Consider the following 72,089-nt stretch of genomic DNA (forward strand, 5'->3'; position numbering starts at 1 on the left):
TCATTTTACGTGTCATGGCCAATCACAGATTAGCATGAAAAAAAATGAAATACATTAAGTCCAATGTAACAGATCCCGCCCTGCGGAGGACAGCAGGCACCCATCCTCCTCTGTCCCCCACTCCACCTCCACCAATTGCCGCCCCCCCTCGCTCCACTTCACACACACTGCCCTTTCTCCTCCCGCCCTGCAGGTGTCGCTGTTGAAGCATTTTAAACAGAATCTCATTAATGGATTTTTTCCAAAGAACAGAGAAAAAATACTTTATAAATAATACTGAGATTTGTAATGGTTTATTTCAACCAAATAATCTTTTTTATATTTTGATCTCCCTTTTGCCTCTCAAAAAATAGAGGAGGATCAACCTCCTCTGCCTCTATGGACTGGCCTCCACTGATCTGTAGACATATTTGGGTTTCGGTTATTGCTATTTGTAGATGCAGTTGCCTTATGAAAGTTGTCAGCAGAGTGGTGTTGTGGAGAATCCTCAGATGGGCCAATAACTCTTCAGATTACTCACGACTCAACATAAAACTCAAAAATTCATAAGAAAGAGAGACTGAAAAATACACTGGAAGCGGGTAAAGTTCAATGTGAATAGGTTTACTGTGCATATAAAAAGATACAGAGCGAACCGAGGCCTTTTTGTCCCCGGACAAAAGAAAGCTTTGGTGATAATACAAGTGTGACTTATCTTAGAAACTACTGTCTCAGCATCTTCCACCTTTTCTCACACTAAAAATGGACCTGACAGCCCTTGATCATTTCACACAGAAAACCAAATTGCTATATCACATATTAGCCTTATGGCTAAGTCCCATGGGAACTGTCTCTTACTGACATAATGCTATCTTTGCACTCTCACTGGCATATTCGTCATGGGAAGGTAGTTTTCTACCACAGTGGGTATTGAGGTAATGAGAGGACACATAAGTAGAAACTGCAGGAGCAAGGGGTGGAAGCAGGGTTTTAAAATGAATAGCTTGTAGTCAGGAACACATAAACCAGCCTCACACAATCAACAGTAAAACCAGAGCAGAGAACAATGTCCAGGGTGTTCCCCTTTTAGTGACTGGGACCCTTAACTGACGGAGTAAGATTAAAAGATTTCACAATGTCTATAAAATCAGTAGTATACGAGAAACCAAAGGGACAGCAAACATGTATGTCAAAAACCCAGAATTTCATCCCTATTGCACAGACACACACACACACACACACACTAAGCACTAATGTTTAGCCTAATTAACCATAATTAGGTAGGGATAGGCACATGGTAGGATATAAACCTATTGCTACTTTTTCATATTTTTACTGTTCTCTGCCCACCTCTCCATTTTCTCACCTACTGCCAATCATAACAGGTATCACTGACTCCCCACTGATAGTGACCAATAAAAACCAAGAGCTGAAATTAAAGGTGCAATCCATGTTTCTTTTATTTTAATGCACCCTAAATAGTTGCCTTTGATATCATTTTGAGCTGAATTATTAACTATTTGAGTTTTTTTTAACCTAACTCACTTTATTTAAGGGGCGGCTGTGGCTCAGGAGGTAGCGCGGAAGATCGCCAGTTCAAGCTCCATCAGTCCACATGTTGAAGTGTCCTTTGGCAAGATACTGTACCCCAAATTGTGAATGTGTGTGTGAATTATTAGATCCTTCTGGTAAGCAGGTTGGCACCTTGCATGGCAGCCCCTGCCGTCAGTGTATGAATGTGTGTGTGAATGGGTGAATGTGGCTTGTAGTGCAAAAGTGGTTTGAGTGGTCAGAAGACTAGAAAGGTGCAATATAAGTGCAGTCCATTTACCATTAAAAACTTAATTACTTAAGTGCCTCTAAAACTATTTGTTATATAACTTTATATTGAACTAACTTATTTTAGTTTAATTCTGTATTTTTTCATCATGTTAAACAACTTGCATTACAACATGCATTTTTTTTCCACTTCATTTTCGCATTTCACAATCAAACGTCATATTTAGGACTGTTAGTCACACGTAGTCTGTCACGTTTCTATCTTAGATCTCAACGCTTCATTTCAGCAGCCTTTTTCAGGACCTGCTCAAGGATGTGTATTCCCTTTTCTGCCTTACAATTGGACTGAAGATACAGTGGACTAGATGTGTTGGAAGTAATAGTGTGTGGAGAATTCTTGCCACTCTTTACAGTTGAAACAGGAATTGTACAGCAGGAATTGCTGCTTAAACATGCACCAATTGTTAAAGTTTTTGAGTGAATTTTAAGCTTTCTGGTGGCTTCAAATGATCCATGTCACTTCTCACAACACATGATATATGACAGGTTTCACTCCTGGTACCATGTTTTATTCCTTATCTTATAATATGGAAAAGACACCATGTCATGTTGCTAGCTATTAAGTCCCAAAACTTTATTGACCTCTGTAACCAGACAATTAATAACTAGACCTGCAGTCTATTACTGCCACTTATTGGTCATTATGTGAGTAACTGACTACATATCATGACAGCATCTGGCTTTTCAGCTACTAGATGTTCAACTTTCTTCACCAGCAAGAAACAAGTACTATACAGTATCAGGGCCAGAAAACAATGAGCTGAAAGAGGCTAAAAAGCTTCATGGAGCTGAAGAGTTGGTGATCATTTTGGTTTGTCACAACTAGCAACAATGTATTATCCAAAATTCCCAATTTATATAATCTGTTTCATCAAATGAGTTATTGTAGCAGTAAGAAAGAAAATAAAATAAGGTTCTATGCATTCTCCTCTCTTTCTATTTCACTCTCCAGCAGTCAGTTATTCTAACCTGTTATTTAAGGCATGTCTGCATGTACAATCTTATTAAAAATACCTATAGAGCAAAGAGAAGACAGAGATCCTGCATTATAGCCGTAAAGAAGATCCGTCACTAAGGTGCCTTTGCTTGTTTACACTGAATCAAACAAAGCCGGCATAATGCCGCCCCCATGTGTGATTTTACAATGCATGCTGGTGTTACGGATTCAGAGGCGTGATGTGTAGCACGACAGCATCAGCTCCCTGTCAGCTCCCTGTCCCTCCGTGCTGGCTGTCCCTTTTACACAGACGTCGATCCGGCTCTGTGAGTACAGCTGTAGCCAGCTTATTGGCAGAGCAACTCTGCCCCCCCACTCTGTGTCCATACCTTTTATACAGAACAGTGAGGCAGACTAAAGGTGCAGCATTCCCGCCTTGAACAGACTGTGTAAAAGGGGCTAGTTCCTCACAGTGTCAGCAGCCCTTTTTGTTTCCTTCTAGTTTTAACATGTTTTGTCTACTTTCTTTTCCCTCTGTGCAGACAGGCCTGTGTTCAAGGATGTGCCTAATCAAATTGTATTTTCTTTTATTTGTTGGTAGAGGGTAGGTTTTGGTTTCTGATGATGATTATGGAATTAATAGTTTAGAAAAAAAAATTATTTGTTTGACAAAATATGTTACTAATGTAATTTTAAATGTATGCACTGGAAGAGGCAAAGCGAGGCAAGCTTACATGACAAGTAAAGGAGGAAAGAGAAGGGAAAAAGAAACATTTGTGACAAGCACAAAGGTAGAGCCATACATAAATTATTCAATAAAAAAGGATTTAATACCCATCATTGATAGGCAACAGAAAAAAAAGAAATGTTTTAAGGCTGCTTTGAAAAAAAATGGGATTCTGAGCACATCTGAGTGCAGTTTCAGATTTTGAACTGAGCCTCAGCACAGCATCAGTGCTGGATGACCTGAGAGGTCTGAGTAGTTCATAGTAGTAGTAGTTCAAGGATCAGGGCCATTCATGCACAAGCAGAAAACGTATCAGCAGAGAAAAGAAAGACTATTCGTGTGTAGAGGAAGCTTACGGTGTGACTGGTAGAATGTGCTCTCTTTTCTTTTCATTCCTCATTGCCTCACAGTCTTCTGGGGCAGACTAGTGAGAAAGCAATTGCAGTGGTCAATGTGACAGGTTACAAAAGCATGTGCGAGTCTCTCCAGGTCTGGTTTTGATAAGTAGCCTAGTTTTTTTCCAGAATTTTTTAAGTTATAAACCAATTGAATTTGAAACAATGTTGATGTGTTTGTGGAAACTGAGGTTCAGCATCAAGGACATCACGGTTGCAAGATGAGTCCTAATGTCTTGTCTCTTCACTTCACCTTCAACAGCCATTAATTGTATTGGGTCTTATTTCAAGAGTATAAAAAGACTCATTTGCTGGTATATGTATTAGATGTGTGCTCAAATACAAATACATTATTTGGCAAAGCACAAATAGTGTTGTTTTTTTTGTTTTTTTACGAATATTTGTTTCATGCAAATATTTTAAAAATTATTTGTTTTTGGGAAGAAAAAAAATTTTCAAATACTAGTACACAGGTCAGTTACATCACTATCTCAGTCTCTCTCCTCTGCTCTGCTGTTATGTCTATCAGCAGGTCTCAACGAAGGGAGACACATCCACCTTCTAGGTTGTTTATTCATGAACACTTATTGTACTCTTTAATTTCCTAAACTTAAAAGTGTATTAAAAACAAAAACTGGATTTTTAAGCTTCTTTCGACTTTTATTCAAATACAAATACAAATATTTTTTCTCCTTCAACAAATACAGAAACAAATACAAATACTGGGCTCTCTGCACATCCCTAATATGTACTGAGACTTTACTTCCAAGAAAAATGAAAGGATCAGTCATTTCAGCAAGTTCCTGAAAATGACAAGTGTCAGAAGCCCTCTACTGGCCATAGTAATTATGACGAGAGCAACAGAAAGAAATGAGGTGATGTTATTATAGAGCAACAAAGTCCACATTAGGAGGAGGTTGGGGTGGAGGGACGTCCATCAATGGAGACACCATTGTTTTTTAAAACCATGACCACAGTCGTCCCCTAACCTTAATAAAGTACTTATTTTAACCCAAACCATGATCATTTCCTAAACCTAACCAAGTGGTTATTATATTATTATAAAACATATTTATTTTTCAACAGGGTTTTGTAACAGTTTTAGAACGCACAAATGATGTAGTGCTGTTGATGACCCACAAGAGGTAGATGTAGCACTGCAACCCAAAACCATCTATTGAATGAGTTGCCTGTCAGTCCATATGACCTCTTATTTACAACTCTTAGTTAATTTGTAATAAGACAGTGTGAGCATGAACAGGACCAGGGCTAAAAGACATCAGTGGATGATTTTCTTTTCCTTGGTCTAATGAACTACAGCTTGCAACATTACTTTTCAAAACTATACCATACAAAAAATCAGTTATCTTGATTCACTGTAATTAATGCAGTACATTAGCTTAATGTTTATATAACACCAAAATTTGGGATTTATATTGCAACTATGTGTCCACTAAGCTACACAGGATTAGTGTTACCATTACCACTGAAATTTCATTCACAAAGTGATGTCTGTTCTCTGCTTGCATAATCTTAAAATCTTTTAGTCATGGTTCAGACTTGGACAGCTCAGCTTCTCTGGCAGCTGGTTGGATGGATGGACTTCCCATGCCTCTCTCCGCTGGTCTGTTATGAACCTTTTCCATCCATCTTCCCATATCATTGCTATGGGCCAGTGGTTATTGGCTCTCATCCTAAACCTTCCCTCATCCTACTGACTGCATGCCTTTGAAGGTTTTTTTTAAAATGTCAATTCACTGACGGCTAAAACAGCTTACAACAAAGAGGAGCTCCTCTGTTTATCCCCAGAACAGAATGAACTATCCCCTCTCTTCATTCATCACTATTCATGGGAAGTGTGTCACATGCTTCCACTTCACGCTGCAGCTTCCCAGATCAAAGGGCTGCTGTACATCTTAGAACTCTATTCACATGCTCTTGTTGGGCTATTCGAGGGATTACGCGGTATAAAGATGAAGTATGCAGGCTGTTTACATGTGGGGCATGGAGAGGGCCACTGGAATAATTATAGACTGTTCAAGTGGTCAGTTGTTAAATTAATTGATGCTGTAAAAAAAGGTATATAAGGTTAGATACTGTATGTCTTTTATAGCGAAAAGCAGCTGTGGTCAGTTTACATTTATGTGGTTACAATTGATCTCAGTAGTGATCAAGTAGTACTTTCTGCATGTGTATGCTAATCATGTTTTAAACAGGTATTTTTTTGCCAAAAATGGCTCAATACACTGCTTCCATGCCACCTTTCATTCTCCTGGAGACAGAGCAATGGCAGAAAAGGTCTAAGATTAACACTCTTGGCACCCCTTATCTGTTTCCCTTGTGAATAGAAAGATTGATTGTCTAGTGTAGTCAGTCCTCACTCCAAGTCTCCATGGTACAAGGTGACTTTGTGATAGCTCATAGCAGCTCATACCAAAGTCTTTTTATTTATAGAGCTACTTCATTCACTTCAACATTCTATTTGCAGCTCTTTTAACTTAATAAGCTCAAAGACATAACAACATATAATATATTTTGTCTATGTATTCTCTGTTACATGTGTCCATTTTTCTTTTTTTTTTTAGAAGCCTTTAGCTTGAACATCTAAGGAGAGAGGGTGTTCTATGCTGAGTCCTCTGGGACAAATGTGTTTTGGGCTATATAGATAAACCTGACAAGGTGTGATGCAACTATTCATGCTGTCAAACATATCTGAAATGTTTTACTATTTTTGTTTGTACTTGCTGTGGGCTTAGTGTGCATGTCTGCTTTATTATTTAGGAAAATATTAAATGTAAATTGTAACTAAAATGGTACAATGTGGAGTTTTTTGTAAACAAATAAAAGTTATGGTTACATTCAGTGTTTCACAGAAACACATTAGGTGTGTAATTGAGCTCTAATAAACATGTTGAATGGATTTCGTTCTTATAAAACATTTGCAACATTTGATTTATGGAATATTTTAAATTGTGCATTGTTTACATCCAAGTTGCTTTCTTGCGGTGTTCTTTTTCACTGCCTTTGTTGGCACCTTAACACCACCAGCTGTCAATCAGCGGAATAGTGTGAAGTAGATTGCAAGATGTTTCATGCTGCCCCCGTACTTGTGTGTGTGTATGTGCAACATAACAGGAACCCAAATATAAAAACACTGCTTCATAGCTTTTTGCTCCTGGTGGTCAAAAACACAATAGGGCACCTTAATTCCAGGCTGGAAATCAGTGTTTCACTGCCCTCTTCTAGTCGAATGTTTCAAGTATATTCTAACCTGCAATCACACCCTGCAGTGATGTCACGGTGTACTGACACACCTTGGAGTACACCTGTACATCACTGCAGCAATGTAAGAAGTTAAACCACTGGAGGTCAGCAAACACAAGGTTTTCATCTGCCATAATAAGTAAGCATAAAGTCTTCATTATTATCAAAGCACACGACAGCCTAGTTCTGAAGAATAAATATGAGGTGATCTTTAAAAAATCCAGATGGGAGTTTGACAAATAATTAAATTAATTATTGTGACAGGTGAGGAAACAGGGCAACAGTTCTAAATGTATTTAATTCGAAAATAATTGCAAATATCGTTCCAATTTTCGGGCCTAGAAATGTGAAGTGTGTTACAATTTTTCTCATGAGAAAGGAGAAAAGAATGTTTTTCATGAAGATAGCCATTTGTCTTTATTATTATTCTGTTTAATTTGATACAGACAGTATTATCACCACATTAATATTTTTCTTCCAAAATTATGCTAATAAATAAAACAACCTCACATAGAAATTAATTTGTCCGAGTGATTCCAACTGTGAAAATAGTGTACTATCTTTCAGGCATCTTTTTCTGATCTAGAGAGTCTTATTCTCTCTTAAGTCTTATTAACTGACATCAATTTCATGACTAGATGGGACTGTGGATTCTGGAAATGCCTTCGGAATCAGGGTAAGTGTGGTAAAAACCCTGGAATCTGGATTTTTGAAATGTTGCCTTGTGTACTTCAGAAAAGGCTATGTTTAGCTCTGTGACTCAAATGTAATGTAATACATGAGAGACACAAACTGGGGCTAACTCCAGCCTTCACATTTACATAAACAATTTTCAGTTTTCCGTTTCTGGAAGCTCTTAAAGATTACAGATTGTGCTTTAAAACTTTCCCATTGTGTAATTAATTTATTCATTTATCTCATCTTCTCCATTTGAGACAGACATTCATTTACAAAATAGTAAAATTTAGTTATCTGCATACTTTTGGTCTTTTGGCAATAAAATTAGACATGTTCATATCAGACATACATGATATCTCATTTCAGCATGGGAGGAAAAGGGGGGCAGTCCTGAATTTATTTAAACCCAGCATGGACTGACACTCAGCAGACCTAATTGGCTGAGATTAACATGAGGAGATATTACACAGATAAATGTTTCCATGGAAACTACACAGCACCTCATATCATGTCATTTGCTACATCTCCTTAAGGACTTGTTTGTGTGTATGAATTTGTGTGTGTATATGTGAATGTGTGTGTGTGTGTGTGTTTATGTGTGTCAACGAGGGTTCCTCATAAATTATAAACTTTAAAGAATATATACAGACATGGCTGAAATTATTGGTACCTTTTCATTTTATTAAAATAATGCACCAATTACCCCCTGAGCAGTGTTGAAATTAAAAGATATTTTATCATCAATGCATGTCCATGTTTGCTTTGCAGTGGAACAAAACACAAAAGTAGTGAAAATAACTGAATTCATGCTTATTCTACAGAGACATTGTAAAGTAGACTGGACAAAATTATTGTTACCCTTTAGAAGTTGTAAGAAATAATTGATTTGTAGTGATACTTTAAGCAGACTATTGTACTATTGTATTTTAATTAGTATCGCACATTTTTTAAAAATCTTATAATCACTCATGCAACCAGTTTAAAAGGAGAAAATGACTCACTCTGTTGTTTTGTGCCACTGTGTGCATCACAATTGTCAGAAAGCTGTGTCTTAGTCGCAGGTCATGGGTCTTCGAGCAGGAAAATGACCCAAAACACACATCAAAAAGCACCCGAGTGGATGAGAAGGAAACGTTGGACCGTTCTGAAGTGGCCTGCTATGAGTCCTGATCTGAATCCCATTGAACATCTGTGGAAAGAACTGAAACTTGCAGTTGGGAGATGGCAGCCATCAAACCTGAGAGAACTGGAGCAGTTTGCTCAAGAAGAGACCGAACTACCAGTGGAGAAGTGTAGAAACCTTATTCAGAGTTACAGAAAGTGCTTGACTGCAGTTATTACCTCCAAAGGCTGTGCTACAAAATATTAAGTTAAGGGTTTCAATATTTTTGGCCATGCCATTTTCATTTGTTTTATTGTATTAAATAATATGTTAAGTTGTAAATCAAAAGCAAAGTTTCAGTTATATTCACTGTGAAATAAAGAATGCTGGATACCATATACTTCTGTCAGTTTCAACTTAATACGTAGAAAATTTAGTTCTTTTTAAAAAAAAAAGGTGGAAGGGTACCAATATTTACAGCCACGTCTGTATGCAAAATATGGCATGTTCTTTGTTTAATACTACAAAAAAGGGTTTTTTAAAGTAAATAAACATTTTAAAATCTTTTCTTTTCTTGTTGTTTTAATTGGCTACAAGCTCGTCATCTGGCCCCGGCACCCTGGGTCCAGGCTGTAAACATGATGAATCATTGGTCATTGTAAAAACCTGAAGCGTCAGTGGAATCTGAGTCCTGTGGTGACCATATGGCTGAGTAGCCAATCACAGTAGGTCATCAGCCCGTCTGGACAGCTCCAGTCAGTGAGATGGATATAAGGAGGGTAGGCTGAAGGAAAAAGCCAAGGTTGGCTCCAAATCATCTTCTAACTGCAGCAGATCACACTGACAGGCTACACTTTCCTCTCACGTTACAGCACAGGAGAACAGTCTTTGGTGTTTCATCACCTCTGATGCTGTTAATTATGAGGCACACTGCACAACTTTACAGGTACCTGTCAAGATGTCAGCTGAGACTAAAATGTGTTAATTTGATTCCTCTGGTTGTATCCTCAAAAGTTTTATCTTGTGAAACTTAAGTCAAAATAACAAACATTTTGCATCTGTAATACATGGATATGCATTTACACTATTTAATTTGAACTCAAGAGGAAGTACACCTTCTATTTCTGCCATGCATGGTGTTATGTGCGGTGTAATGACTCAGGGGGTTTGGAGACATTGGATGACTGCAAACCACTCAGTGTTTACACTATGTGGGCACTTGTGTTGTTGTCTTTACTTCGAGGGAGGCTCTCCTGATGTGTGTGAGCACCAGTACATAGTCATACCCTGCTGTTCAGAGTAGTCAACTCAGCCCTAACGGTCAAGAGAAGCCCATGATATAACAACACAGGTACGTGTTTGTTTTTTACTCCCAGTAAAGAGAGATACACCTTTGTCCATATACAGTGGCATCTCTTCACTAGGCCTCTGTGGAGGTGTTTTACCAGCTATGAGCCTCAGGCCCATTTTTTCAAATTTGCAATATGCAAGCTGCAACTTGCAACATGAGATACTTTCAAAAATACATAAGCACGCTAGAGCTCTGTTGGATTCACTTGCTTTATCTGCAATATCCAATCATTGCAATTATTTGTGAAATGTGATGCTCAGGCAGTATTCATTGAATGCTGCCTGAGGATGAGCGCCAAGCTATCCAGAGTAGCTGCTGATCCAAGCCTTTTCTGTGTTCTTCATGCCATTCAGTGCCTGTATTCATGCACATATTGAGCATATTAATTTCTCTCAGTTTTTTACATCTGACAGCTCCCTTCCTTTTTTCCCCAAGTATTTTCACAAACCCATTATGTGCATGTGAGCAGCACCCACAGATTGCTTTTATGAAACTGGTCCCAGGCTGTTACCAGCTAACCAGAATAAATTAGTTTAAAAAGTAATTGGCAATGCCCTTCATCAGTCTGCTAAATACTAAGCATATCCCTGGACCCCCACAGTATATTTGACACACCCTGGAGCTGACTGGTGTAGTTTACAGTTCCATGCAATGTAACAATGCAGCTGTCTAATAATAACTCTGAACGAACTACAGTACTTTGCTACTGAACAATTTGGCAATCAGCTACAGTACAAAAATCAGTTCATATAATCGCAGTCTCACGGCCAACACAAACAAATGAGAGCTGTCACTAATTCAAGCTGTAAAAAAACAAACAAACAAAAAAAGACAACACAGGAATAAATAGAAACTTTGAGGACAGATGGTATCACCTGTACTTTAGTAGCACACATGGGAATTCAACATTTCCACAGCACTAATTCCAACAGAAAAACAACAGTCATAATCTCTCTTTTTAACACAAATGCATTTTTATTTATTAATTAATCTCAAATCGCGTCATCTGTTTTTACAATTGCTGCTAACTTACTGTCAATAAAGCTCAACGCTTCCTGCATAATTTTTAAATAAAAAGCCTACCAGAGAATGTAAGGGATTCATTACAACAGTTGTGTCAGCTAATAGTTTATTCAACTGAAAATGATATTAAGCCAAAGAAATTATTACATCGAATAAAATCAAAAACTCTAAGCTAGACGAGGACTTCATTTCACTACCTAAAGCACCAGTTATTAGATTGCTGGGACCTATGTATATCTTTTATAAATATAAATATGAAATAGAATACTAATGAATCATTTAATTTTTATAAACCAACAGTCTTAAAGCTTTTATTTGTTGTTTTTTGAATTTCGCTTAATGAATGAAATAGTTCATGTATTAATCCTGTTTCATTCAAGCAGTAAATTCTCTTCACCTAAGAGGAGATAACGCACTCTAATTTTGATCTATATCTAATTCAATTTTAATAGAGTGCAGTAAAGACGGGCTGCAGAGTCTATCTGCTGCTCACAGTTCAATAACACAAGCTGCTGCCAGCACAGATATTGGAGCTGTGTTTTGTTGTGGCCAAGTAACTGAACTGAAGACGCCTGTCCCATTGACAACTGATAATGGCCATTTAATGGGCAGCCTGGTCGCCAGAATAAAACACCGGCAGTTTATGTTTCTGCAAACCACAGAAACATTGAATATCTATGTTTCAACACGTGTAATACATAGCATATTAACATTTCAACAAAACGTATCATATCAACATTTCTATAAGACATATCATCTCAGCATTTCTACAAGACGTATCATATAAAAATGTCAACAAAACGTATCATTATATCAATATTTCCAAAATACGTATCATCTCAACATTTCTGAAGTGACGTAGTTCACATATGATCTATATGAGTTGATCTTTCCTATTAGGAAGAGGAGGGGCAGGTGGATGGTTGGTAAGTTTCATGGCAGCAAGTTGGAAATCAGCAGAGAGTACGGTTCGAGACCACCTCGAAACCAATGCCCGATTCCCTTTCAACCGACAAAAGCGAGTGTTTTTAGTGAGACGTCAGGACATTTGCAGCCATTTTTCTGGCGAGAAAACCTGGTGTTTTTAGTGATACATCGGTCGGTTTTATTTAATTTTTAATTTTTATTTTAACCCAAACCATGATCTTTGCCTAACCCTAACCAAGTGGTCTTTGGGCTTACACCTAACCAGACCTTAACCACAGCGTTGTCACACCATAAAACATTGTTCTTCAATGGCTTGAAATGCTAATATGCTACCTTTGTAACTGCAAACGTTTTATTCTGGCGACCAGGCTGTGCTTTGTCTAAGTCAAACCATAGACTTCATTATAAGGTAAGATTTCCATAGCTCAAATTATTTAATTAATTTCTATATGTTTAAACTTTTCACCATGCATGATCTTGTGAAGACCACACAAACAAATGTAATATTGTGTAACTACATTTAAATAGAGTCACAGTTCACTTTTCACTTCAGAAAGAGATTAATGATCATCTGACAAACTGAAGAGGCTAATTCACTGCATGTCATGTAACTAAAGTTATATTCTATTTCATGATTTATAAAGGTATCTTCATCATACATCTAGTTCAGCTGCAGTTCAGCTCAACCTGGGCTCATTTTGACACAGCAGTCAGGTTGAGCTTAACACACAGCCAGAGCCAGAATGTGTTCTTTTTGACCCCTGCTATTAATACTGCAGGTTGTGACATCAGCTATTAGTACATTAATTATGCCTTGCTGCATCGTGTTTTATCTAACTGCACTTTGTGTTGTATGTCGGTACAGTGTAACAGAAGGAACAAACTTAGGCGCAAATTAATGAATAGCCAGTCTTCAGCTAACTCAAGCACACACATGCATGTAATGCTGGTTTAGGCCCTCAAATGAAAAACACAGCAGCCTCCTTTTATGGCTAAACATATTTTTCCTATTATTACCACATTATCAAATGTAGTTATTGGTTTGTTATAGGAAGGCACCTGCTATTATTAATTAAGCTCTCTGCCGGCTGCTCCAGGAACAATTATTTGCTGCTGCTGTTTACATAATAAACAAAATGAATAAAAAGAATCGAGTCAGACCTTTTTTTTATCCATGCTGTAAGCTGGAAACAGTGGTAGTATAATGGTATAAAATTCAGTGTTGGGAAAATGTGAATGTGAATAATAAATGTTCTCCACTCAACTATTGCCAACTTTCCTTTATAGGGACAATCTGTGATAATAGTCACAATGGTACCCCCACCAAAAAATGTAGAACACAAGAAAGCAGCATATTTACTGACATACCTTTTTATAATAAACTGACTCACACCAGACAAAGGTTACAATATCGTAACCCTCGTTCTATAAACACAGGCTGAGCCTTCTACTGGACTCTATGGGTAATACTCCCCTCTAATCACGCGCAAGAATTCGCCCACTGAAATTTGCATGTATGTAGCTGGCCAATCACGACATGCCTACCGGTTACATGTGTCTCACACACTATATAAGCAGTGTTTCACTGCCATTCACTATCCAGAACCACTTCAGCAGACGGCACAGGAGCAGCAGGGTCCACAGGTAGAAGGCATTGCCTGTGCTTATAGAACTAGAGTTACAATATCATAACCTTCGTTCTATCCCACACAGGCTCTGCCTTCTACTGGACTCTATGGGTACAGTAGGTGGAGCCCAATGAATGTTCGCCACAACATTTCATCAGACTGCCTCACTGAGCCTGACTGGCTGTAGGTTAGTCGCAGCGGCCCTCCTACTACTTTATAATCCCAGCCGCTTAATTGGAGCAGTAGGGGGCCCAACCCTGTCCAGTTAACATGGACATGAACTGGGTGAAGACATGGCCTAATCTCACAGGGGTCACAGGTCATACACCAGACACCCCATTCCCCAAGTCATCTTGGATCATCTTGGAGTATAATTACCCTGAGGTGGGGTCAGGTGTACGACAGCTGACACTCACACCACCCTTTTCACAAGTCCTGAGTCATGCCTGCGAGCACGGACTTTGAAAAGGAGCCTGTCATGTCCAAGAGATAGAACCTTATGAACAGACAAGGCATAGACCAAGACACTGCCATGCATGTGTCCTCATCACTCACCCCATTGAACAAAGCCGGAGATGCTGCTACACCATGTGTGCAATGCACTCGGGTCACAGTGGGGGGGTCCTTACCTGCCTGCCTGTAAGCTTAGGAGATGCACTCAAAAAGCCAACTAGCCAAGCAGCAAACAGCTGTGGTGAACCAACAGGGTGCACAATTCGCTCAGCTGTTGCAAAGCTGTCTTGAATGACAACACCTTCAGAGAGGAGTACTCAAGAGGGTTATAGGGATCGCTCACTAGGGCCTCAAGCACTGACAGTTCCCGGCCATTGTCTCCTAATCCCCTGTAAGAAACGTTTCACGAGGGGGTGGGGGAAGACAGGTCTGTCACCAAAGCCCTCATGACAGGAGGAAACAGCTGCTGCATACACTTTAACAGTGGAATGAGACAGCCCCTTTTCCACCAGATGTTGTAGAAAGGAGAGAATCTCTCCCACTGCACATGTCAGGGGGTCCAGTCTCCTTTCCTCACACCAGCATTGGTATCCCAACCACTCTACTTTGTAGCTAGCAATGGTGGATCCTGCTCTCGCTGCTTGGATGGTCTGCACCACCTGTGCACTGACAGTTCCCGGCCATTGTCTCCTAATCCCCTGTAAGAAACGTTTCAGGAGGGGGTGGGGGAAGACAGGTCTGTCACCAAAGCCCTCATGACAGGAGGAAACAGCTGCTGCATACACTTTAACAGTGGAATGAGACAGCCCCTTTTCCACCAGATGTTGTAGAAAGGAGAGACTCTCTCCCACTGCACATGTCAGGGGGTCCAGTCTCCTTTCCTCACACCAGCGTTGGTATCCCAACCACTCTACTTTGTAGCTAGCAATGGTGGATCCTGCTCTCGCTGCTTGAATGGTCTGCACCACCTGTGCACTGACAGTTCCCGGCCATTTTCTCCTAATCCCCTGTAAGAAACGTTTCAGGAGGGGGTGGGGGAAGACAGGTCTGTCACCAAAGCCCTCATGACAGGAGGAAACAGCTGCTGCATACACTTTAACAGTGGAATGAGACAGCCCCTTTTCCACCAGATGTTGTAGAAAGGAGAGACTCTCTCCCACTGCACATGTCAGGGGGTCCAGTCTCCTTTCCTCACACCAGCGTTGGTATCCCAACCACTCTACTTTGTAGTTAGCAATGATGGATCCTGCTCTCGCTGCTTGGATGGTCTGCACCACCTGTGCAGACAGTCCAGTCCTGTCACTTTCAGGAGCCAAGCCTCCTTGGCCATGGTGCAAATGTGGATCGTCCTGGGGCGTCAGGGAGAACTGGAATGGGCAGTGGGTGTTGTTTTGACTGCTGGTCCACTTCTGCTCTCCTAAACCAGTTCTAAATCTGATGCACCACCTTTGGGTGCAGCACCCATTTGTCTGCCAGAGGCCACCTCTTGACATGGGGCCGGTTCCCTTGTTCTCCAGACCCTGAATGTGGAGGGCTCTCAGAGACAGGAGGTGTTCTGAGGCCCATATCAACAGGTTGTCCGCCATCTTCAACAGGGTAGCGGACCGGACTCCACCCTACCTGTTGATGTAGGCAACTGTGGTGTGGTTGTCTGTTCTCACCAACATGTGTCTCCCCTGAGCCAGAGTAAGGAACTGTTGGAGAACCAAGAGCACTGCCTGAAATTTGAGGAGGTTGATGTGTCATTTATCCCCTAAAGGCCACACACCACCTATTGCTCTCCCCAGGCAGGTGCTCCCCCACCCCATCAGGGATGCATCTGTGAACAGCACTATGTAGGAGGTCTCTCAACCCAGTGGTGTCCCCATCAACAGACTCTTGGGATCCGAGCGCAGGCTGGTGAACCACCTTTGCAGGCAATGCATGTGCAGAAGCCCCAGTGGATCCACTGGATGGCCCGCCACCATGAATCCCAACACCTGCATGACAGTCAAAGCTGTCACAGCTGCTCCCCGCCGCAGTCTAAGAACTGCCTGTCATCTGTCTGAGGGGCCGTCTGTCTGATCCATTAGAATGGCCTGCAGACTGACCGAGTAAAGCACGACTCCCAGATACTCTGCCTATTGGCTTGGCTGGGGAGTGCTCTTTTTCCAGTTGATGGTGAAACCTAAGTCGGTTAGATGTAACATCATCTTGGCTGTGTGGAAAACTGCCCATTCCTTAGACCTGGCCGTAACAATCTGGTCGTCTAAGTAGAAGGATATCCTCATGCTCTGGTCGCACAGTGGTTGCAGAACCATGTTCACACACTTGCTGGATGTGCTGGGAGCCAGGGATTGCCAAATGGGTTAGCCTGTGTACTCGTAGGTTATCCCCTGAAAAGCGAAATGCAGGAAATAGCTGTGTTTCGGTGCCACCTCAACATGAAAATATGCATCTTTTAGGTTGATGGCACCCACTCTGTCAATACACACTGATGTCACCACATCTTGCAAACTTGCGTCAGGAAGCGAGCCAAGCCCATGGGGCTCCCCATACATGTTTGCTGCCCCTCCATATCTGCTTTTACAGATGAATTTATTAACCTCTTTGAGTCTTTTAATCTTAAACAGTCAGTTAATAGTCCAACTCATAATAAGGGACATACCCTTGACTGTGCTATCTTTTGGTGTTTTCTTTAAATAATATAAATTTGGTAGATTTTAATGTCTCTGATCACAAGGCTGACTTCCCATGCTTTGCTCCTGCTTCTTGCCTATTAAAATTCTTTAATTCGCTCTTTGTCTTTTAATTCTAAGTCAGCCAGTAGTTTCTGTGATAGATTCTTTGCTGCCTCTGGCTCTACATAATACCTAGGGTTGGGCATCAAGAACCGGTTCCAAATTAGAACTGGTTCCAAAATTCCGATTCCAAAGGAATTGTTAAGAAATTTTAAGCAAGTTGCAAGTATGTTATTCAGTGCTGTTACATCGGGTGAGGTGTGCTTTCTGACAGCATCAGGTCGATCATAACATGTACAACCTGGCACAGCACCGTGATGTCTCTGGACATCACAGCCTAGGCTGGCACTAGTGTTGTCCAACAATGGTTAGCCATGACACGCTGTGTGATTTATTCAGTACCGTTACATCGGGTGTATTTACTAACAGCATCACAGCGCTGTGATGTCTCTGGACATCATTGCCTAAACTAGCATGAGTGCCCCAGAACTCCACCTCGTTTGTGAGAGGCGGGGTGGGGGCAACATCTGTGTGTGTGCTGTACAACACTGGACAGACATAACACATGGAAATGGAATGAACCAAATTCACCTTGGCCACATGGAGAATTGAGGAGAGTGCTGAACTTGCTCTTATTTATTTAAACTCTTCAACTTTAATTCCAGTAAGTGACGAGCTGAGACAAAATACATCATGATGTTGGGTGCACTATCGTTAAGCGTGCATAATGCTGCCCAGTATCCCTAGAGATGACTTTCATATTGGCAAATGCTGCAGCACGCAATCATATCCTGTGTCGATGTTCAATGCCAATGTAAGTAGAAAGTTAAAGAGGTTGTTTTTTTTAACTTTTCCTAACTTCAAAGTTACTATAATCAATATTTTATAATAAAATTTATAAACAGGGTTTAATGCAGTGGCTCGTAGTATTGAGAATTATCAGCGACTCTGCACCTCCCCTTGGCTTTATGGAGCTTTATTGCAAGTTTCAGCTCATTGTTTAGCTGTTCGACTGCAACTATACTGTTTTGGTTCACTCTCAGCACTCTCATAGCGTTATTTCAGCTGCAGCAGGCAGTTGTTTTCAGAAAAAACGCTCTAAAAAGACACAGTTAGCTGTAGACTAGCTGGTGAACATAGTGCAGCATTTATCAGTTGGTAGAGACCAAAAACTAAGCTAAAAGAGAATGAATATTGGACTCAAGGTTTTGATATTATCATGCAATATCAAAGTTCTGACAAGTGGAAGGGTCTGAGTAATGCTACAGGCATAAAGCCGCATAACATATTTATACAGTGCTTTTTGGGGCTACAGTGCACACACAGTACATGTATATACATAAAGCACTTTTGTTTTAATAGCACAAAATGAATCTGCATAGATTTGTGCCATGCAACTTGAGCAAACAACATATGCTGTGGTTCATGATCAGGGCCATGCACAGGGCCATGTTCGTACGTCTCACCAATTTTGCAACTGCTCATACCAGATTAGATGATATTTAAATGCTACACAAGACTCTTCAATCTACTACCTTGATGAGTCACCAAGGTACATGTAAAAAAAAAAAAGAACAAATGAAAAGCTCTTTTTCAAAGTTCAAACTGAATTCTGATACAATTTTGTTTCATAACCTTGCTCGTCTAAATGCTGTTGACCTGCTCCAAACATAGAGGTGTCTTAATTTGACACCGTCAGGAAGTACATCTGAAGATGATACAGTTCTTCAAATGGTGTCCCAGGAGTTTTCAGAGGTAGAAACATGAAAGAACAGCCAAAACCTGGAATTTATTACAATGCTGGAGAGGTCACAGGCAGTCACTGTGAAACTGATCCATCCTCTCTCCTTCCTGATAACAGCGACTGATAGTAGGGGTAAATGAGACTGAAAACCACCCAGAAGACCTTGCAATGCACTGAACACACTCAGAAATAGCACTTCATTCAGTGATATTTATTTCTAAAAGGCAATCACTACATTTAATGTAATGGTTGCACAAGAGATACTGTGAGCAACGTCCAAGTACAGAGCACGGCTTGTGCCTCTTAACACAGGCAGTTGAAAAAAACAAAATGCTATGATAAGCATCATCCTCTTGAAGCATGTGGTGGTATACAATCAACACCATACACTGTACATTGTAATATAATTTTGCAATATAGCATGCCTTTTTTGTCTTGTCTTGGTTTTCTTTTTAAGCTTTGACATTTTTGTAGTTCTTAGAAGCGTTTTTGAAACACATGTAGTCCTTGCTTTTTCTGCATTCACACTAGCCTAGAGCTTCACTTAGTGACGTGAACAGTAGGATCAGACCAATAGTGTGCATACACAGTTAGTGAGTATGTTCACATAAGGCTGGGGAGTGTCTGTGAAAAAGACAATGTGAGCATTATAATATTAGTGTAGTACAGTCAGTGGCACAGATCACATTTTTTATGCATGTGGTGTCATTGCTCTCAAAGGTACACAGCGAGTATGAAAATGAACTTTGTCAGCATAATGTACACTCAAGAGGCCACCACCACGACTGACAGCTGCTGCAGCCGATGCAGTGATGTTTTAAAATGCAGTTCCACTAATGGCCACTAGATGCTGGCTGCAAAAAATATCCAGCTGCATAGAATTCCATAGAAGTCCCCACTTCTCTGTAGAGATGCAGTTTTTTTCCACATGACGTTTGGTTCTCTATAGCTAAAAACTTACTTAATGTCACTTTACATCATTGGGTTTGAGAGTCCGTCAAGGAAGTATTAAGGCTTCTAGAGAAGAATGTTTTGGAGCATGTTCGCTTGACTGACAGCTGTCTCAGCCTATCAAGGGTGTGTCAGCCGTGGTGGTTACCGCTTACTTGTCCCAGCTCAGTTCTATTCAGGATCCTTTGTTTAAATTTGGATTCTCCAAGCTGTGGCTGAAGCGTAAACCCAGATCCAAGCTCCAAAATGTCCCATCAGTTAGCTTATGGGTGAGATCATGAAGCGTACATCGCCTTTTGACAGTCTGTGGATATGCTTGAGCCAAAAACAACAAGTAGTACACAATGCACTCTCACAATTACAGCAGCGCGCTTTCTAATCTCAAACTTGCCCATCATTTCACGGTGTTCTGTGTATAGTATGAGTCAGTCCCTCCCCTTGCAGTATGGCTTATCTTCCATTCTGGTGTCATTCATTTTCAAAAAGCGCAGGTACAGTCAATGTCCCTCATCTTTTTCAAAGTGTGAATGCAGCACTTGTCAGACAATGTCAACAACAAACATTAGGACAACAAGCCCTGAGATAGTGTTCAAAGAGGTCATGATTTAGGTAGCATTTTTGAACATTGCACTGAGACAACAGCTTAGCTTGGGGACCATGCACAGACGACATGTTCTGAATCATTTCCATTCACATTTAAATGCACATTTTTCATAATTTAGTTTCAATAGGCAACATGAAAAACAGCACAAACACATAGTGTAAGTGTTACATGTAAAATGAGCGTCTGTGATGTGTTACTATTCTACTGGTCCACAGCAGCTTTTTTGGCTGATTTTTGTTGTTGTTGTTGTTCATCATTGTTATTTTTGTGTATTCAATACTTATGTTCTAACTTGAGCCACACATTCAGTCACAGCACCTTGTTGGAGGTCCATGTGCACATGTTAGACCTCATTTAAAACATTTCAAATCATATCATAAGTGGCCATTAAAGCTGACACTTTAGGAAATAGGATTTTTGTCACATCAGCAGCAATATCTCTATCTGATTTCAATTCACTATACTAAGTTTTTGTTTTAAATGGATTTGCAAATTTCTTTTATTATGCATTGTCTGCTATATTCAAGCCCTACACCTCAGACCAGTGTGAATCTGGTCTTTCCTAGCTGATAGTTACACATGTAACACATCTGATTTGGACTTGGATGTGACCATCAGCTTCCTTTTCCATGTTTAAGGATAATTTTGTTTCATTACAAGTAGTGTCTTACTGTCATAGTCATCATTCCTATTAGTGATTGCAACATTGTACTCACCAAGTTAATTTCTAAGATCTTGGAACACAGTGATATTGCTACAACATCAGGCCAGCTTGACTACTTATAAAGACATCATCTGAAAGGAACCTGTTGCCTCACCCGTTAGTCATGCTCCTATTTGTATTCTGAAGTGCAGACATTTTGCCTGTAAGTTTTGCAAAACTGCTAACGTGAAAAAGTTATTCGTCTTGCAGGTGTCAAATAGCTTCAGGTGCATTACCCCCACCCATTTCCATGAAGCACAGGAAAACCAAGATAGACTGCAATCAGACTTGTGAACTGGCCAACAGAGATGTAGCTATATATGTGACTAAGTTTAAACAAAAGTGTATTAAGGACTTTATCCAGATACAAGACACCTGAAATGACAGTTGTAAATGGGGCCTAGAGCATGGATAGCAGACAAACATGCAGCTCTGCTGATACTACATCAGGTGTCTGCAAAGGCAGACATGTTCGTAAATGTTTGCCAACACGTACATTTTGGGCTACATGTAAGCAGTACCTGCAGGCTCTCATGGTCAGTGTACATGACAGATTTTATATCATGCAGATCCTTGTGGCTATGTGGACCTGGAAAGTATATTTTGTGCTAAAATTAACAATAGCAGTCACACTGGCAGGTTGATCGAGTAATACACATGTGACTCACTGGATAGTGTGACTCAAACAGACAGTCTCTTACTTGTGAATCAGAGATGAGTTCATGGCGCTCAGAGAATACAGAACTGACCCAAAACTTGGAGAGGGCTTGTGAGCCACCCACAGCTGTTATGTTCATGGTACATCGGTGTGTATGCTAACATGAAGCAGAAGGTGTTGATGTGAGTGCTACACATCCAGTATGGCTCAGAGTTGGGAACACTGAATACTGGGTGAATAAATATTGAGGCAACAAAGTAGCTTTCTTTCAGAAGTTGGAGGAACTAATGATGCCTGCTCAATTACAATTATTTAGGGGGACAAATGTACATTTTTCATATATTAGGGGAGAAATGACTCATGGAGATTATGCACAAGTACTTTGGTTGAGTACAATGTTATCATAACTCATAGAAACGATGGCTAAAGCTACAAATATAGACCCAAGTTGTTGTCCTTCAACCACCTATTAGGAGACAACTTTGTTTTAATGTGACCATCATTTGGCATAGCAGAATAACAAAAACCCTAACAGGTCTTGCATCCATACAGTGGACAGTGATGAAGCCAACACAATGTGAGTCCATCAGATCCATTGGGCACAGTGAATATTATATGTGATCATTACAGTATATAGCACAGAGGGACAGGTGTTGCCCCAGCTTAAGCAAACACAGGAATAAGGGAGACCTAAGGCACTAATGGTGTTTTTTAAAAGCCCCTGTTTTAGGAGCACAGTCTGTCTATGGGCCCATCTCAATATGCAGCTCTTTTGTTTCAAGTGTTTTCTCACTCTCATTCTCTTTGGTTTTCTCTGGAATGAACCCATTCTGTGGCTTGCAAGCTTCCACAAACAATGGAAAATCAGACAAGCTAGTGTTGCACTCCTTGTCCTCATTCTCATCCTCTCCCTCATCCTTCCTCTTCCCTTCATCCATAGTGGGTGTCCTACAGTCAAAAGTGGGCGTGCTGCAGCCGTAGGCCTCACTGTGAGGCCGCCGAGCCTCGTCTGGGATGTTCTTCTTCAGGTCCCGATTCCTGTTGCGCTTGGCCAGCTTGGTGACGGAGCCCAGGCGGTTGAAAATGTTGTCCTCAGACGTGGTTTGGTGGTTGGAGCGACGGTCGCACTGTTCGGCCCCCCGCAGCCGAAGGTTATTCAGCTTTGTGTCAATGCTTTCCTGGGAGGAGGTTTTGTAGCTGTTGGTGTCCAGACTGTTGAACATGGCCCGTCGCTCTGGAGAAAGCATATCCAGGGACACGGCGCGCTGGTCCAGGCCCAGCTGGCGTCTCTCCATACTGCGGATGGTGGCAGCTCGCTGCAGCTTGTCATGGACCTCGACACTCATACGCCGACGCGTCTCCCGGAGCTCTGCTCGCACATTAGCTTTCCACTCCGCTGCATGAGCCTTGATCTCTCCAACCTTGGCAAAACACAGTTATTACTTTAATCAGAGATGAAGGAGCACTCTAGTGATCTATAAAGTTTTTATCAAACAACAGTCAATGCACAACTGATAATAAGTTAAATCCATAAAAATAGTGGCTGTCAGAATGGGAAACTGCCTCACATTGTTAATAGTGCTTAGACTGTTTCAGATACAAAGACATGAAATATCTACTTTGGGTTATTAAGCCGGAGTTTGTTTTTTTTTTAAATCAACACACAGCATTTCTGTAGCCTAACTGGTTGCATATCTATGTTATATTATTCCAGAAGAATCAACCCAGGAACCATGTCTTCAGCCCACTTCGTCAGGACACAATAATGTTCTCTTAGACCCCATCTCCATTAACATTTGATCTGTATTGAGTTATGTTATCTGGATAATAATATCTGATTATAAGCCTTTGCTTCTAGTCTCTGCTATTAATACAAATTGTCATTATTTTCACTCCGCCTGCAGTGATGCAAGATAGTCTCCAGGGCTGCTATTATGTACAAGATGAGGGTAAGATGACAGACAGAGATAGCTGAAGACATCAGTAACAAACTACTACTTGCTAAGTAGGCTAATGTTACCTAAAACACCAGGGCAAATGGGGATAAATGTCAAAAAATTCCTGGAACTTTGGGGGTTGATAGTAGTCTGTTGATGATTTTGACATAAAAAGGCTAAATAATTAATTGGTTCATACAAGGTTGTCATTTCCACTGGGGATGGGAGGGACATTTATAGTGTCAGGTTGATTTTCTTACTGACTATATATGTAAAAAATGTGCTCTCACTGTCCAGCCAACAAAATCCATATGAAAGAAGATCTAAAGAGTTTAAAAATTTAATATGCTCATCTGAGTCACCTTCAATTACTACCGTGCACACACAGCGAGAAAGTTAACAAGCAGCAGACTGTGGTGCAGTGAGTGCAAAGCAGACATTTTTTCCCTGAGTTTGACCTCTCAGGCTACATACAGTATATGCCCTTACTTATTGCTGGAGGTTGTTGGGGCTGTATGAAGCCTACAAAGGAAGAATGTAGACACTGCAGAGGGCTGAAAAAGTGTTGAACTTTCTCTGTATGTTTTTGGGATAAAAAACATTTTTGTTCAATATTTATTTATACCATTTAATATTCAACTAAAAAGACACAAGAATCAAGCATCAATCATACATTACCTCAGCTCTATGCTCTTTGTAGTAAAAATGCTATTGCCTCATTGGTTGGGGGTGCACTTCAGAAAACAAACCCTTGACTTCATTAACATCATAATCTATAAATGATGTGCAATGAAAATGATTACTGTTGTAGCCTTTTTTGGTAAGTGATAAATCAGAAGATGCCAAGTGCTGCCAGTTTCATGAGTAATGTTATAATGTTCAGCCTGGTTCTAAATAATCTAAACAGACACAGTCTGGAATGAAGGCTGATTATCAGGTCATTATACAGTATATCTTATTTTTCATTATCAATATCAAATCAGCATTCACCCTTCCTTATGTATACAGGAGCATACCTCTTCTTTGGTCTTTTTGGAGAGAACCCTCAGCCAGTCGCCAATCATGTTCAGTACTGCAGCAAAGTAGGCCAGACCACCCAGGATCCAGAACCACACGAGTGGTCTGTACCACTTACGGTACTCAATCCTCCGATCTCCCCCTGAATGGAAAACAAGACACACATGAATGAATGAAGAAATGTGCATCTCTGTGCTGCTACTGGAATCTCAACCTGAACATTTCAAAGAATGAAGTTGGAGAGATTACACTGCGAGATGAGAGATTGTTTTTTGTTCCAGTCACAGTCAGAGATCAATCAATCAATCAATGTGAAGACACTGTCGATGAGTTATGGAATAAACAAAGACTGCTTTTCACATTAACTGAATGTCACAACACCACGGGGAGGTCCTCATCCATCACACATAAACCTGTCCTCCATGGAGACATCTAATGAGAATGAAAGAGAGTACACGCCATGCCTGAGATCAGCTGTTTTACTAAATGAGAGCATTGCTATTAGGTTGTTATCTTGCATTAGATCTGGAATAAACATTGTGTGTAGCAGCTGATATGCAGAGGAGAGTGATTCCAAACCACTGAGGTGATACTCTAGCAAGACTGGAATAGTTATTAACAGCACTATGGTCTTTAGTCTTTATTTATTTATATATAGCGCCATATCACAACAGAAGTCATCTCAAGGCACTTTTCACATAGAGCAGGTCAAGACCGTACTCTTTAATAAGTCCAAATGATCTCAAACACAAATAGCTTAATTTCCATTGAATTTGCAATAGATGTTCATTGTAATCTGAAGATGAATCGTAAGGCTTTAGAATCCTCTGAGTGCCCGTGTCAGATTACATTTTCCATTTAAACAGTAAATGCAGCTTTGTGTTAGTTCAGGTAGGCATGCTCATTTATCAGTCACACTAATTCATGCTCAATAAGAGTGGGCAACATGGGTAAAATCCTCTATCATGGATATATAATCTTATAGTACATGTTTTGGAAAATCAGTTGAGGAACCTTTTATAACTTTTTTGGATAATATGTGACCAGACAGTCTGTTTTGGCTAATCCAGCAGAAATAAACACCTGACAAATAAAGCTACTTCACTTCACTGATGCAAAACTCCAATGTTACCATAAACCAGTGCTGCTCATTGATTTGTAAGCCCACAATGGTTTAATGTAACCACCGATATTAAAAGGGATGGATACCACATTATAAACAGTATGGCAACATCTCTGAGGTAGCAAATTTATATTGTCTCACAGTATATATAATCATATTGCAAAACGCTATTGCTCAGTATCACTGGCTTATTGTGCATCACCTGATTTGTTTACCAGGTACCTAGAAACATGAAAATCATATTCATATAATGTGCTGGGAAGCCTTTATAAACTGTCAGCTCTCATTCTTACTCAGCTGGTTCCTTACACTCCCCCCCTCCTTCCATCTAACCCCATCACATCCCAACTTCATCCTTATGTGATTCCCCCCACCAGCTAAATTCTTTGCACTGTCCTTGCAAAGTAGTTGGCGTTGGTAGCTTGGTGACGTATTGACTATTTGCACTTTAATTCAGTATTTGCACTGTTCACTCTTATCTCACTGCTGCAGACCATGGCTCTTTTGTGCCATGGTTTATACTCTGGCAGAGCAGGGTTATATAAAACTGGATGGTGTGACAGCTAGTATGAGAGCTTTCTCGTCACACTTTACTTTAAAATCCCCCTATTTAGCATTAATGAGATGTATATAAATATTGGACCTCATACGCCATATGCATGAGACAAAGGCAGGCCTGCCTGATGACAAAGAAAGGCGCAAAGTCAAACAAAAGGACTCCAAACAGACTTCAACTTCCATCATGCTCTGCTCAACTTACACCTAGATGTGAAATCTGGCAGAGTCAAACTCTCGGCTCTCATTGGATGAGACCTGCTGGAAATGCCCTGCTCACCTTTAACTGAGTCGACTCTGTTTTCTCTGCAATGCCACTGAGGATACAAATTCGAGGATACAAATACAAATAATTTTGCTGCCTCAACAAATATAGATACAAATTTATACAACACGTAGTTCCGACCAAGAAATCTGATTTGTCAACTAGACATTTAGAACGTGCTCAAATCAGCATGACAGCTCACCTAGCCATGCTCAAATGAAAAAACCCTCATCACTAAAAATATTATTCCACCATTCATTAGAACTACAGACTGTGACGTTGCGCTAACAACAACAGTCATTTCTGGGTAGACGACTGGTGGTTAATTTGAATTGCGGAGATATGTGAACTTGGCAACTTTTTCTGTTGTCATTTTCAGCCGTAACTGTAGTGTTTGAAAATATATAGTTAAACACGGTGGTCCGATCTATCAGACGTTTCTGTTGGCTTTATTTTATATACTGTGTTGCTTTGCTAGTGTCTTTCCTTTGTTTCGTTTTGTTTTGCGGGGGGATCTGCGGTGGAAACCCGGTGTGGAGTTTTGAGTTGTCTTTCTTTTATGTTTGTGAAACTGGATTGAACTGAACTGATCAGGGGTTGTGGGGAAAACAAAACAGACCTTTTGCTGAGTGGATTGAACTCAGACTGTGGGACAAGTTACACACGCACACACTCACACACACATACACACACAAAACCCAAACCCTTCTTCCCTCTTCATCATTATCTGGCACTCGCATACACAGCAAAACTTAACCATTTTCCCTTCAGTTTAAAGTATATCTCAACTTCCACGCCAACATCCTCCATCAGCTGTGCTGGTGCTATGGCACTACTAGCTTAAAAATGTCTGTGAAGTTTGCGGACAAAGTAGCTAAATCTGTCCATGGAAATCCTCAGCGGATAGCTTAGTTACAACGAGATTGAGCTAGCAAAGCAGTTTTGTGTTTATATGTGAAGTATTTATTCAGTTTGGGAAATGTCGCGATCTCCAGAAAGCATTAGCTGAAGTTGGCTGGCTGAGTCAGCAGGGACTAGAAATCATCTCTGTTGCTAGGTCGTTATCAAGGGTCAACCTACTTTCTGGAGTAGTTAACTAGGTTTTATTACATAGGATTTTACTGACGTGAGTGATGGTTTTCCAGGTATTAGTCATACCCCGTGTATTTCGATGGAAATGGAGATAACACAAGCAAAAAGTTTTTTATTTTTAGAGCGAACTGCCTCACAATATGAATAAATTTTGTTTATATCTTTTATTTTGTTGGTAAATGTTGTATAATCACAATATCACAATATTGCTAAAATAAATACTGGTCTCTCTGCACATCCCCAGTTTGCACACCACATGTCTGAGTAAATAGAAGCAACCACCACTTCTCCTGGCAATCACTGAGATCTTTTGTTCTTTGGTATTTTCACCCTCTCCTCTTTACTAACCCACTTGCATGTACACTCATACGCATCTCGACACTCAGACACATGTTGCTAGGCAACACAGATGCTCAGCTCTGTCTGACACCATTATAGTAATCAGAGGCACGTCATTGAGTGGCGGTTGCCATTTAACCACAGCCTCTGTTCAAATCTTGTGGTCACATTCGCCATCTCGACCGGCACTCTCGCCTGACGTAACCCCAAGTGGTTCACATCCGTCATCTTGTTCCTCCTCCTTACTCTAACACTCTTCTCTTCCCCCTAATTAATCATTATCTTTAATAATGATTAATTGCTGATAGCCAAAAGTACTCATACTAAGTCCCAACATAAACATTTAATGAATGTTTTTTATATGGACCTTTTTAAGTGTTTATTCATGTACAATATTTGTCAACAATTATAACTTCTATGAGGAAATATATTATTAAAACTGTGTTTTTGTCATTCATTATCTGTTTATAAGCATCTACTTATGGGTACCCACAGGTGCAGTTATAGTGGTTGACACATGCTGTACATACACAAACACACTTATATCTTCTTACAACTACATTATAGAGTGTTATAGAGAGAACCAAGTTAAAAAAATGTGAAGTGTTAGCTTTTTGTATTTTGGACTTTATTGGGCCCCTTAACATCAGCACTTTGTGGCTTACAACTGGTACTCACTAAACTCACCCAAAGTTCACCAGTCTTCACCTCTGCCAGTATACATACATACATACATATATATATAAACCCTCTCTCACCCCCCTCCCATGGGGGGTGGTGGTGTGTCTTCCTCAAGCTCAGGTCTCTCTACCAGAAGCCTGAGATTTTGAGGGTTCTATGCAGTATCTTAGCTGTTCCCAGGATCCCGCTCTTCTGGACAGAGACCTCAGATGTTGTACCTGGAATCTGTTTGTGGGTTACAGCCCCCAGTGCTCCAATACCACTGGCACCACTGTTGCCTTTACTCCCCACATCTTTTCTAGCTCCTCTTTCAGCCCTTGGTATTTTTCGAGCTTCTCGTGTTCCTTCTTCCTGATGTTGCTGTTGCTTGGGATTGCTACGTCTGTCACCCCTGCCTTCTTCTGTTGTTTGTCGATCAACACGATGTCCGGTTGGTTAGCCATAACCAGCTTGTCAGTCTGGATCAGGAAGCCCACAGGATCTTGGCTTGGTCATTCTCAACCACCTTAGGAGGTGTCTTCCATTCTGACCTTGGGACTTCCAACCCATATGTAGCATCTTACACCCTGCTATTATGTGCTGAACTGTCTCAGGAGCACCTTTGCACAGCCTGCACCTGCAGTCCTGTCTGGTGTGGTAGATCCCCGCCTCTATTAATCTTGTACTAAGTTCCTGTTCTTGTGCTGCCATGATTAGTGCTTCTGTGCTGTCTTTCAGTCCAGCCTTTTCCAGCCACTGGTAGGATTTCTTGATATCAGCCACTTCTTCTATCTGTCGTTGGTACATACTGTGTAGGGGCTTGTCTCTCCATGATGGTTCCTCCTCCTCCTCTGCATCATCGGGTTCTGCTGCCTGAGGTATTCACTTAGCAGTTCATCTTTAGGGGCCATCTTCCCGATGTATTCCTGGATCTTGGTTGTTTCATCCTGGACAGTGGCTCTGACGCTCACCAGTCCTCGGCCTCCCTCGTTCCACTTAGTGTACAGTCTCAGGGTGCTGGACTTGGGATGAAACCCTCCATGCATTGCGAGGAGCTTCCTTGTCTTGATATGAGTGGCCTCTATTTCCTCCTTTGGCCAGCTTATTATACCAGCGGGTATATCTTATCTAATGACTGGCAGGGCGTACGTGTTGATGGCTCGTATCTTGTTCTTCCCATTCAGCCAACTTTTCAGGTTGGTGCAGGTATTTGGCTGTGGCTGACTTCCTTGCGGCCTCCTCATGGTTCCCATTTGCCTGGGGGATCCCAAGGTATTGCTGTCCTGAAAATCTGCAATGCTGCCTTCTTGTAGTTCAACCCCCTCGGTTCTGATTATCTTCCCTCTCTTCGATACCATCCGACCACACTTATCTAGTCCGAATGACATTCCAATGTCGTTGCTGTAGATCCTGGTGATGTGGATCAGTGAGTCGATGTCTCGCTCATTCCTGGCATACAGCTTGATGTCATCCATGTAGAGGAGGTATATATAAAAAAGAATCCCTCTCTCACCTACCTCCCATGGGGGTTAGTGGTGTGTCTTCCTCAAGATCAGGTCCTCTACCAGAGGCCTGGGAGTTTGAGTGTTCTGCGCAGTATCTTAGCTATTCCTGGGACTGCGCTCTTCTGGACAGAGTCCTCAGATGTTGTGCCTGGAATCTGCTGGAGCCACTCTCCCAGTTTGTGGGTTATAGCCCCCAGTGCTCCAGTTGGTTAGCCATCACCAGCTTGTCAGTCTGGATCTGGAAGTCCCACGGGATCTTAGCTTGTACATTCTCAACCACCTCAGGAGGTGTCTTCCATTCTGACCTTGGGACTTTCTGCCTGCATCTTACACCCTGCTATTATGTGCTGAACACCTTTGCACAGCCTGCACCTGGGGTCCTGTCTGGTGTGGTAAATCCCCACCTCTATTGATCTTGTACTAAGTGCCTGTTCTTGTGCTGCCATGATTAGTGCTTCTGTGCTGTCTTTCAGTCCAGCCTTTTCCAGCCACTGGTAGGATTTCTTGATATCAGCCACTTCTATCTGTCGGTGGTATACATACATATATATATATATATATACACACACACACATATACAGAGAGAGCAAGCGATAGATAGATAGATAGATAGATACAACCTTTGATAGTTGTTCTGCATGATTTATTTATTGGTGATTAATAATATTTAAGAAACAAATCAGATCAGGCATTCCTGTTTATCATTACCTGCCACATAGTCGCCTATTCCAACAGTTGTCAGAGTAATGACGACAAAATATGTTGACTCCAACGCTGTCCAGCCTTCAATGTGTTTGAAGATCACAGCTGGGATGGTGACAAACAGGATGCAGCCAGCCAGGATGAAGAGAAGGGTGGAGGCCACACGGATTTTAGTCTGACTGATCTGGTTGTGTTTATTCTGTGAGAGGAAGTCACACACACACACACACACACACACACACACAGTGTAAGCCATAATACCCACGGTGGTTTCAGCAGAGTGCTGATTGTGTTTGGACTCGTTGGCAGCACCCCACAGAGTGTGAGAGAGGACTTTGATGACTCAGTCATGGAGGGGTTATTATCTCATCAGCCTGACCACTGATTATGATGAGCACAGAATACTTTATTCCCTATGTGGCGAGTGAAGTTGACCTGGAAGTTCGTTAGTTCAACAAGGTGCAGTCATCCCTGCAGTTTGTTTCCTTTCCCCTGTTCCCCAGGGGAAAATATACTGCGGGGGAAATATACTGTTTTCTGTTCAAGTTTTAGTTAGTCTTTATTCTCTCTTAAAAGAGCTTTAAATTTTTGTGTGAAAAACTGAACTAACATGTTTGCAGCTCTGCAGGATCACATTCCTTAAACACCTGAACCCTAAATAAAAACTCAAGACACTAAACCCAAAAATAGGATTATCACTTGCCTGCAAACATCTGTACACAGTTTGCCTATAGTGTATTTGCCTATTGACCACACTGAAAGCCAAATCATTTCATAACCACATCATTTCCAAAAAGCTGATTCATAGATGATAGGAAATTTACACTGTGACTCACCCGAAACATCTTCTCCACCTTGGCAATGCTTTTGACGAATATGGTACCAAGCTGGTCCCCGACACCTGCTAGGAGGAATCCAAACAGCGGGATGCCAAATATTGCATACAGGATGCAGAAAATCTTCCCTCCCTCAGTGCTTGGGGCAATGTTACCATACCCTGGAAGCGAAAAGAGACAAAATAGGTAATTCTACGGGTCTTAATGGGATTTAATTATACATTATAATTGATAACGTTTCAGGTCTGTTTCTGTTATCCTCAACAGGGTTTAGATCACTGTGTTGTTATCCTGCTCTGATTTTAAAGTGTGTTTTCTTAACACGGGGCTGTGATTTCTGTAGCCTTCGTCTTTTTTTAAAGCATGGCACCCTTGATAGAAATGTTCATGACATGTACTGTATGTTTCAAAAGTATAAATTAGATTGGGCCAGGCAACTCTGTCTCCCATAAATTATGTTTATATACCACTATATTGTTTTCCTAATTACGTTGAATAGGCAAATGTAATTGCCACCAGTGATGTAGTTACTAGCAGATGGTATTGTCCTGCAAGATTTTGGTACACAAACAACAATAAAAACAACAACAACAACAAAAACAAACAAACAAACAACAACAACAACAACAACAAAACACCAGAGAAAAATACAATGTCTTGAAAAGGCAAATCTCTTTTTCAGAAACAGATTAATACACACTAAATTATATTAACCTATTCAGTGTTCAGTCATGCAATAATCACAGTACCTATGGTTGTGATGACAGTTCCAGCGAAGAAGAAGGCACTACCAAGATCCCAGTGGCTGGAGTTATAGGAGGTATCACCAATGGGATTCACACCAGCATTCACAGCCTCCACAGAGTGCTGGGCAGAGAAGCAGAGAGAGAGAGAGGCACATGAGAAAAGATAGGTCTTACTCTTGTCGTTGTAGATTCAGTCCAGAATCCAATCACCAACTCTCCCCTCTGCAGTGTCTGGTGGACCTTTAGGAGCTAGTTTCCTTTCCTAACTGGTATCAAATGCTCTGTTTGCTGCTGATGTTGCCACTGGTGTTGATACTGCTGTAGTTGTTATTGCTGCTGCTCTTGTGTGGGTGTGCATGGATAGGGTTAAGATGGACATCATGAGGTGTGATGTCACCTGTTGGTTTGCACTGGAGCCCAGAGTTGCAGCTTAGCTCCATCTTTTTTGTTTGGAGCTAGGACCCTCCAAATAAGGAGTGCGGGGTGTTGCCTTTCACACTCTGGAAACATGCCCTGCTAACTTGGACCCAAGCTAACGTTAGCTTACTGGGAACACCAAGCGCTGCACACTTGGGCTAATGTTAGCTACTTTTGCTAAATTGTGCTAACAGGGCAGGTAATCAAGTAACATTCAACTTAGTGAAATATTGCAACAATAGTCCGACTCAGTGCGAGTCCCTGAGCCAGGGAGAGCAGCAGGTGAGCAACTGTCAATCACAACTGTCAATCAGTGCCCACATGGCAAACATCAAAGCTAGTATAAGTCTTCAAATCTTATCAGAGCAATAACTTCCAAAATGACCACCTGCACACTTATTAGAGGGCATGAATTTAGCAACTGAGACCATTATAACTGGTCGAAAAAATGATTTACTTATTATTTTTAGAGAGAAGTTGAGGTTTTTTGAATGGGAGTCATTTGGAGCAGCTCGCAGTTGTTGTTGGCACTTTACGGTACTCCCTCATTGGCTTCAGCCTCAAGCCGTGGTAGCTGCCACTTGTGCCAGACACATTAGCCACTGCAGCTACATGTGGGGGACAAAACATCAGAACACCCTGTGATACAGTTTAGTTCAAAGATTTGTAGTCACTAACATAGCTGCTTTTTTTCTAAGGTGACGCAATACACAGCTCAGCAGTATAACAGGGTTTTCTCTTTAGCTCTTTAGTTTGTTCTGTAGCTTTTGCAGTCTGTAACTAAACATGTATGCTCTATAGAAAAGTTAAGCTGACAATGGTATTTTTAGTCACTAGAGAGGGGAGCTCCACGGCTAAAAGATACTGATTCAGTAAGTGACTCCAATGATTCAGTATAGTCAGATCAGTTTAAAGATACAGTGTTCAAGATTTGTTCATTTGCCTTTATTTCAATATCTGACAGCAGATAGGTGAAAGGAAATGATGACAGAGTGAAGGGGGATGATATGAAAAGTATTTTCAGTTTTCTAGTTCACCATTACTGAATATTGGGCATATTTCATGATGAATTTTGCAAAACATTACATAATGATTGACTACTGACAATGATTATCCTGTACGTTACTTCATGTTGCCTCGGACACTTAGAGTTACTTATTGCAACCTCAAAGTTGAACCATTACCTTTAATGTTACTGTAGTATCACTTCACTGGAAGTTGGTTCACTCAAAATAAAATTAAATTTTGTGTGCTGCCAGACATGCAGCTGCTCAACAATGTATGTTATGGGTTTGAAGACTTTTTTGGGTTACTTCACACTTTTTTTCAGTTTCTAAACTCACCATGACTCATAGTTCCTAGCTCTGTGGTTAAACAAACTGCAAACTCAAACCATCTGAAAACTAAAATAATCTTGGCCCATAGACACACAGTGGGTGTAATGGCACCTCTCCACTGTGCAATAACAATAACCTTGCAAATGTATTGATTGTCACACTGTGTAAGAAGGGTCTAATAAAATCTTGGTTCCATTCTGTGTCAGACTTTGATATAATGGGGACATGTCAGTTGGTGCAATCTGACATGTCGTCAATTTGCATCAGCCATCTGCACTGTTGTAGTGTTTTGAAAATGTAGGACAATAAACAAGTTTCACTGGTATCTCTGTGCAGCGAATACTTCAAAAGAAGAAGAGGAAGGAAGAAATGGTATGAACTTTTACCTTCAGGGTGAAGGTATAGCATGCCCAAGATGTGGACTAAAACAGGTATCACATCCTTTGTCCCATGCAGCATTCAGCTGCTTAACAAGCTTTGATCTCATGGTCTGAATTGGGCACTTTCTTGAACTTGCACTTTATGTCTTTTATCGATTTCCCCAAATTATACTTTTTATGATGATTATATGCTTATATTTTATGTTATATTATGTGCTGTCATGCATGGTTCTTGATGTTTTTTGATGTTCTTTTGAGCACTGTGCAAAGTAAATTGCCCTAGGGGCAATAAAGGTTTAATTCATTCAAGAGTATGGAGCTGTATGGCCGGGGGTAACCAAGGAGTAACAGGAAATGTCGATTGTAATCACTGTAATCAGCTCGGGTGGAACCAGGCATGAGACAGAAGCCCCACGCTGAGTCTCCCTCTGCCTGAACTTCATCACATCATTCCCCGTCCTGCCTAACTGACGACATCCTCCTTCCACCTGCATCCCCACACCCTGCTTTTTCATCCACTCAACCATCATCCTCAACATCCAATTCTTTATCATTTCCATTAGAATCTTTAATCACATATTGTTGTGGCATGGTCCTTGCTAGTGAAGCAGCCTGTGTTTGGTCTCCAAAATTCTAAATTGGCAGTCAATGTATTTGTCTCAGTATGATCTATCTATACCAAAGATTTCAGCATGTTTCTCTTATGATTCTCAACTTTCCTCAATGACAGCCCAAGACTATTCAGGGGCTTAAAGATTACCTTAACCACAAGAGTGCCATTTGTCCTGCTGATGCTCTTTACAACCTTTGTGTCCCAGGCAGCCCACAGTGTCCACCTGCATGAGTTTCTCTGTGATCATGCTTTCTCTGCTTTGATGTCTTCCTACACATGCTCATCTTTAAATCAGTCTTCAAAGGAAGTGATGCAAACAGAGCCTAAATATGTACCAATATTTCAGTCTGAATGAAATGTTATTATTTACACCAGTCATAAGCCTGGAGGGGAACACAGTTTGGCTGTGTGTGCACGTGTGTCAGGGAAGTAGCAGGAGATAAACCCTAATTCAGGACAAAAGCAGCCAGTACAAACTGAAGAATACCTCTTTAATAAACTCAGGCGCGCAGACACAAAAAATGGAACAAGACAGAACAAACAGAACAGAGGATCCAACAAGATTGAAACTAAACTGACAAGGAGATGAGGTGCAGGTGGAACGGGAGAACAGGAAAGGAGCTGATTGGCTGGGGAAGACACAGGGAGCAGGGCAGGGCTAACGAGGATGATGCAGGGCAGGTGTGGAGGGAAAGTGTGGAGGGAAAAGCAAAATACAGACACAGGAGGAAAAACTCAGAGCAGCAGAAAAACAAAAAACCAGAGGGGTGCACTACGAAGCAAGTTCAACATACCCAGGCTTTCTTTGTGTGAGCTGGCTCGACAAACCCTAAACGCGCAATCAGAGATAAGTGGTTTCTGCTTCAGGATCTGTGTGCGTTGCAAGGGGGTGTTTGGCGCGTCATTTGACTCTTTTTCCGCACAAAATGGACCAATCTCGTGCCGCCTGCTTCAATCAGAAGGAACAGGTCATTATAACAGAGAGCTATGAAGAATATAAATACATTATTAAGGCAAAAAGCAACGCTGTTGCTGCAAATAAGGTGAGAGAGGAATGCTGCCAGAAAATTGCTGATTGTGTAAATTTGTTGATTAAAAAAATTTAATTTGTAATTAGTTAACATATTTATTTCACCACATCCAGAGCTCTTAAACTTTAAACTTGACGCTGCAGATTTAAACATTATACTCAAGAAGTGCACTTAGGTCTGACTCTGTCCCATAATGAAGGATAAGTGGAAATCACTTTAGATTCTGGCCAAATAAAAGTAAAATTGATATTATAGATTGAATATTATCTGTGATAAATACCAATGGACTAGTCAATTTTATTTATTGATTTATTTTTTTGTTCAAAGTATTCAACAAAATCCCATCCCGCAAGTAACCCTAACCTCTTGCACCATTACAAATTTACAACATGACATATCAAATCAATGGTAAGTATGATAAAAGATTGATCAATTTTCTAATCAGTGTTCTAATACCTGCAGTACCAGTAGTGTTAAATGGACTTGACAGCAAATCAGTTAGTTAGTAAAAGGGTGGCGCTTTTTATTGCCGATTTAAGCCAAAACTCGGAACATAACCTGCTCCGGACCAGGTTAAGTTTGCAGCATAAGTTACTATGGTGATGTAGCCAGGTTAAAAGAGAGCCACCTTCTTGACATTGAAAACCCTGGCTTTAGGCTCAACATACCTCGCTAACCCACTAATCTTGCTTTGTAGTACACCCCTCAGAAAACACAATCGTCATCATAATCAACTGACATAAACCTGTTCAAGAATACACATGAATAAAACTTAAACACACACCACAACCTGCACACTCTCTCATCTACACTCTCACGATGATGCAGCTCCTCAAACATGGCACACAGAGGCTGCAAATGCAAATCACTTAAATCTACAGAAACAAATGCCAAACTCCTCACATTTCACAAATAGTGGGAAAGCAAACTTCAATGTCCTTTACACGGGCCTTCTCCCACTCAGTCCTGTATAACACACAGGGAAAAAGTCTGAGGGCATTTGGTGGACTGGTGGTTAAGGCAACTAAGGAACATAGAGCCAGACTGTGATAGGATCATGACAGCATGTGTCTGTGTATCTGTCTGCAGCTAATCTCACATACTACTGGACCCATCAGCCTAATATTTTTTGTGCACGTTTATGACAGTATGCTCAAGGACCTCTCGTGTTTGCAGTGATTCATAATTTTTGAAAAATCTATTTTTTAACGCCATTCCTTATGAGCCTATCATAAAGCTTAGACTTTCGTCTTTTCAGCAGTCCTCGCCATTTTGCAATATGAGTTACGACATACCAAAAGCATTTTCGGCAATTGTCAAGGCTAAAAACAAGGTTTACCTAGTCTGTTGCAGGCCACATTTTGGCCTTTGTGTGGCTCAAAAACTGACATTCATAGAAAGGTTTGGTCTCATCTTGTACCGCAGCATCTGCAGATTAAGTCCATACCTGATATATCATGATCCACTAAAGTTAGGCATGATACAAGATGAATAAATCCCCATTTCTGTTATCTTTGCCGCCATCTTGACTGTACCAGTGTTTCCCCTTCATGCAGCAGCGCCGCTGCAGAATTATGAGCACTGGTGCTAAATTTCACATGATCATTAATATAAATGATCCTAATGATTTTCACTCACATACTGTGCAAGTATGATAACACCCTACATTATCATGGAATTGTTTTGAGTCATCAACTAGTGCATCAAATCCCAGAATCCTCCCTCTCCTCATTGTTCAAAGGACATCTACATGAAAGGTACTGTTATTAGAGTAGATTTCCGTTAAGGAATAGGGCAGTGCGTGGGAGCGCGTCGTTGAGCGAGTGTGAGAGAGCGAGCAGCAGAAAAGTGAAGGTGAATGCAAGTGGAGCAGAAGAAAAGGTTAGCAGTATGTTGTCAATCTGGCACTAAATGTAATGTATGTATAAGCAACAGTGTGTCAGTTAATAAATGCTGCAGCTTCTAAAGACCAAGAAAGGTCTCGTCCCCCCCCCCCCCTGCTGCACAGACCTGGTGGAGATCTGCATTCTACTGAGTGCACTCTTCTTGTTCAATATGTGATTAGACCATCTGATTAGCTGTACAGCTGTGTCATCATCACTCTGCCAGGTCTGTTACACCTCTCAGGGGACAGTGAAAAGAAAATAACTCCGACTTCTCCGATCCATCATCCTGTGCATCCTGTTACATAACACTTCGCTTCTCTGCGGTGTGTGCCTCCTCACAGTGAATAAGTCTGGCTGAGGTGCAGGGAGAGGGCACAGAGACCAGGTTGATACTAGGAGCAGGCGTCACACTCAGTGCCAGTCTGCTCTGCAAGAGTCTGTCCTGGCAGATGGAGTCTCAGTGTAATGAGCCACACTCAGGGTGTGACAGATAGCTGTGTGGCCAGCTGAAGGGCAAAGACACAAGGACACAATTGATCCACAACTGACTCTGATGAAAAGTTAAAGTTTGTCACAGACTTCAACCTGTAATTTTAAATTTGTTCACAGTACATTTCCCTGTAAACAACACGGTTTGAAATGATCTGTTTTCGATACGGTATTCAGTATAATGCAGTAAATTACTGCATTATACTGAAATCAAATAAACTCCCTGTTCAGTGCAATAGAAAGTAACAATTAAATGTATTACAGCTTTAATATAAAATGTGAAAAAGAAAAAAACATTGGTAATACTGACTAACATCCCAGTATGACATTGAAAAAAAGATCAAATCATTTCAAATGTACAGTAGTCATATCTATATGACAAACTAGGTTGTTTGTTATGAGAGTGTAGAGTTTGAAAGATGAGGTGTCTCTGTCTCTAATTGCAGTGACAGAAGAGGTGATGCATGCTGGGAAATGTTGTTTTTTCAGAGGCTGGATGACATTGATTAATATATAAAATGTGCTACAATTGTGTTTGATTAATCAAGCAACCACTTGTAACATTGTATAACTTCGATTCAACTGGTTTAATGTTCAAGTGACGTATTTTGGCCCACCTTTGTGAAAATTTTCAGTCACAGCAGGGCTGCTTGTATTCATTGTCAATTGTGTTGGCCAATCAAGCCCTTCTAATTGCAAGATGAAAAATATTCATTCAAACAACACAAATCAGCAATGGTCATCTATGCCTACATGCAGACTCCCAACTTTTATGTCATTGAAAAACTGTAACCTTATGTTTTTTCGGAAATGAAATTTTTCGTTCTAATCAGTAGTGCCTCAAATATGTTGATGTCATTGTATGCGACAAACCGTTCTCATTCTCAGGTCATCAAATACTGCCGCTTTGTCACGCCCCTTGGTGTATGATACTGTCAATTCCCGTGTTAAGGTTTTCTTTTAATGATATCCTCATGATTTCTCAGCACAAAAACAAAAAAGTGTCCTTGATAACTCAACAATACCATAGGTTAATATTATGGCCATCCGTTTGAATTATTTCTCCTTCAATTCTGAGAAATCAAATTCAGTTGTGGATAGCAGAAGGGTACATTACCTATGATCCTCAGGCACCGTTGCTCTGGAGACAAAGACAGTCCGCTTTGTTACCTGTTAGAAAAATTGTATTTAATATTTTATCTACTCTTTACATTTAATTACTGAATTTATTCCAAACTGATTAAGATTTTGTGTGTGCTCATGGTGTGAAATGTGGTGTGATTGCTGCCGGTCGTCACAACATTTCATTCATTTGAAATGGAATGAAGCCCATCTACGGCAGACAACCCAAAACAGGAGTTGAACGCGCCAAGCCCACCCGCAACACAATGGCCTTCCCTAAACCTAATCCACCTTTGCACTAAATTGCATCAAATCTTGTACCATGGCCGTATAAACAGGATGAAGACGGGGTTATCAAACTGGACTTTACAGTTCACATCCCTCATTAATTCCCTGCTCTTGTCACTTTCATATATTTCATCAAACTGGACTTTACATTGTGCATTGCATTCAACCTCCACTGTTTGATTGATTTTATTTGATACTTTGAAAAGAAAACATACAGAACATAACTGTTACTAATTTAATTTTTACATGATTTATTTATTTATGCATGTCACATTTAATTTTTGCTCTTGTCACCTTATTTCATACACTTCATTTCTTTGTCCATAGCACAGTCCATATTTTAGTTATTATTTCATTTCAAGTTTTATATCCCATTTCAAAACTATTACTATTCCATTCTGTAAATAGATTTTAAAATTTCAAATTAAAATCAGTATAACTTTGTTTATTTCATTATTATTGGTATTATTATTATCATCATCATTATTACAGTGGAAACCACATTTAGTGATCATGGTTACAGTGATCAACCGCTCATATGGATCAAAAAGTTCCGGACAGAATCATTCCTATACAAATGCAGTTTAAATAATTCACTCATAGTAATCAAGTAGTCAGCTTGCAGTGTTCATTTTGGGTCTTTTCATACGTGAAAACATATGGAAAAAAAATTAAACTATGGTAATTCTATTTTCTTTTTACCTTACTCCCATAGTTCACATATGATATGTACTTAGTGGCCGTGGCACCATTATCGGGTGTTGCACCTCCACAGGGTTGTGTGGAGGAGCAGGGTGTGGAAATGTTTATTTGTGACTGCTGGAAACAATCAGAAAATAACGTTTTATTCCTCTCATTCACCAGCTTTTTCACTACACTGCTCGCTCTCCTTGTCCACTCTCTAGCTTGCTTGACCACTGCTTCTCTCTCTCTCTCTCTCTGTCTCTCTCTCTGTCTCTTTAAAATGAGTGGGAAGCCATCAGCAAAGCCTTACTTTACTTTTAACATTATCAAAAGAAGAGAAATGTCCTCCCCTCTTCCTAGTAATGTTTTTGTCTTCCCTCATGGCAGGGTTGTACAGCCTAACAGGTTGTGTTTCTCTAAAAGTTGATTCTGGTTCAACTTTCTCACTGTGGTGCCCCTGCTGCCCTAAACCCCGCAGGCTTAACGCACAACACACAACCCATCTGTTTTGGGGCTGGTGCTGCGTGCACACTGACACATTCTTTGTATGCTTGCATTGGCTAATAAAAGAGATTCTGATTGAATGGGCTGTCATGATGACATAAAATCCCAAAACCAAGAATCATAAAGATACAAAAAAATTCCAGGGCTGTGTAAGTAGTAGCCTATGCATTCTGTCAGAAGCCTACAGAATATGCTTATATGTTTAGGCATCTTTACAGCTTTCTTCCCTTATCATATTTGATAACATTTCATATAAATGATGGCCAACACATGGTAAAGCGGGATAATAAAGTTCATAATAATGAACAGTAAAAGTAAAGTTCATGCACAAATCATTCAGTCATACTGCTTGCTTTTGTTTATTTGCACACGATTATCGGTTCCACAAAGAGAAAAATCATATATAAATATAATGCCTGTGGATCCTCGCGTGTTGCAGGATTACAGATAAATGTAGTATGTTGGAACAAGTTGTGAGAGATACATTTGTATCTTAATTGCACATATTGTGTTCCAGATAACCTCACAACTGAAGGTCCTCAGCCAACAAAGTGATGGCAGCTAGTTAAGTTGTTTGTAATTTGTTGTTTATACCCTGTGTTCTCTGAGGTCACCGGAGCCAGAGGGTCAAAAGGGCTTCCAAGCATGCAGTATCCTGACATAAACAGAAAGGTTTGCTTATTGTGTGCATATTGCATACTAAACATTATTATTGTCATTATTTTAATTATCATTATTTCCATGTGAAAACAATTAATATACAATTACTTGATGAGGGAGTTTGCTTAAATCACGATTTAAGAATAAATGGTGTACAACAAAAAAATCTCAAAATGAAACCCCTGGACGTATTACAAACAAACAAACAAACAAACAGTAAGACCCAGCAAGCATCACCTCTTCTATCACTGCAATTAGAGACAGAGAAATATAAGCCTATTATCTTCTGTCATTTTGCCTCACTGCCTAGGCTTAAGACAAACCCTATTTTTAAATTATATAATTGATTATGTTCATTTGTCTCTGGGATGAGAAGGCCTAGGCTATATGCGATCTTGTCCCTGAGATCGCATATAGCATATGTGATTATTTTGAAGACACTGTATGCAGTAAAAAAAGAGTAAACAGTGCAGAAACATTCTTTCTTTAAAATGACAGTGCCCCTGCCTTTTTCCCTGCAGTACTTTCCCCTTCCTTTGTTAAAGCTGACCTCTTGTGAGTCACAGCTGATGTAGTGACATGTCTGAGTAAATGTTGTCCTCTTCTGTTTCAAAACAGCAACATTCATCCAGTCTTGCTTTTATCTTCTTGCAGTGAACTTCTCCACTATCTTCAATTTCAAACATTCGGAGATAAACTTCTCTTATATTGATATTGTTAGCGTCAATCTGGGACAGAGACACAGATATGAACTTCCTCAGGAAACAGAACAAGCCTTTCTGGATTAAATATTATACCAGCTGATGGCATTTGTTCCTTCCTCTGTGGTGGACAGTGTGCTAATCATCTTCATTCATGTAGTGTTTGACATGAATGAAAACCTATGTTTTCTTCAGTGGTAAATAACTGGAAATCACTGACATTTGGTACAGATGAATACAATAAAAAGTGCATTTTAATGCTTATAAACATTTTTTTATAATCTTAATGTGCTTTTGAGGCAATGTCTGTTGTGCACAAACAGCAAGGGCTATCATTATTCATGTGTGAGAGAGACACTGCCAGAGACACTACTCTACCTGTTAGCAATCTGTCTGGGCTTGATGACCCAGCTGTTTGTTGGCTTTCCCTCAAACCAAAGTCACTCAACATTTTTTTTTCTTAGCTGTGTAAGTGATGTGCTAATGTTGGTTGGTCGGTCCACCACTTTGGTCAAGACTGAAATGCCTTGACAGCTATTGGATAGATTGCCATGAAATTGTGTACAAACATTCATGTTCCCCTCAGGATGAATTTTAATAACTTCAGAGATCCTCTGACTTTTCATCTAGCACCACCATCAGGTCAAAATTTTTATTTGTCCAATACCATTTGTCTATATGTTTATGACCAAATACCTGCAAAACTAATGACATTCCCATCAGCCTCAGCTGTACTTTGTGTTTAATACTATTTAGTCAATTAGCTAATTAATTATCATGTCCGCAAATGCTAATACGCTAAACTATGAGGTTGTTCATGGCAAACATTATTCCTGCTACACATCATCATGTTATCATGATGAGCATGAACAACTACCATACCAGCTTTCCATTTTTTTACACTTGCTTTTACTGTTTTCTCACATTTTCCTGACAATATGCATAACAGCCTCACAGACTCTTGGGGTTCTATCTTTGTGGAAGTACTACGACCTGCACAAGCAGCGCTCTGAAAGCTTGGTGTTTTCCTGACCTTGAAACTGGCTTGACCCGTCTGTGTGGTATTTGGGTGCAAGGTGCATTTTTATCAAAAGTGGCGTTTATTCTTCAAATACATTAGGGAGGAAATGCTGTGGTGCCACTTGAGTTATAATTTCTTCAAGAAGCATCTTTCTATTTGTTGAGCTATTCACTGTGATTGGCACAACTGTTTCAGTGCTATGAGACAAGTGATTTGACTGGCTGAGAGTATTCAATAATCACCACACCCTCTGGTCTATATTCACCTTCACCCATCCCTTTTGCAGTTTGCACTGCTACACCAAGATTTGCACTCTTTCAACTACAAAGAAAACAGGCAGTTGTGGTGGAAGTTGACCAACTAAGTGAGACTAACAAAGAGAAATTTGTCTTTGTATATTTATTTAGCTTTTGCGCAAAAGGATGGAAACCAACTAAGTGATAGTTGGCAGCGACTGCCGAGGAACCAATCCTGAGTGCATCCTCACCAGGGTTTTTTTATATGCATAAGAACAAAGAGTCAATAGTTACATTCAATGAAAGGATAGACATCAATGATTAATTAAGGCATTTCCCAAATAAAGGCACACTCTTGTCTCAAAAAAGGTTAATGTGCAGGCAAGGCTATACTTCAACCTTACATCATTTAGCACGTAAATGTGGTATACAGATCAGGCATTGTGTCAAGAAAGACAGTTCATTTATAGTATCAGGGGTTTGAGTAAAGTTCAGCGGAAAGGGAGCCAGTCATGCTTTTTACAAAATAGTATAACACAGAGAGTCACACTTAATACAAAGGTTATTCACTAAATGATGATTTTTCCTCTACAGCAGTTTTTCAATTATCTCTTCTTGCAAACCCTAAACTTAGTGACAGACTGCACCAAAACATACATGTCATTTCCCCATGAGCTGTGCAGATTCAGATAGGAATTTGGAGGCAAAGCCTCAGCACAGAGTTTGGTTCGGCCTCTCTACTCACAAATAGATCAAAGGAAAGCGAGGTCTGGAAATGTCACCAGAGGAAGCTGTCACCTGCTCCCTCCTAGAACAGACCAAGAGGGCTGAAGTGATGCTCATCTGGTCCTGGATCCTTGACTGTGGCTGTGGCCTACCTGTCCTATGGCTAAACCTCTGGGCTGAGATGATGGAGCAGCTGGCACTTTTCTGAGCTGTGCTTATCAGCTGTCCTTTCTCTCTTGCTACCATGAAATCACTTTCATGTTCTATTCGAGCAGTACTCTGCAGTTCTCTGGGTAAAGGGGCAGAAAGTCCACAGCTCAGGCTCCTCCAGTGTGGGATGCTCAATCAATTGATCGATATCATCTGTATATCTACAGATGATACAGATGTACTCTATGTGTTTATAGTGTGACATTTTCTGCCAGAAGAAAAACTTCTGGAACATTCAGATTGTATGATACTAAAACTAAAAAAAACATCTAAAAAAAAACTAAAAACTAAAAAAAGTCAGTATTTACATACATAAATCCACTATGTGTCTTATTTTTAATTAAAGATCTATTACAGATCTCTTGTTAATTCAGAACACTTTGCTGTTCAAAACATGGCACCGTTAGTTGATGAATTCATCAAAATTATCAGGTTTTTAGAAAGTGTAATCTTTATCTTTAGCTCACTGTTAGCGGAGCACACAACAGAAGTTAAAGCATCTTTGTACCTTTTCCTTTTTTATCAGAAAAACAGATATTTCAACCCTATTTCCTAAAAGTTATGTTTGTAGATGTTTTTTTTATGTTTCAGAGGAAATGTAATTCCTACCTGGATTATGTTCACTGGCCACAATTTTGCTTTTCCAGGAAGTATTACAGACCACATAGAAGTTGTAGCAAGATGGTCAGGGCTGATGGTGGACATACAAAGAGCTGCTTTATCCTGCCCACTGCAATGCAGTTTGAGCAGCTTCAGTCACCAGCCTCTGATTCACAGCTCCTGGTAGCTGGTTATGTCATAGACTGCAGACTCCATGTGTTTCACTAGTCCCTCACAACCAAAAGTCACTCTGTATGAAGTTACAGGTGCAGCTGTGTGGGGCATTATAGAGAGTGTAAATTAACAGGTACACTATGAGACACTCTCACCTTGAGCAGGAAACATCTGTCACCATGTCTCTGTGCTGTAAATATTAATCGTGTTGTGTGTAAGGTGCAACTAAAGTTGAGTTGAGGAAATCATAATGTCTGGATGGAGCAGAGTGACACCACATATGTGCAACCAGATGCAGATGGTGTGGTATTATCAGTTAATTACTACAATGACCATTAGATGTGGAATAAGTACTGAGATCTTTTACTTAAGTAGAAATAGCAATATCACAATGAAAAAATACTCCATTACAAATAAAAGTCCTGCATTCAGAATCTTACTTAGGTAAAAGTACATAATGATTGGCAGCTAAATCTAATTATAAGTTTCAAAAGTAAAAGTACTCATTATGCAAAATGGTCCCATTTAGAGTTTTATATCATCCTATTGTTGGAATATTAATACTGCTTCACTGATGTCTAAAATCTATGTTGTTGCCTTGTACCCCATGCACCCAAAGAAAGGGTAATGCTAGCAGTACTGCTACTAACCAAGCAGTTAACAGTTTTGAAGAGTGTTACAGTGTTTACATCCTGCCTATCATCCTCGTCACTATACCTGCATGTCTGATTATGCTTTGCTAAACTCTCAGTCCAAACAAGTCCAGCTCTGAATCACCATCTGTCCCTCAGTGAAGGTGGACACTCCTGGAGGACTGGAGTCACTGTCACTGCTTTCCATGATCTCAGACATGAGGCTGGATTAAAAATGCACAAAGCCATCAACAACCTGTCCCTAAGGCCCACAAATTCACTGTGTGGCAATTATTAAACTATAATGTTGAAGATGTGTCCTCTAGATGGGCAGTGGTTCAAAATCTAGCTTTAATACCTGCATTAATTTAGTTACACATTCATGTTACATGGTCTTAAATTAGTGTTCAATCACAACTAACTGACACATGAGAGCAGGGAGCATAAAGGTGTCTAGAGGTAAAAGTCCCATTCACTTTTCCTACAGTCAATGTTAGGTGACTCATAGTTGGAATATTTCTACAGCTTGGATTGGCATGAAACTCTCCTGCTTGAATCACCAGTACAACAGAAACAAACTTCCTGGATCATATTCCATCTCACTGGTACCTGAAACGACATATCCACAGCTACACCGCTGCTTGAGTTTTTTGACAGAAGCCTGTTTTTGATCTGAAGTCCTGGTAACACGGCTGAATTGTGTCAGTATATGATGCAGAAAAGGTCTGACAGAGCTGTGAGTGAGATGGCCTGTCTGTAGTCATGGGGTGTGCTCTGAAATTGGATGTCATTTTTTAATGTGTTCAAACTATAATGGGGTGCTAAGTTTCTTTTAAAATAATTTTCATATCATATCGTTTTCCTAAGAAAATCACTCCTAGCTTTTTATCCAGTTTCTTTCCTCAACACTTTGCTTTCTTCACTGGGAGACAATGTCCCAAGGACCTGATATCTAAATTTTGGAATGGCAAAATTACATTCACTGAGCACTTTTATTAGTTACACCTGTGCAATCTAATGCAATCCAACAACAGCTCTGCCATAAATTCCACTTTTACAAAGCTAATACATTTTCAGTTTGTGTTAACATTGTCGGAAAAGTTATAATTCGACTTTATGTTTATTATTGAGGTCATAGAGGGTGGTGGTGATGTACTGGAGGACATTATATTGAAAAGTGTTCCTAATATTTTGCCCCCCTCATGTATGGGGTGGACCATTCTGACAATGTCAACAATGTTTCTGACAGCACCAATCACTGGCCAGAGAATTATTGAGTTAGATTATTTTTATAATAACAAGGTAACATTTGCTAAAAACACAAAGATACACTGCACATCCAGGGGTGCTACAAGAAATAACTGACACAATATCTATGTTTCCGGCCCCTGACAAGCTCTCGGCTCTCTGAGTCATGCAGAATCCTAATCTCTTGTAAATACAGATGCTAAGAAAACGCTATTCCAAATCCACGTTTTGGTAAGAATGATGACATCACCATCACCACACACTCTCTTACCTCATGCATTATTTTCTACTCTAACATTTTGCCTGTTTGTATCCAAACACCTTACAGTGCCTGGAGTGAATCTTTCAGCATTGATGTCCTGGAGTTAGAAACCTCATTTAACAGCAGCTCACATTGTGTTATGCAGGAACACACACCGCACTCTACTGTGCCTCTCTGTTGTATTGCCTACAGTATGAAAGCAGCTAATATTCATTACAACGACTCAGGAGGATTCAACTGGTTGCATCATATCAGCATCTATTGTAAAGACAGACTCTCTGTGATAAAGGCTCATCTGGTCTCAAGGGATACAGTGTACATTAAAACCAAGCAACGATAATCACAGCAGGGACTCACAAAGCTGTGTCCCTTTTAAGTCCAATATGAAATCAAGAACATTACCTGCATTTTCTGGAAAGAGGACCCAGTGTCTTGTAAGAAGATACAGCAGCGCATTTACTTTCTTCATAAATTCAGATCTTTTGTAGCCAGATTATTTTTCAGTTTTTTTAAATCACTTACTCAGTATGAGTGTCATGCTGTACTGCAGTATGGCCTGGTTCAGCAGCGTATCTGTGAAACTTAAAACTAAATAATTGAATCTGAATTTGTTTGGAGATTATTGTCCAACTTGTGGCATACTCCTTATAAGTAGCTCACAACAAGAGCAGCTCAGACTTGTTAACAGTATCTCTTCTGACTCCTTGTATGTTTTAAACAGAGAATACCAACTTCTGCCCCCTAACAGGCAATTTAGAGTCCCTCAATTTAAATGCAACAAGCTGAAGAATTCTTTTATATATAAGTCTATCCTGTTGCTTAACCAAGTGGGGGTGCTGCTAATTGAAATCTGAATCCAGATGATATGATGTGTCAAGAATGATTGTTATGACTGTTGTGATTGTTATGTTTGATGTGTGATGTACGTCTATGAAGAATGTCGTATAACTGTGTGTTCAATCTGTGTCCATCTCTTAAACAGAACTGCCTAAGGATGCAAAATTTCAGTGTAAGCTGACACAGTAATATTGTATCATATAATCTCTCAGGGTGGAGTTTGTTCAGTGCTAAACGTCATGGGTTAATCACACTTAACAAATGAATTGATTTCTCCAGGAAATCATACTGTTAGCGCAGAGTGGCACAATGTGAACACAGTACCAAGATGTGTCTGGTTTGTAACAGTTAGTTGATACAATTAAAATATAAATGAATAATGACAAAATATTTTGGTGAAACTGTTTACATGATCACATCAATCTGATGTTATTCCAGTCATATTTTTGCTGTATCTCACGTCATAAATGGTCCCATCATATTGTAAAACATGACACAACAGTGTTTGCACTGAATGCATTTCAAGAATAAAACATGAAACACCACTTTTGATTAGAAATTAAGTTGGGAAAGAGATGCACAGGTTGAATGAGGCCCAGTTATCAGTCATTTCCCAAATAAACAGGCAGAATACAGAGTTATTACGACCATACTGATGTGTATAGAGGTGTGTGATTTATTGAAGGTAAACACAGTGGACAACTGTGGTTAACATTGGTTGACACACTGCTTTTTCTAATGGCATTGTGCACCTTTGTATATTGCTCTCCCATCCTCTCATCTTCTTTCTCTCATCCTCTCTGAAAATACTTGGAAAGTGTCAGCATTTTTATGAGTATTTCAACTAAAAACTTAGTCTCCTCCTCTCCCCATGTGCTTTCTGTGGTTGTAACAATAGCTTGCCAGAACGTCCTGTAAGCGGTCTGAAAGTCCAAACCATCCAAAAAATGTTTTCATACTAGAAATGAAGTGAACCATGGTTGACTTTAATCCAGACTGAAACCACCTATTTTTGTCAGACCAAGTTTCAGCTGTTTGGTCCAGACTGTGGTGCAGGGAAGGTTTCACACATATAATTTTGGTTCGGCTAAAACTGAGAAGTCCAAAAGTTCAAATGAGGTAGGTGTGAAAGGGCCCTCAGACTCAGAATGTCCCATCAACATGGTTCTTGTATTCCTGAAGCCCTGACAATCTCCTCTATCCATTTATATATGGATATCTGTGTTGTATTGAAAACTTATACAAAAAAGTACCAACTTACAATTTACTTCACCTAGTCAACTAGAGCATGCAGTACTACTCACATGCAAACTGATGACATTCCTGAACAGCCTAACTTGTCCTGAAAACAAGAATATATGCCTGGGTGACAGATATATTGACTATGCCAGAAGGAAATTAAAAATACCACCCAGAGTTCAAAGGATTCATGGAATGAATGAAGTTTTCATATATCCTCACACAGCTGTGGACAACAGATACTGTAAGAATCAGAGTAGTTTAAATGCAGACTGTTTTACCAACGTTCCTGCTTTAACCAGATTAAATGTTATATTTTTATGCCAATTTAAATGCTTTGCATTTTAAGCATTAGTCTGTTAATGCTGCATGTGTTGAAAGTATTAGCTTTTGTTGACACACGTCAAATCAGCAACAATTAAACATCAAAACCCAGTTTCCACCAAAATACCAACAACTGGCTTTGCATTGCCTCACTTGAAAGAACCTCCCACCTGTTTGTGTCTCTCCTCTAACCTGTGCACCAATGCTCTGCAGCATAATACCACACAGACGGGCAAAGAGAGTTTCAAGGTCTGGAAAATACCAAACTATTGGCACGCCACCTGCGCTGGTTGTTGCGCTGCCACCAAAATGGGCCCACAGAGATTTTTAAGGAGAGATCTGAGAGACACTGAATGGCCTCCCTCTACCGTTCAGAACAGCAACACTTTCTTTTCTTAAGTCAACATCTCATACAAATGTGTTTCAAGTTACTGAAAGCCTTATATTTTCCCAACTTAATCCTGCCTCTATTGGTCCAAGTGCTTGTGCTTTGAGACTGTTTCTGCTGTTGTCACCACTGCCGGACCAAAGAATGAATAAATAATTCAATGTCAGAAGCTTTTAAGACCCAAAGACTTTACTTAACCTCTTTGAGCTAAAATGTGTGCAGTGTGCATATATCAGCTGCAGTGTTAGCAAATCCAAGGCGTGGCAGCAAACTGAAAATGCTCTTTCTAGGCTTGAGATAAGAGTTGTGCACAAGAACACAGAGAATCCTGGGATCTCAGAGATACAGTATGTGTAGAAAAAACACAACCTCTGCACTGCAGCACCGCACGGCGGCTAATGGCCATTTAAAAAGGGTGAGAAAGATTTTTCGGAGCCATGAGGTGTCTATAGCCCCACACATGCACTGCAACCCATTTTCTGGACATTACCCAGAGAAGCTGTATGTATGAACGCAAATGTCCAAATCAGTCGAGTGGGCAACAACTGCTCACTGCTGTAAATGCAACAAAGTCCAGCGGTAAGGGAGACGGTAAGAGCAATTAATCAAACAACTGTTGAACAAATAGAGCATAAACTTAAATACGATGTCTTTAACTTCCAGCAGTCTATTCCACTCTCATCCACAGCCACTATTTTACACATGTGACTGGCACTGGATAAATGAAGCAAGCCAGCTAACCTGCATTGTTTCAACTGGACCTGAATGCTCTGCTGTGAAGCTAGCACTTATGGGATAGAGGACTTCCTGTGATTTCTCGTAAAATAAAAGCTGCTTTATTTCCGATGAAAAGCTTTAAAATGCTGAATTACAACCGCAGCGTACTTTTTGCATCATGTCCTGCCTCCTGCACCCCTCACCCAAACCAAACCAGTATTAGGTGAGGATGCATCTGTCATGGACAATCTCCTGCTGTGTGCTACATGCATGATAGGGCATCTTCAGAAAATGTCCAGACCTGATTCTTCGGACATTGTCCGGAGTTCATGTGTGAAAGTGGCTTATGTCTGTTCTGTAGAGGCCATTAAAGTTAGTGCACAGATAGTTGTTTTAATATCATTTCACTGCAAGAGAATTGGATGTAGCGGCATCACAGGTCCCAGAATGATCATCTGAAGTCGGTGAGCCTTAGCAGCTGCACTTAGCCTGCCTCCCTGCAGGCTGCAGCTTTAAGCAACTTCTACAGCAAGTCTTTTCCAGAACAGGAATGCTGTGATAACTGATAGCTCCCTTGTTTAAGACAATTTCCCCACTTTGCCAAAACAACGTTAATGACCAGGATCCCCCCCCTGAAACCTGGTTCTGAACCGGTTCTAAGAAAGCAGGGTATTTTTAAGGTTGGTTCTTTTAATGGTACTTTTTTACATTTTGGTGTAATTTGTTATCACGCTGCAGCTGCTCCTTTCTGTCCTCTCCTCTGCTCTCTGTGTCAGGGGTCAGTTCCTCCACACACATATGCACGCACAAAAAAGAAAAACAGAAAAGGTTTTAAAGGTTTATTCTGCCTACATACTACTTTCTGTCTAACTACTTATAGTTTTAAAGGTTTATTCCATCCTAATACCACTTTCTGTCCGAGTACTTATAGTTTAAAGGTTTATTCCATCCAAATACTACTTTCTGTCCTGCAATTCAACTTGGTTGCTAAGAGTTGCATGTTGTATGATTTCTGTAATTAGAAACAACACATTAAACAGATTCAACAAGCATAACACAAAATCCTCCCTCATCTTGACTGTCTTCATCCCCTGTTAATGTTGCTCTACTCAGGCATTCCACGTCCTCAGTGCTCTGAACTTCCCTGAACAGTTCACAATGTGCCTGATCAAGTGCCATTTCGCTATATATTTGTGCAAGTATGATCTCTTTGTCCTTAAACAAGGACAGTGCCAAGAATTCTTTGTTGTGTCGTACAACACCATGACTTTTCCCAATTGAGTGTAGTATGAAACTGTGGGCTAATAAATGGAGATGTATTTCTTTGACTGAGGGGGTTCCAATTTTGGAGTACACAGAGGTGCATGGTTGCCTTTGGCAAGGTTTTGCCAATTGATGCAGTCCCTCTTTTTATCCTTCTTCATGAAGTACCGGAGAGGAGGCATAGGATGTACAGTATGTTATTGTTTGGGGAGTATGCATTGATATGCTTTCAATCCACTCCTCCATGCCAATTCCATGTTCACCTCTCTCAGTGGATTCACAGAAATATGTAGATATTCCCCCCATACTTTAGTTTGAACATGCAGAGGAGTGCTGGTACCATGACAACATTTGTGGACGGCACAGACTCCATTCTCGGGATCTATACATTTACTCTAAAGGTGAGAACTTGTTATGCCCTAATGTTTGCCCGTGTGTTTCCTTTCTATGTGCCTTTTTAAGTTTTTTTGTTCATGAGAACCTAGCATATGGGACATTTTTTCTGTAGGACTGACTTCACACAGACATCTGTTCACTTGGGGTGGTTGGCACAATGCAGGTTGTTGGAGCTGGGATGGTGGTGATTGTTGGAGCTGGGATGGTGGGGGGTATGGCAGGGTGCTTCTCCTTGTACAAAGACAGGTGTTTAATGAAGTCTGGTTTACGTGACAGCATTGACTGGCAGTGGATGCGGTGGTAATGCCATTGTGGTTGACAATCTAACCCACATCTGTGAATGGTACACCCTAAAACATAAGAAGAAGTAGAATTGTAGTAATATTATTTTATGATCATATTATTAAAAAGTGTAAATTATGAATACCCAAAATCTGAATCAAGGATCTGGTCACCACTTACAAATCAGAGAGGGACTTATTTTGATTCATTGCTCAAATAGAATTGATCATAACATTTAGGGTGCTTTTAAAGCATAGACACATTGTAACTCCATTTGAATTTCCCAAGAGAATGTTTACTTTACCTTTATGGGGAACTGCATGGTTGAAATCGCTCTCTAAATAGGTTCTGACCTTGCTCAACTTTGTTGGGTGGAACAAAGTTGAGCATGTGATGCATCTTTTCAATTTGGGCAAGGATCTCCCTTCTTGGATTGCTAATGCATGTTGAAAAAGAGAACCTGATTGGTCAGATTGGACATTTTGAGATCATTTCACAGACATAAATTAGGCTTAAGGCTAGACATTTTGAATGGGGAATGGGAATTGGGATCCAGCGACACAGGGGTAAGCAGATGATGATTCTGGGATGCAAGAAAGGCAGGTTAGTACACAAAACATGAAGAAACTGAATCACTAAGAATATAAGGAAAGTTGGCTACTTGAAATGTAACTACCACTGTGGTTGAAACAACAATCTGGCAAAGAAGCAATGAGGCAAAGAGGCAATGATGAGAGGCAGATGAGAAGACTGGGAGAGGTGATGAGCTGATTGCAGACAAGTGTGCAGGATAAGCAGAGCCACATCCATGCCAACACACACACAAACAAAGCATAGGGTACATCTCAAATCTCTTATTTGATCTTTCCTTGTTCCTCGCTTAACACAGAAGTTATTCTGGTCTGCCATCATGAAGGCCGTCTCAAAGGTCTTATTTCTGCTCTGAGGAGTAAAGACTGCAGTTTCATACTGGAGTGAAGACAGATAATAGAGTAAATTCAAGTGTATCACTCCCAAGTTTTATGTTTTGTTTTCTGATACACCATCTAGTTGAAAGTCTGTTTTAATTGTTGGTCTGATCAACAAAAGAACCATAAACAACTTTCTTCATTTATTGGAAATATTCTTCTTGTCATTATCTGTTATTTCCCCCATTAACTTTTATTATGGATAAAATTAGTAAGTAAGGGAGAGTCTGTCAGCAAGAAACACATTTTAGACACATTTATATTTTACATCATTTATCGTCATTTCCATTCAGTCACATGTGAGGCTGAAAATTGATGAGTGTCGGGTTTGATATGAAACATTTAGCCCAATAAATAATTTCCAATGTTCAAAAGACACCAAAATTATATTCTGGGTTATTAATAAATGAATTCACTATCAGGATATCAATAAATAATTTATAAATAATATAAATGCATTCTGCCAGTAGAAATGGTTCATGTGCCTCTGAGCAGGACACAGTATATAGAACGCAGTTTTTTATTCATGTGCAGGTGTTTGTCAAACAGGTAACAGGCACAGTGCATGAATGCAAACACAAAGTCCATCAGAAGTTACTGCAGCTGTTAAAGCTGATTGACACCAGACCAGCTGTGATCAGCTGCCACTGTCATCAGAAACACTTCACATGACACTTCAGAGGAAAGGACATCTCTTTTCTCTAAAAACATATTTCACAGTTTATTCTCTCCTCGCATGGTTTCCTCGGTGGGAGGGACTAAGACGCAAGGAAAAGATGCAAGTGAGGGAAACGTGGATGCAATTAAGAGACTTGAGATGTACCCATAGACAGAGAGAGACGGACATGGGGGCATTGTGAACACAGGGGAGAAGAAACACAAGGAAACACTAGGGAATCTTCCGTGGATACAGCTGTTGCTGTCCAATTCAAGACACCAGAATTGTTTTAATGTTCAACAAAAATAACTTGATTCACATTCAGTAGTCAGAGTCTGATTGTTGTCCATCTTGTCCATGTGTCCTAGAAATTAGGTCCTTAGTTATCCAATTTGAAACTGGAGTCCTAGACATGCTGTCCTGACACTGCAGCCTCCTCTATTGCAGGAACACACTACTCTTGGTACCTCCAGGCAGGTCTTCTCTCTAATCTTCACTTAGTATTTTGATGTCAGGAATATTATTTATGTTATTGACATTTTAAATTAGTTTCCAGTGAAATATTATTGATTTTTAGTTATATTTATAATATAAATCAATTCTAATCCTGTTCTGAATTTATTTGTTTTAAAAATCAATTCTTTAGAAATGAAAAAGAACTGATAAAAGTATTGATAAAGAACCGAACCAATAAGGAGAATCAATAAGAGAAGTAGTATCAATAAAATCCTATATGATACAAATCTCTAGCAAGCAATTACAGCAGTCATTTCCTATTGTGGCATATGTGAGAGGAGGGGTTTACTACACAGATCTGAGTTTATTTGCTTCTCTTGTGTAGCTACTGTTGGATGTGTTAGGTAGTGAAACAGCAATGGCACAGATCCATAACAGCTTTTCGGGCTCAGCTGCAGCGGCTGTGCTCTCCATTATCCTGTCCATTATCATACAGGTTTTCACTGCTGCTGAGGTCAATAACCGTCCAGGCCAAATAACTGGGTGTTACTACATTGCTTTACGAGTGGCTGGGAGCATTTGGCTGTGAAAAGCCCTGGTGTTAGCAAAAGTCAGAGGGCTGCACCACAAGTCAAATTAAGATCCGTTTATGAGATGGGGCTTTTCATGCATAGCCTTGATTCATGTGCTCTGGCATTAATCATCAACGTGTGCCCTCTGGTAGTTTGTAGAAATGTTTCTAAGCCATTTTCTCAAATGATGTATGAGAGGTTTGACACCTAAACCTAAAATATGGCCAGACAGTGCTACATGTAAAAACCTATACTCAATCAATCAGTCTTATTCATATTATTTCTGAGCAGATATATGGATGTTTATTTGCAATGCTCACACCTACGTCTCTTCTTCCCTCCTTCTCGTTCCCCCCTTCAGCTCCCACCTTACAGTTTAAAAACCACTGCATAAATGTGATGGCAGTTGAAGATGATGCACCTTTTTTCACTGCAGGAAATTAACAAAGCTTTACATATATCTATTTTTGTGTTCTCCTTTTGTGTCCACTGTTTTCCTAGAACTAAATTTGGCCACTGCTCAGGAGGTGATACATCTATAAGCAGGGGTGGATTTAGTGATTTGGGGGCCCTTGGCAAACTCAGTCCTGGGCCTCCTTGGTGCTTTATTTTCACCCTTTATTTAATTAAGAATGTTGGTATTGGCAGTAGTAGAAGAAGTAGCCTACTCAAAACTTTAAACTATTAATACCACACTAAACATGGTCTGTTAAAAGTAAAAGCCCTGCTTTTACCGCTTGTGCGATGGTGCGCTTGTTAACTGCTTTACATACCATTGGATAGTTTAATCTATAATAATGCATCATATTTTATTTGTTGATACATATTTTATGTGTAAAGTTTTAATCTGTAAAGTAACCAGTTAAATGGGGATGGGGATTGAACCACTGATCTTCTAATCAGTGGATGACCTGCTCTATCTCCTGAGCCACAGCCACTTATATAGTGAAGCAGAAGTATACAATTGCATAAAATGGAAATATTATAGCAGATTTTCCCCCAGAAAAGTTGTTAGGCTTGGTGGCAAGTATCTCTTGATGGTATCTTACTTGAGGACAGGAAGACGCTTACTAAAATAAAACGAAATTTAATATAGACTGATCTGTTCGTTTTAATACATTTATATTCATGTAAATGCAGTGATATCTGTACATACAGAGCCCCAGAGGCAGCGCTGCTATTCTGTCCAGAAAGAAAATGAAGCTTCACTGTAACTTACATTCAGACAAACTAATGTGGCAGCTACAATTAATCTGTGACTCCAACATTTATCTTCGAAGAGGATTATATCGCGTATCAAAATGCTATGGAGATATTAGAGCTAGCGGTATATCACCAAAGATCATTTTCTCCCCGGGATGACGACGCAGCACTTGGGCTGCTAGCAGCTGAGATGACTGGCTGCTTTCTCCCGGCCGGCGGCTCATCACATCTCCGAAAACGTTGCAACAGATTTACAAACGGGTGTTATTTGGATAAACTGACCACATATTTGGAATCTACATGGTTACTTTCTTGCCTGAAAAAATATTTAATCTTAATAAAGTGAGATATTAACAGTCCTAGAGTGAAAATTACAACAATCTGACTCAAAATCTCCACCATGACACAGCGCTCTGGGATATCCAATCTGCGTCGCATCGCAAGACACACTGGGTAATGTAGGCCCAGCAAGGGCCCGCCTCCATACACCAAAACGGTGACAGAAAGTTGAAACTGAAAAAGAGAAAGCTGAAACTGAAAACCGGTGACACTGAAAAAATACTGATAGCGTAAAAAAAAACCTGTCACTGAAAAAAGACAGACATGAAGAAAAAATCTTAAGATTGACATTGAAAAACACATCATCATGCAAAAAATATCAAAATAAAATACGATAATAAGATTGAAAGATTGTATTTTTTTTAAAATGCCTGTGTTTTATTTTTCAGTGCAACTTTTTTCAGTGCCAATACTTGTTTCAGTGCTAATACATGTTTCTTTCTTCAGTGCAGATTTGATTTCAATGCCAAATTTTATTTTCAATGCCAAAGTGTAAATGTCACTGTTCTGGCCCCATACATTTCAACAACAACAAAATTAATTAAAACAAATAATATCAAAGTTTATACCATAGCAACTGTTGCTTATAAGGTCATGTGTCTGTAATAATACAAGTTACATTTAACATAATATATCACAAGTAAAATTTTAAATTTGACTTGGAATTAAGGATCTGAGTACTTCTTCCATCACTGGGAGCAGCATTTTGCTCCACTCTTCTCTCCCTCTGTCCTGACAGCACTTTTCTTTTCTCATAGGCTACTAGTTGACCCTCAATCTCTTCATTGAATACAGTTTTTCTTATATTATCATCATTCTCTTGGGTCAGTGCTTCCATCATCTAACAAGTGAGTGGATGCAACAGGAAAACATTAGTAACTGTGTGTAACTCTGTTTCACTGTTTGATGTTGTGTTGACTTGCTCAAGGAGTTTCTGTGTCCTTAGCAACATGAGTTGAAAGCTTGGTCAAGAAGTGCGTAGCGGTCACAGCTGCTTGTCCAGTGTAGTGCACGGCTATGGGGCCCTTTTGTACGCCCTTTGGTCCAGCAGATGCCTCATCAAATCGCAAACACAGTAACCACCATTTTACTACTGCATCTGTATGGGGCAGGACAACCAAAAGGTTAACCAGAAGATTTCTCAGCATCTGACAACATATTCTAATGCCCTAAAAGTGCAGGAAAAACTTAAAAAGAGGAAACATGATCATAAGAAAATAAAGGATCATATTGCACACAGTAGAGCAAACCAAACAGAGGGGTTTGACAGGCAAGGAGGAACCTTGTATCTGTATCTTTAAAGAGTATGGTCTTGACCTGTTCTATGTGAAAGTGCCCTGAGCTAACTTTTGTTAATATTTGGCGCTACATAAATAAAACTGAATTGAATTGAATTGAATCAAAGCTTCACAAGGTTCTATGAAGTTCAGATTCTGGGAAGCCCCAGGTTACAGGCTAATAGACTCATGTTTGAATAATGTTCCCTTTACTCCATCTCAGCACAATAAGACAGGAGGAAAACCTCTCCTGCTTGGGAGTGCTCACGCATTATTCCAAAATGGTTACCCATGATTCTACCTTTGTAGTCACACAGACAAATGTAAATTAATTCTAAACTATTTTTATTGCATTACATATTTATAGAACAAGTGAAAAATGACAGAAACAATTAGTGTTAATACTGATTTCATTTAGATGTGATTGCCACTGGTGGTGTGCGGCCATTTTGCCAATGGTTTGTTTGTTGACACTTTTGCATGGGAGATATCATGGGAGATATTAAATTCCGAATATCTCCTAATTACAACATGGAGGTTTGATTGTCTTTCCCACTTGTAACTAATTTCCTACTTTGCTCGTAGTGAAGGTTTGTGCAATATAACTTACTCTTTTGGAAGTCACAACAGAAGTTGTACTAGGTTGAACATTTCTACTACACTATTTGAAACACAAGCTCTGGTCCGTTTTCATTGCTTTTCTCCCTCAAGGTTTGTGGCAAAATATGAGATAAACCCATAGAAAACCAAAATATTCATCAGGCATTTAGCCTACCTCTCTAAATTTGATTTATTTATTTATTGAATGGGAGAGTGTGCAGTTTGAAACATTAAAGATGCACTGCACCAGAGTTAGCTTGAAGCTAATTTGATTCTATAGTCCCCGACAAAAAACATACAACAGCACAACAACAAACAGTAAAAAGCAAAAAAAAAAAAAAAAAACCCAAAAAACAAACAAACAAACAAAAAACAAAAACAAACCAAACAAACAAAAAAAAAAACACACAGAACACACCATACAAAATACAAAATACAAAGCCACATACAGCACATCACATACACCCACAATGTCAATTAGAAATAATGTTAACTAAACTCAGCTGTGTGACTCAATGGTCACACAGATTGGTCTTTAGTACATGTTTCAGTCTGGTCTTGAATGCATTGATAGAACTACAGTTCTTCATATCATCAGGTAGGGCATTCCACTGGGTTGTGGATTTCACAGGGAAAGCTGACTGCTCAAATGCAGTGCAACAAAATGGTATGGTACAATCTTGTATAGAGAATATTCTGGAGGATCTAATAGAACTAACTGAGCGCAGGTACACAAAGTCACATAGTAGATAGAGTGGCCAAACCATTAAAAAATTTATAAACTAGGCACAAATTTAAGAATAATCTAAAATTCTCAAGGCTCAGTAAATTGTGTTTCTCCAGTACCCTACAGTAATGGAAATGCATTGGCTTTCTGTCCAGAGTTTTTAGAGTTTGTTTATATAAGGACTCAAGAGGTTTTATGGCTGTTACTCCAGCCTGCCAACAACATGTGATGCAATAAGACATATGGGAAAGAATCATAGCATGCATTAATATCTAATATGTCTAAAATTCCATAAGTTGTACCTCATGGTTTTAACCATTTTTTTAAACATGTTTCTTAAAGTTCAAATTTGGATCTAGTGTCACGCCAAGATATTTAAAATTAGTAACTATGTCAATTTTTTCACCTTTGATGAAAATATCTGCATTAGGAGGTTGTACCATAGTCTTAGAGAAAAACATACCCTTTGTCTTGTTTACATTTAGACTCAGATGTGATTGATCAAGTCAATGTGTGATCCTTTCCAATGCAATTGTTAGCTTTGCAGCAGCTAACTCGCTTTTTTTGCATGTGTCTACACAACGGTGTCATCTGCATACATTTGTAGTTCTGCATCATGACATTGTTGAGGGAACTCATTCATATATAGGCTAAATAATAGGGGACCTAACACTGACCCTTGTGGAACACCAATTGTGCACTTCATGTTACTTGACAGTGTGTCACCAACTTTAACACATTGTCTCCTATTAGATAAATATGAAGACATCCATGCCAGTGCTCCATATGAGAAGTTAAATTTAGAGAGTTTCAATATTAAAACATCATGATTGACTGTGTCAAATGCTTTACGCAGATCTAAAAATAGAGCACCAACTACTCCTCCTTTGTCAAGTCTTGATTTAATTTGCTCTATTAAGTGCAAGGTAGCAGTTTTGGTGGAATGATTTGCTCTTAAGCCAAATTGCATACAATGTAGACCAAAATTGTTTGTATTAAGAAATGTTGTCAGATGTTTAATGACAACTTTCTCAGCAACCTTTGAGAGTACTGGCAGTATACTTATTGGTCTGTAGTTACTGGCTTCAAGGTGCTCTCCAGATTTAAAAATAGGCGTGATGATGGCACATTTCCAGTCATCAGGGAACGAGCTGTGTTTAAAAGACAAGTTAATTAAATGAGCAATAGGGAGAGTTAAAATATTTTTGTGTGATATGACAAACATAGTGTCAAATTGGAAAGCATCTCTACTTTTGGAGCTTTTTAAGGAGCTGTTGATTTTGTTTTCTTGTAACTCATTAGTTTCTACTAGCTCGAAAACCTGGCCTGTCGCATCTATAGGAACAATATCTGTTGGTCTCTAACTCATATACAGACTCAAGAAAAAAAATATTAAAGACAGAAGCAACAGTAAGATGATCTTCAATTAACTTTCCCTGTACTTTGAGTTTAAAATCTCCTAAAAATTTTGGGTCCCTCCTTGTGAGATTATCAATGTTTTTCCAGATCAATTTACTGTTGCCTTTTGCCTCATTCAAAATATTGAGATAAAAATTAGATTTAACTTCTCTTAGCTCTTGGATAACTTTGTTCCTTAAACCTTTATAAATCAGCATGTCAGTGTCCCTTCTAGCTTCATTTGCCTTCCTTAGTGCGGCATCTCTAGATTTCATTAGTTTCCACAAATTTTCATTAAACCACGGTAAATTGTTTTTATTTTTAGATTTTATCTGTATCCTCTCATTAAATCTTTCCCTCACAGAGTTGATTCTGTGAGTAAAGTATCACAGCCATAGTCCAGATCATCAGAGGACAGTACATCATCCCAGTTCAATCTGTTAATTTCATTGATAAATTCTTCTTGCTTAGCTCTGGGTATGCATTGAAGGATCATTGTCTTAGTTGCTGTGGTCTTAAATCTACTTTCAGTCAGTTTTTTTGCACATAGGGTTAGGTTATGATCTGATAAGCCAGTGATTAAATTATAACTTTTAGTTATTCTTTCTGGTTTGTTAGTAAATATCAGATCGATTTGTGTACTGGAGCATTTTGCAATCCTAGTTGGGCCTTTTACTAGTTGTTCTAGTTGGAATTTCTCTGTGATCATTTTTAGTTTTTTCCTCTTAGTTTTATCCTCCCAGTTCACATTAATATCACCCATGAGTAATAATTCTTTGTTGAGATTGCAGTCTTTCAAGACCTCTGTGAGTTGATCATAGAAAGTGTCATCTGCAGAAGGGGGCCTATAGACACCTATGATGTTAAAAGACATTTGTTGGGATAACATTAGTTTTATCCCAACATATTCTAACGTGTTACTCACATTATAAACCACACATTCACATTTGATGTTGTCTCTCACATAAAAAAGCACCCCTCCTACTCTTCCATCAGGTCTGTCTCTTCTGAAACATTGGTATCCGGGTACTGTGAACACACTCGCAGCAGTTGTGTTCACAGTACCCAGTTCTGAGTTGTGTAATGTTCAACTTCTTACAATATGAACATACAGCAAAATACTACACAATAAATCATAAGCTTTGAAATCCATCACTGATGCAGCCTGGGAGGGAACAGAGAATGCTCTTCTTTGTTGGTAACATTATTTTCCAACTCACAACCGTTCTCCTGCAATGACAACACTAACACGGATAACATGACCGATATCGCGCAAGGATTGCAGCTATATCTATATTGGTCCTGTCACGTCGGAATAAAGCCATCATAAACATTTACACAACAGACATGTCTGAATAACAGAAAGCCATTACTGTAACAGATAGAAGCCAGTGATGTTACAGATTCCAGGTCTGAGAGGGGCTTACTGTATGAATGCATGAAAAGCTGTAAAAGGAAGAATCACAGAGCTCCAGGGGTTTTCCAGCCACAGACGACAGGAAGGAAGATCAGTGGGAAGTTACACAGACATTGCTCTTTTTTTACTGATGATTACAAGGCTATGACTCATATAAAAGAAAACTGAATAGCATTTTTCCTTTTCCATCGTGAGAATCCTGGATGGATTGTGAGACGACGGGCCCCTAAGCGAGGTTTTAATTCAACATACGTTTACAGTGACAATGAGTGATAATGTCTGTCATGTCACCCTGGCATGTATACTGAAGGACAGAGCCGACACAATAAGTACCCAGGTTATTATCATTCAGACAGAACACCACGACACATAGGGCAGCAGTGACAGACACCCAAAGGCAAACAGAGTGGCATCGCCCATTTTCTTCTTAGACTTAGAAACATTGTTATCAGAATGTGATCAGATCAGCCAGACCATATCTTAGGGTGTTCTGGCTAGCATTGTGATCAGATCTCAATTTGACCACATTCTTAAGAACAAGTTGAAAGGTCACTTAACAGTGTCTCTTCCTGCTAGCTCAAGCTGCTCATCAAAACAGGTAATAGTTACTGTATTTTCCCTCACAAGAAGTTACTTAAATGCTTAAATATGGATAACAGGACGATGATTTCCAAGCCCCAAAAGCAGCATGGCTTCTCTCAACGTGAATCCTTATATTTGTTTAATTTGCAGATTACAAGAATACTATAAATGCAAAGGCTTGTGATCAGATGTCATTATTCAGATACAGATCACGTTATTACCAGGTTGAGACGAGTGAAACATTGAAAACCCAGGAGACCATGTTTTTAATGACTGCACCCTTACATCAAATAGAACTATTCTAAATTTTTGATGTTTGATATCTTTGCAAACTCTGAGATGTCCTCTAAAGTTCTGGATTTGGTTGTTCCAGCAATTTGTTGACCCATTACATACAAGTTTAAGTGTAAATTCCTCTCCAGGCTCTTTCTTAGTAACAACTAGCTAGTGTCAAACAAGTGATTTGCTTAATCTGGTTGCAACATTAAACTTAGTAAAGTAAAATCTTTTGTGGTGCAACTGGCTTTAAGTTATCAATGTGTACATCTCCATTGTAAACACTGTATGGTATAACAAGGCTAAGTGTGAACATACAAACAGCTGGTACATCTGGCTCCTGCAGGTTTGAACTAAACTGGTAAAGACGAACTCACTTTGGGCTACACCTACATATTATTTTTTTGATTATTATTTAACTTAATTATTCAATTAAAATGTCAGGGAAGTGACAGTGAAAAATACTTATTACACTAAATTACAAAGTGACATCTCAATAATAAATAGCATTTTTGTCCAACCAACAGAAAAAACCCTAAAGAGATTCAATGTCTAATGATACAGAGAAAAGAAGTAAATCCTCACATTTTAGCAGCTGGAAGCAGAGAATATTTATTGTTTGCTTGACAAATGACAATTCATTGTCCATTATTCATATTGTTATTGATTAGTTTTCTTTCAATTGAAAAATCTCTTAACTAGTCATGTCAGTCCTAGTCTCAGCTGTGTTGAAGTTAAGGCCTTCCACCTGAACGAAATCATCTCAGAGAAATACTATTGTAAGATTCATATAATTTCAAGTTATGTGAATAACATAATAACAAAAGATATGCAAATCTGAAGTTCAACTTCATAGTTTCAAGGATTTATGGTAGCCCTTCAGACATCTACACTTTTGTATGTACTAGACTGTTTAGTATGGTTTATATCCAATTCCAGGGTGGCTGGTGGAGTCTGGAGTATGTGAGGAGCTTGAATGGCGTCAGATCAATATGAAGCTCAGGTTTCAGTAGACCTGAGGCCCCACTGGGGACCACATCCAGGGCTGAGGTAAAGCTGAAGTATCGACCAGCGGCTGGTCTTACCTTGATGATAGCCTCTAGCTCGTCTGGGGACACACAGGGGTGTTTCTGCAGGAAGGCTGCCTTCTCTGCGGTGATGGTGATCTTCTGGTTGTTTTCGAAGGGCTGCTCCAACGCTTGGAACACCAGGCCCCCCGCTACCAGATAGGCCACAACCACTACAAACACCGCCAGCACAGTCTTCAACTTCATCATGGTGAAGGGGGCTGAGCCGTCGGCCACTGCCTCCATGCTGGCCACCATGCTGGCAGGGCGGGTGGAGACAGAGAGGCGCGGCAGAGAGCAGCCCATAGGGTTCTGCATGGTGGCCACACTGGCCTGCACCAGGCTGGACTGAAGCATGCCTGACTGCACCTTCTTGGGGGGGACCAGGTTGGTCTGGACTGCCACTGAAACAAAGGAAAAATGAACAACTGTTGGGTGCTGTGTATCTGCAGAAAAGAAGAGGAGTTGAGCATAAAAATCTAATAAAAATGAACACCACCACTGCAATAATACAACAAAATAGGAGAATTAAACATGGACTCTTAAACATTTGATCTCTGTCATCTATTGTGTTTATTTATCGGGACAGTGTGCAGTTTTTATCATAAATGATGCACTGCACCAGAATTAAATCAAAGCTAATTTACATCTGTGGTCCACCACAATCAAAACATATAATAGCACAACAACAAACAGTATAAAGCAAAAAACACAATATACAAAATACAAAGCTACACACAATAGCACATCACATCCACCCAAAATGTCACAAGAAATCAACAATTCAAGCATGTCAAACCAAAAGCAAGATTATTTGAGAGGACCATGAGATCAAATCCAGACTCAGTGGTCACAGAGCTAGGCAGCCTTCAGCAGGTTCTTCAACCTGGTTCTGAATGCACTAATTGAACTGCAGCTCTTCATATCATCAGGTAGGACATTCCACTGAGATGTGGCTTTCACAGAGAAAGCTGACTGTTCAAATGCAGTGCGAAGAAATGGTATGGTACAATCTTGTATAGAGGATATTCTGGATCTAATAGAACTTACTGAGCAAGTGTACACAAAGTCACATAGTGGAGGGGGGGTCAAACCATTTAAAAATTTATAAACAAATTTGTGAATAATCTAAAATTCTCAATGCTGATTTATTTTGTCTTACCGAAACCTGGCTGTGTCATGAAGAATATGTCAGCCTAAATTAATCCACTCTTCTCAGTCATATTAATACTCACACTCCTTGACACAGGAGATGGAGTTGCAGCCATTTTCAACTCAAGCCTAATAATCAACCCTAGACCTAAACTCATTCGAAAGCCTTGTTCTTAGTCTTTCACACCCAAACCGGAAAAGCCAGCTCTATTTGTTATTGTGTACTGCCCTCCTGGCCCGTACTCTGAATTTTTATGGGTTTTTTATTGAGTTTTTTTTTTTATCAAGTTTAGTCTTTGGTACAGATAAAGTAAATATAGTGGGTGACTTTAATATTCATGTGGACATTGATAATGATAGCCTTAGCACTGTGTTTATCTCATTTTTAGACTCCACTGGTTTCTCTCAGAGCATAAATAAACCCACTCACTAACCACATCCTCGACCTTGTTCTGAAATATGGCATCAAAATTGAACATTTAGTAGCCTTTCCACAGAATCCTCTTTTATTTATTAGCTCCAAAGTTAGCAACAATGGATTAGCCCAACCTAACGACACTAAACAGAGAACAGAGAAATATGTGGCTGCTGAGTCTCTCACGAGATTTGCTCAGCGCACCCAAAACCCCCAAACACAGGAACCTAAGAAACAGTTGTAAAACCTGATATATATCTAGACTGTTTTTCTCCAATCGATCTTCCTGAACTAATTCCAACTATTTCTTCTAAACTATCAACCTGTCTCTTAGACCCCATCCCAACTAGGCTGCTTAAGGATGTCTTACCCTTAGCTAGCACTTCTTCACTAGATATTATCACTCTGTCTTTAGTAACAGGCTATGTACCACAGTCCCTTAAAGCAGCTGTAATTAAACCTCTTCTTAAAAAGCCTACTATTGATTCAGGCATTTTAGCCAACTATAGACTTACATCTAACCTTCCCTTTCTCTCTAAGATCCTTGAAAAAGCAGTCGCCGATCAGTTATGTGACTTTCTACATAACAATAGTTTATTTGAGGATTTTCAGTCAGGATTTAGAGTGCATCATAGCACAGAGACAGCACTGGTGAAAGTTACAAATGACCTCTTAATTGCATCGGACAAAGGACTTCTCTTTGTACTTGTCTTGTTAGACCTTAGTGCTACATATGACACAATTGATCATCAAATCCTATTACAGAGACTGGAACATTTCATTGACATTAAAGGCATTAAGCTATTTAAGTCCTATTTATCAGATTGATTTCAGTCTGTACATGTTAATGATGAATCTTCCATGCACACAAAAGTCAGACACGAAGTTCCACAAGTTTCTGTGCTTGGACCAATATTATTCACCTCATATATGCTTACTTTAGGTAATATTATTAGGAAACACTCCATAAATTTTCATTGTTATGCAGATGATACCCAATTATATTTATCAATAAAGCCAGATGAAACCAATCAGTTAACTAAACTCCAAGCATGCCTTAAGGACATAAAGACCTACTAAACTCAGACAAAACTGAAGTTACCGTGCTTGGCCCTAAACACCTCAGAAACACATTATCTAATTATATAACTACACTGGACAGCATTGCCCTGGCCTCCAGCACCACCATAGGAATCTAGGAGGTATCTTTGATCAGGATATGTCCTTCGACTCCCACATAAAACAAGTTTCAAGGGCAACCTTTTTTCACCTAAGTAACATTGCAAAAAGGCATATCAGGCACATCCTGTCCTCAATAAGATGCAGAAAAGCTAGTCCACATATTTTTTACTTCTAAGCTAGGTTGTTGCAATTCCTTATTATCAGGCTGCTCCAACAAGTCTCTAAAAACTGCTGGTCCAGAATGCAGCTGCACATGTACTGATAAAAACTAGGAAAAGAGATCCTTTGTCTCCAATTTTAGCTTCTCTGCACTGGCTTCTTGTGAAATATAGAAGAGAATTTAAATTCGTTCTCCTCACCTTCAAAGCCCTGAATGGTCAGGCACCATCAGTGGTGAACAGTCAGGGCCTTCAAGGTATTCAGAGAAGGACCTGGAATCCTCAGTTAAAAAAAATAAAAAATGTATATGATAAATAAAATAAATTAAATTTAAATTAAATTAATAAATAAAATCAATAAAAGTTGTTTGTGGGTTGTTTATCTGTACTATTACAGTTATGTTGACTTGTTTCTGTTGTTTTCTGTCAATACACTGCACATTTGAATGGTTCTGTGAAAAAAATGCAGATGGCCGCCCACCTAGAGCACTGTTCTGCTCAAGGTTTCTTCCCGTTAAAGGGGAGTTTTCCTTGCCGCTGTCACCAAGTGCTTGCCCATGGGGGGAATGTTGGGTTTCTGTGAATTAAAGGGTACGGTCTAGACCTGCTCTATGTGAAAAGTGCCCTGAGACAACTTCTGTTGTGATTTGGCGCTATGTAAATAAAATTGACTTGACTTGACTTGACTTGAATGATTAAGTGATGTTTCCTGCTGGTGAACGCTCTGACATGCAACGGGTAAACAGCATGAATGACCTTTCGTATGAGCACTGGCAAGGACAATTTGTTTGTTTTCAAAATGTCTGCTAATACCTTTATAAAAAAAGAGCTGGAGGGAGACAGAAAGACTGACAGAAAGAAAGTCCTCAGGGCGAATAAATTATAGTCCATATGGTAAATGGTAAAAGGTAAATGGACTGTACTCATATAGTGTTTTTCTAGTATTCCAACCACTCAAAGTGCTTTTACACTACGAGTCACATTCACCCATTCACACACATTCATATGCTGAATGGGTACAGGTGTACCATACAAGGTCCCACCTTACAGTAACATAACGTAACGAGTGCAGTTGTCATCAAGAGTACTTCACCTGGTTCATTGTCCCTCCTGTGTGTGTAGCACACACAAGGAGGGCTCAGCCCTGCCTGTGGTGCACCATGGAGAGCAGAGAAGAGAAGTGTGACCATAAATGACAGCAAATCACAGCTAAGACTCTCACACTGAGCTGAAATTAAATGAGTGCACATAAATTTGGTACATAGCAAAAATAAAGTCATTTCATGTCATGTCATTTATGGTTGCCGTCTCACCTCCTCTCTCCTCTTTTCTGCTCTTTCTCAGCGCGGGCAAAGCTGCACCCTTGTGTGTGCAGCGCAGCAGAGGAGAGACAGACAGTGGTGGAAAGTTGGAGAGCTGACGACAACTACACTCGTTACGTTACTGTAAGTGCAATAAAATGACTCCAATGACGAAAAATATTGCCGTAAAGAGTGTGATTTATGTCACAATGAAATAAACGATAGCGCATAATATGAAACGATAGACGTTTTTTCTCTTTTCACACAATATATATCGTCATATCACACAGCTCAAATGTAATCAGGGTCATCTCAGCTTGTAGACATTTACAGCTGAAAGCCTGCATTGGAAACTGGAGGTGGCATTTCAAAGGCGTGGAGATTCACCTGACAGGGAAGGTCAAATAAGTTGCATTATGGGAAATGTAGGATGCAGTGCTTTTGGAGCATGACCCTGGTGACTAAAAGGTAAGATGCAAGTCAAAACAAAGCCATGTCTTAACTTGCTTCCTAATGGGTTGGCACTAGTCAGAAAAGCAGCATGCATATATGATGCGTTCACTGTGTGCTGGCTGCAGGTTTCTATGTTGTGATGCACGATGAAACGGCCATTGCATGTCGCACTCACTCAAAGTCAGGATATCTACGCCTCTGCTGCAACGATTTTGACCAATTAATAACATCCTTTATAAATTACCCTAAAGTCCCCTAACTTTATGGATGTATACTAAATCTACTCTGGAGTAACACTTTAATATACTGCATCACCATGAAAAAATTGGGCCTCATGCATGAATGTATTCTTATTTTTCTCTTATATTTGTTCTTGCACAAAGCAATAAGAGGAAAATAAGAAAATCCTAAGTGAGATTCAACAAACTCTCTTAACTGCCTGAACTGATCATAAATCGCTTGTTTCAGCCTGAAGAATGCCACCTGTTCATAAGGAGGTGCGCGTTCGTGAGAATTGATCATTAGTATAATCCACACCCCTAAAACTGCCTTATAAGGCTCCATGTTCCACTCTGTTTGTGATCGAGTTTTTTTCACAAAAAAGTTACAGAAGAGTAAAAACATTACGTAACTTCAATTCCTGCTTTCAGAAATCATCAGAAGACAAACACATAACAAATTTAGGACATGCAGTAGGAGACCCGAAAACAATTAGAAAATATGAATCCAGCTAACATGTCATCAGCCCAGCTCTGCACTGTGACAGAAATGAAGAGGGAATGCTTTGACATGGAATTAGATGCTAAAAAAATCTTTCTAAAGCAAAGCATTCCATGATGGGAGGCGGTCATGCGACAGTCACAGAGATACAGATGGGTGACAAATTAAAGGAAAAACTGGTACAGGTCTGAATGCTTGACCCCTACAGTGAGGGGATCCGGTGACTCTGTTATCCTTTGGGGGCCATTCTGCTGGCATGGTTTGGGTCCACTTGTCCCCTTAGAGGGAAGGGTTACTGCAAATCAATACAATGTTGTTCTGAGGGATAACCTTTAACCTATGATGAAACATTTCTATCCAACTTCAACTTCAACTTCAGTTTATTTAAAGTGCACATCACCCAGAGAGTTTCTGTACACTGTAAACAACAACAGAAAAAAGAGGCACACAATAATACATGTAAAAGTACACACACATACACACACACTCACACACATGTATACTGGTAGAAATGTTAATATTACAACACAAGGTTGAGGTTATTGATTTTAAAACTGGGATCATATAACCCTAACAGGGTACAGGAGGAAAACAATTAGTGATTAGGGTTCCCAGTCGGTGAAATTAGAAATCATAGTAAACAGAAAAAAGATGTGTTTTCAGCCTGCATTTGAAAGTATCAACAGAGCTTGCCTCCTGAATGTGCAGTGGTAGATTATTCCAGAGAAATAGAGCTCAACGGGGCTCAACCACCAAAAGTGTTCTTATTGAACTGAGGAACAATTAAGTATCCAGCACCAAGGGAGGAGACGTGATGGAGTATACGGAGCAATAAGGCTGGAGATATATGAAGGAGCCAATCCATTTAAAGCCTTAAAGGTAAGAAAGAGGATTTTAAAATCTGCTCTTGTGTGAACTGGTAGCCAATGCAGAGACATCTGTACCATTGTTACATGATTGAGTTTTTTAGACTTTGTGAGAACTCTGGCAGCTGCGTTCTGAACCAATTGAAGACCTTTTGTTGCTGTTTTAGGTAGGCCAGAGAAAAATGCATTACAGTAGTCTATTCCAGATTTTATACAGGCATGTATGAGGATTTCAATATCTGAATTTGATAACATTTGGCATATTTAGGCTATTTTATGCAGGTGGAAGAAGGCAGTTTATGTTATATACTTAATATGTGGCTCAAATGTAAGGGATAGAACAAATACTATTCGCAGATTCTTGATTGCATGGGTCTGAGAAATTGTGAAGCCACTGAGATTGATGTATAAGTCTGTAAAAACAGATGTGAATCTAGCTGGACCAACAAGCAGCATTTCGGTCTTGTGTGCATTAAAATGCAGGAAATTATTGCACATCTAGTGATGGACTTCTGACAAACATGTCTTTAATTTAACTTGCTGGGAGGAGTCACTGATTGTTACAGGAAGATAGATTTGTGTGTCATCAGCATAGCAGTGATATTGTGTTATGTTCTGTTTTTTGAAAACGTGACCCATGGACAGCAAGTAAACACAAAACAGAAGTGGACTGAGCACTAATTCTTCAAAAAGATACTCCCTCATTCGGTGTTTTGATGATGGTGGTGGAGTAAGAGAAAATTCTAGGTATGATAAAATTGATGAAATCATTCATACGTGCATTTTAAGAACTAATCTGTTCGTTCGGGTGCTTCTTGCATGAGGCCCATTGTTCTTACCCACATAAATGTTTTGGTACACAGTAGGGGGAGGTTTTGGTTATTAGCAATAATTAATAATTATCAAAGTAATTATTAATTATTAAAAATCAACAAAGTTATTAATGTAAATTAATAACAATGGGGCCCACCCTGAGATCAGGGACCAATAACCAAAACAGTGAAAACAGTCTCAAAAAGGGTATTCACTTTAAAAATGTCAATATCTGAGAGACATTAACATCGATAAGGTGAACAGTGAAGGTTTGAATTTGACCACTGACCCCGTCAACAAGCCTTTATCACAGTATGTATACAAACAATCACAGGAAGCTTCTCTTTAAATGCACAACAGAG

General features: G+C 39.7%; 2 protein-coding genes across 3 annotated transcripts in view; both read right to left on the reverse strand.

The window, feature by feature from the left end:
* Positions 1–18,954: 18,954 nt before the first annotated feature.
* On the reverse strand, positions 18,955–32,970 carry LOC137169507 (potassium channel subfamily K member 10-like). Its single transcript, XM_067572735.1, has 5 exons — positions 32,464–32,970; positions 31,715–31,875; positions 30,885–31,077; positions 24,637–24,779; positions 18,955–23,104 (listed from the first exon to the last, which is right to left on the reverse strand). Exons 2-5 carry the CDS (start codon positions 31,721–31,723, stop codon positions 22,427–22,429), a joined length of 1,023 nt encoding a protein of 340 aa, XP_067428836.1. The 5' UTR covers positions 31,724–31,875; positions 32,464–32,970; the 3' UTR covers positions 18,955–22,426.
* A 24,677-nt stretch (positions 32,971–57,647) lies between these two features.
* The window catches only part of LOC137169509 (potassium channel subfamily K member 10-like), an 18,110-nt gene continuing 3,668 nt past the window's right edge, over positions 57,648–72,089 (reverse strand). Inside the window, exons 2-3 of one of the 2 annotated variants that reach the window (XM_067572737.1) lie at positions 64,686–65,071; positions 57,648–58,422 (exon numbers count right to left, since the gene is read on the reverse strand). In XM_067572737.1, the coding sequence (XP_067428838.1) occupies positions 58,414–58,422; positions 64,686–65,071 (395 nt within the window). In that variant the 3' untranslated portion in view covers positions 57,648–58,413. Of the gene's footprint in view, positions 58,423–64,202; positions 65,072–72,089 lie in introns of those variants that run through there. The other variant, XM_067572736.1, reaches the window with a different exon arrangement.

The sequence above is a fragment of the Thunnus thynnus genome, chromosome 18 (genome assembly GCF_963924715.1).
Source record: "Thunnus thynnus chromosome 18, fThuThy2.1, whole genome shotgun sequence".
Classification (NCBI taxonomy): domain Eukaryota; kingdom Metazoa; phylum Chordata; class Actinopteri; order Scombriformes; family Scombridae; genus Thunnus; species Thunnus thynnus.

Bases quoted from the DNA above. Each gene is read 5' to 3' on its own strand.
- LOC137169507 (XM_067572735.1), bottom strand. The intron at 24,780-30,884 runs GTAATGATAAAC...TTTTCCATTCAG, and splicing joins AATAGGCGACTATGTGGCAG to GGGGAGATCGGAGGATTGAG. The intron at 23,105-24,636 runs GTATGCTCCTGT...TGTTTTGCCAAG, and splicing joins CCAAAAAGACCAAAGAAGAG to GTTGGAGAGATCAAGGCTCA.